This window comes from Peromyscus maniculatus, chromosome 9, assembly GCF_049852395.1.
Source record: "Peromyscus maniculatus bairdii isolate BWxNUB_F1_BW_parent chromosome 9, HU_Pman_BW_mat_3.1, whole genome shotgun sequence".
In the NCBI taxonomy this organism is placed as follows: domain Eukaryota; kingdom Metazoa; phylum Chordata; class Mammalia; order Rodentia; family Cricetidae; genus Peromyscus; species Peromyscus maniculatus.
The window spans coordinates 110,515,152-110,587,240 of record NC_134860.1 but is presented as its reverse complement, the minus strand read 5'-3'; the positions used below and the strand labels follow the sequence as shown (position 1 = coordinate 110,587,240).

The window sequence follows — 72,089 nt, the reverse complement described above, 5'->3', positions numbered from 1 at the left end:
ATCTATGGTTACTTGATTTTTTATAAAGAAGGAAGAAATATACCTTGAAAAAAAAAAGACAAACCTTCAACAAATGTTGCTGGACAAATTGGATGTCTGAATGTAGAAGTATTAAAATTTACTCATATTCATCACCCTGCACAAATCTCACATCCAAGTGGATCAAAGACCTCAACATAAAACCAGATACACTGAACCTGATAGAAGAAAAAGTGGGGAAGAGCCTTAGACACATTAGCACAGCAGACATCTTCCTGAATACAAGAACAATAGTTCAGGCATCAAGATCAACAATTAATAAAAGGAACCTTATGAATCAGAAAAGATTATATAATGCAAAGGACACTGTCAATAGGACAAAAAGGTAACCTACAGAATGAGAAAAGATATTCACCAACCCCATATCTGACAGAAGCCTAATATCCAAAATATATAGAATACACAAGAAACTAGATATCAAAATCCTCCTCCTCCTCCTCCTCCTCCTCCTCCTCCTCATCATCATCATCATCATCATCATCATAAACCAAATAAAACATAGAGGACAGATCTAAAAAGAGAATTCTTCATAGAGGAATTTCAAACGGCCAAGAAACACTTAAGGAAATGTTCAACATCCTTAGTCATTAGGGAAATGCAAATCAAAACTGCCTTGAGATTCCATCGTACACCTGTCAGAATGGCTAAGATCAAAAACACAGGTGACAGCTCATGCTGGTGAGGATGTGGAACAAGGGGAACACTCCTCCATTGCTGGTGGGATTGCATACTTGTATATCCAATATGGAAACCAATATGGAATTTTCTCAGAAAATTGTGAGTTGATCAAGACCCAGCTATACCACTCTTGGCATATGAACACTCTATCCTACCCCAAGGACACTTCCTCAACTATGTTTAATGTGGGTTTATCATAATAACCAGAAACTGCAAAGAACTTATATGTCCATTTATAGAAGAATAGATAAAGAATATGTTGTACATTTACACAATGGAATATTATTAGCTATTAAAAATAACATAAAATTTGTAAGCAAATGGATGGAACTAGAAAAAAATCATCCCTAGTGATATAACTCAGACGCAGAAAGACAAATATAGTATATATTTACATGTAAGTGGATATTAGCCTTTAAATAAATGATAACAAAGCTACAATCCGTAGACTTATGCTGTGGATATCACTCTGTATGCTGTGAATGTGTTGCTCTGATTGGTTAATAAATAAAGTGCTGATTGGCCAGTAGCCAGGCAGGAAGTATAGGCAGGACAAGCAGAGAGGAGAATTCTGGGAACAGGCAGGCTGAGTCAGGAGTCGCCAGCCAGACACAAAGGAAGCAAGATATGAAGGCAGAACTGAGAAAAGGTACCAAGCCACATGGCTAAACATAAATAATAAATATGAGTTAATTTAAATGTAAGAGCTAGTCAGTAATAAGCCTGAGCTAATGGCTGAGTAGTTTTAATTAATATAAATCTCAGTATGTTTACTTGGGTCCAAGTGGTTGCAGGACTGGAGGGTAAGAGAGATTTGTCCTGACCATGGGCCAGGTGGGACACAGGAAAAACTCCAGTTACAGACCCAAAAATGTTAAAGGTGGGGAGAGTCTAGAGACACACATGATTCTTCTTGGGAAGGGGAAATAGAATAAATTTTGCTGGTGGGTTGGGGGTGGGTGGGCATGGAAGCAGGAAGAATCTTGTGCAGGGGGAGATGGGATGGAGTGAGAGAATGTGGGAAAAGATGGCTGGGATTGTAGGGATTTTGGGGGTGTGTGGCAACCAAGTTTGGTGGAAACTTCCTGTAATCTATGATGATGATCCTAGTGAGGATTCTTTAAAATGGGGCATATGGAGTCTCAACTAGCCCTCTCTTGCAGCCAGGCAAGAATTTCAGAGATGGAACTAGGTTTCATTCAGTTGAGTTGTTTGTTGGCCAAGGGGGTCCTCTCGAAATGGCAAAGAACCCAGATTGAGGCTAGGAGAGAGAGTTGATCTCTAAAAACTGGCAGCAAGGCTTCGTTGCCAAGGACAACTTTCACACAGCTCCTTGAGTGTGGAGAGGACAAACTGGTGCCTACATGGATCCTTCACCTCTACATTCGAGTTTCTTTGGTGCAGAAAGGGACTCTGCAGGCTATAGACATCAACCCAGCTACAAAATCTTTGACCAACAATCAGTCCTGCCTGCAAGATATGCTCAGGCGATGGTGGTAGTGAAGTTGTGGGAGAGGCCAACAAATATCTGATTTAACTTGAGGCCTGCTCTGAAGAAGGAGCCTATGCCTGACACTGGATGTCTGGGAATCAGAGACTGGCTTACCCAGAGACCTAGGGTAAAACCAAATAAACATGACCCAGAAAACAACAAACAAACACACAAAACCAAAAACAGTGAAATGATCCCTAATGATATTCTGCTATACTCATAAATGGGTGCCTTGTCCAGTCATCATCAGAGAGGCTTCTTCTGGCAGCAGATAGATGCTGGTGCAGAGAGCCACAGCCATACACTATGTGGAGATAGAGTATAAATTGGAGGTCTCTAACAGGTCCTTGCCTGGGGAATTCAAGGAATCTTGTGGAAGAGGGGTTGGAAAGATTGTGGGAAGTCAGAGGGGATTTAGTATACCAGGAGAACACAGCCCACTGCATCAATTAAACAGGGCACATATGGGCTCACAGAGACTGAGGTGGTGATCATGGGGCCTGCATGGGTCATGGCTAGGTCATCTGCTTATGTGTTGCAGCTGCTAGCTTGGTGTTTTTGCGGGACTTCTAGCTATGGGAGTGGAAATTGTCTTTGACTCTTTTGTCTGCTCTTGGGACTCTTTTTCCTTTTGTTAGATTGCCTTATCTAGCTTAGCTTTGGCTTTTGCCTTGTGAGGGCTTTTGCCTTGTCTTCCTGTACTTTGTTTTGTCATGTTCACTGTTGTCTGTTGGAGGCCTGCTCTTTTCTGATGGAAGACAGAGAGGGAGTGGATCTAGGGGAGAGTGGAGGTTGGGAGGAGCTGGCAGAGGTGGCAGGAGGGGAAACTGTGGTTGGGATGTATTGTATGAGAGAAGAATCTACTTTAAATAATAAAGGAAAATACAAACAAAAAAACAAGAAGAATCTCACAAAACTTTGTATATACTTTATTTTATATTTTGTTTTCGTCAAGGTGCCTATACTAATCACACACAGCAGCATCTCAGAGGCAATACAATCACATACAAAACTCACTTACTGTGACCCATATGATTACTTTACCCCCTGCATGCATAATTGTCTTCCCCACTTTGCAAACCTAATGATTAATCAGCATGAATCTTTTCAAAATTACCTGTTTACACCAGTGGCTATTGAGCTACAGAGTGCACATTCCATTAAGGTTACCTGAAGTTCTCACAGCAAAAGAAGAAAAACCAGTGTGAGATTACATGAGGGGAATTGATGAATGCTTGTCCAGACACCCTGGGAACATCAGCATCAGGATAATACTTATTAGATAGATCCCACAGCATCAATAATAGCTCTAATAATAGCCATGACCTATATAGAGCTTTGTCTTTTAAAGGTGATATGAATACATTATACAAAGAATGGCTAGCTTCCTGTGGGTTTTAACTGCAACTATGTTAGGAAGAATTAATCTGTAATTTTCTTCTTTCCTCTCTAGCTCTCTATTTCCATTGCTTTTCTCCCACTGGTGAATCTCCCTGTCTCAACCCAGGATCAAATTCCAGTCTAAGACTCAGACAAAGAGACTGTTAAACAAACATTTGATATTTAAAGGTTTTTATACTTGTAATAAGTTATGATTTTCAGTGAATTCAGTGTTTCCTTAAAGTAGGAAAGAACAGTTTTAACAACAACAACAAAACCCCCAAGATTTTAATTAATGCTATCCTCATAAACATGAAATAAGCAAATAAAAAATAATGAGAGTATCTGAATATCAAAGGAAAGAATAACATAAATATGTTAGATGTGTGGATTGTTTGACTGTAAGTATTATGTGTGTAGGCATTATTCACCTTGCAAGGTGAAGAATCAGAATAAAATATGTATTATGATTCAGAATAGAATATATATTATGATTACCACAAGATATGTATTTTAAAAAGATTTTTATTATTCTTTGAAAATTTCATACATTTGTATAACTTATTTTTATTATATCTGTCTAATATTACCTATGTTGAACTTCTCTACAAGTTTCATGTCTTTTGAAATTTTCATTAATAACCCCCTGAGTCCAATTAATGCTGATCATATTTGCAAGAGTGTACGGCGTAGGCCAAATCCCCAAAGGAAAAAGGCTCTCATTCTTCAGTAGCCATCAACTGTCACAAACTACCACCAAGTACAAAATATATTTTCCTCAATGATTGCAATTGTATTACAATTCATGAATTGAGAAGCAAACAAGTATTGGTGGAAATATTAAGGCACCTCCATGTAGTTAAAAGGGAGGTTTATTTGGGGGGTAACTTACAAATAAAGGGATAGGTTACAGGGTCCGGGAGATGTGAAGTGCATTCCAGTGATGTTCTCTTGAGAACTCTGCTCAGTCTACCTCCAGCATCCAGGATTCAGGAACCAAGAAACCTGGCACATCCAGATCTCAGGTCTTAAGGGCTCCCATCTAGGCCCTGCCTCATAGGCGTGGCAGTTGCGGGAAGCCTCAATGAGGTTAGTACTTCCAGGTCAACGCTGGAACAGCTACCCACTACAAACAAGCTTCTATCCAAATTTTTCAAAATTAAAAAAAATGTAATGTAGTGGTGGTTTGAAGGAGCAATATCCCACATAGGATATTGTCTTTTGAGACAAGGTCTCTCGTGCCCAGACTGCCCTCATCTGTAGCTGAGATAGCCTTTAAAATCTAGATTTTGCCCTTTACCTCCTAGGCACAGGGTTTGCAGGTGTATGCCTCTAAGAACAGTTTCAAATCTTGATTCTAAACATGTACTGCATTCCAAAGAAAGAATAACATTCTAGAAAGGAATGGCAGTTGAAATACTAACTTCAGGACCTTTGAGGTAAAGACATGAGTTGAGGATAGAACTCCAGATGCTTTCCCATATGTATCTGTATCAATGAAAATAAATAAGAAAACCATTTGGCTTAGACATGAAACCTCTTTATTAGGTTAAAAAAAACATTTCCCCATTGAAAGCAAGGCAAACAACAGTTAATGTATGTAAATACAGAAATCAGTGAGCTAGGAAACAGAAAATTTGAAAGGAAAATACTTTGGATTACTTCTTTAAAAATCTGGATATAACAATAAGTTCTGTGATCAATACATAGACTATACACTTAGCTTACAGTGTCAGGTAGAAAAAATGAATGGCATTACAATTTTTTCAAAATTAATTAAAACTGAAATAATACTTTTCAACTTTTTTGTCAAAATAATACTATGTCCAATAATAACATGAGGAAGAAAGGGTAAATGTTGGCTTAGGTTTCCCAGATGGTGTCCACAGCGACAGGGCCATCATAGCATGGTAGCAGCAGTTAGAAGCTACCTAAACACATGCTTCACTTTAAGGGGAGAGCAGGGAAAGCACAGGAAGTTGAGCAAAGCTATAAACACTCTCCAGTGCCAGACTTCCTCCAGCAAGTCACCATCTGCTCAAAGACCCACAACCATTCCAAAGGGTGCCACAGACTGGGGACCAAGGGTACAAATACATGAGCCTATGTGGGATATTGCTCCTTCAAACCACCACTACATGACATCCTACCCTGCTCTTCACATTTGTTTGCCAGCAAACTCCAATGGTGCAGAAATTTTTATAGAACTATGTAAAATAGGTTTCAAAATTATAATATAATTATAAAAATACCCACATGTAATTATTTCTGCAGTCCTGCCCATTATGGTGCATCAACTATTGAGTGTGCTTCCAAAATTGATTTATGTGGAGCAATTTTAGGGTTAGTTGCAGTAAAACTTCAAATTAATTTCTAGAATTTTGTCACAGTCAGAACAGAACTATTAGCAACTGGTAGAGGAGCAATTTACAAGACAAAAGATGAAAATAGAAAACGCCCATCGATAGTTACACTTCCCCCATGCTCAATAATTAGAATGCCTGGGGGCTCAATTAACATATACACCCTCAATCATTCGATCAAGTAATTGAGTGCAAGTTCTTCAAAACATGCTTACTCCGATGAAGTGAAGCATCAGTAAAACATTTACAAAGCTCAAAATATGAAATAATAGAGTGTGAGATGAAAACTATCCAATCCACATTTCCCTAACTCACATTCACCTCTCAGCCTTGGAAGAGTTACTTTTTCTTTAATATTCTGGAATTATATTTCAATAAACTATTAAAAATAAAACTTCACCTTATGGATCTCTACATTTGGTGGTTGTAATGCTTAGTGGCTTCAGCAATAAGGACTCACCTTCCATGACTGGAGAACAAGCAAGGGCAATATGCATAGTCTGTAAAGTTTTGAGAGTCCAGGATATTCCAGACCAGCAACTCACAAGAGAGCTTTTTGTGCCTGGTGTTTGGATTTTTTTTTTCTTAGATTGTCTTCATATCTTGGAGGGGTCACTGTCAGCCCAGTGAAGAAAAATTCATTTGAGACATCTGAACCATAACAGATAGCATGGTATAAACCACGTTATCGCTCCTAATATTATCAAAATCAACACCCATAAAGCTTCACTAACATGACTGTGCGAACATGAGCTGAAGAAGGACAACAATGCTGAAATGCACAGGCAACTTCAACCCTTCACAAATAACTACAGGCAACTAATGAAGGCAGAGAGTGGGAGAAACTGTCTTCTCTGCAAAATGAATGAATACCAACTTGTTATCCAGTGCCAAGTGATCAGTTCTGAAGTCACATATACAGCTAACATTTTATAGACTGAGCAGGTTGTATTTAGGGTAAAAATAAGTATACACCTACATATATTCCTTGTACAACCATTAGTGAAAAAATCATATGAACTTGAAATAGATCAAGAAGTTATATAGGAGAATTTTGGGGGAGGAAAGGGAAGTGGGAGATAAAAAAAATACTACTGTAATCTCAAGAAAAAAAATTTCAAATTGAAACTTGAAAATTTTTTTCTCTTCTAAATTTACTTATATAAGGTATATTCAATATAACTACAGAGTTCTTCATTTTTAATCTATTAATTATTCTAATAAACTGGTATGGTGTTGCATATCTTTAAAAAATTTCTAGTGAAATAGGAGTGGAAATATGGAAGATCTGATTCCTTCCTGAAGTACTTACATACACACACACACACACACACACACACACACACACGTTACATACACACTCACACATGAACATGCATACACATACATACTTGCACAGGCACTCTCACACACCCAGAGTTTGCCAATGGTATTTTGATTCTGTTAGTATAATGAATGCTGCCATAAATAATTACATACAAACATTTTTATATACATGTGAGTACAAGCAAAAGATTACTTAAAGAAGAAAATGTGCAGAATCAAAATGAAAATTCACAGACACCAGCATATACACTCATTGCTTTTTCTGTTTTTTTTTTTTTTTAGCATTTTACATTGCCAAAAGCAATGTTTTACAGTGCTGCTTTCTTCACAACTTCAAAACAGATAGTGCCGTCAGATTGTGGAAGTTAGCTAATCAAATGCATGAGAAATTGTGTCCCCCTGTTTTAACACAAGGGAGGATAAGTAGCCACTCATATATTTACTTCTGTTTACATATTAATAATGCATATATATATTACATTTGTACAGATTCTACTAATATTATATTATTTTATTAAGAGCCACAAAGCAGGATCAAGTGTTTTTGTTTAAAAAAATTTGATTTTACACGGTTATATCTTTCTTGGAAAATTATCCTATATCACAATTTTAGAAAGTCAAATACATTAACATTTTATTTCTACTTTTAGAAGCTACCAGAAATAGCTATTTTGTAAAATATGAATATGATTTAAATATTTCACATAAAGCTAGGTGGTGGTGGCACACATGTTTAATCCCAGCGCTTAGGAGGCAGAAGCAGGCGGATCTCTGTGAGTTTGAGGCCAGCCTGGACTACAGAGTGGGATCCAGGAAAGTCGCCAAAGCTACACAGAAAAACCCTGTCTTGAAACAACAAAAAAAAGAAAAGAAAAAAATATTTCACATAAAATTTTGCATAGAAATTTTGATAGTCTGAGTATATACCTCAATGATAGAAGACTTGCCTTTTATGGAAAAGTACCTGAGATCATTCCCAACACCACATACACACACACACACGCTATGCATACATATCCATACATATACACATACACACATACATACATATACACATACATACAAAAACACACACTATATACATATACACATATACAAACACACCAAATATATTTTTAAAATGTTTAGTCTCTAAATATATTTGATTTCTCCTAAGTATTAATTATGTGTATATGTATCATCTATAGCTTGAGATTTAATATTCAATGTATATCAATTGGTGTAAGTATGTGGGTCAATTTAAAATTCCTTCTCAGCTCTAACAGGCTGTCTGTCTAGTCATTCTTAGTGTGTTTATCATTTATTAAAATTTTAATACCTATCTTATATCCAGTTTAAGTTTCCAACTATAGGATTGTTACCAATTTTTTAAATCTAATTAACAAATATTTTAAAACTTACTATTAAGAAGAACCATTTCTCTGGCTTGCCTTCCGTGGAAATTGTTTGTTTCCTGTGGTTACTCACAGTTCATGCCCATGGTTAATGAAGTTTCTGCCTCATCTTTGATGCTCTTTTTGTGGTTGGACTATGCCCGGTTATCTGGAGTGTATTTGGTAATGTGATTTTTTTCAAATTATTTTATTTTAATTTTACTTTGTTGTTTCTTTTCCCCTTGATGTTCACAGGATTAATATGTTAATGTGTGCAAATTTTCTTTAAGTGGTTGGATTTTGACACATTTTTTTCCCCTCTACTTCCAGGTAGGACAGATTATAGACATTATCAGCATCTTCCCCATGTTTGCAGCAAAGTGAAACCTCATTTCTGAATCTTTTGATCTCGCTTAACTAAAAAAAAAAAAAAAAAAAAAAAAAAAAAAAAAAAAAAAAAAACTAGTGTGACAACTGTGTGCCCTGGGGAACAGAAGCTGCCTTCTTTCTGCTTTGTGAGCCCATGCAAGGTAGGGGTCACTGGCTAGGTGACACGTGTGCCCTCTCTTGGTGTTAGCTGAAACTCCAGACATTAGTAAGCCCTTCTGAAAACACGCAGGCCTCACCAGCCTACTCTTTTATAGCATTTGGTCAAGCCTGCCTGAGATCACTTCTGCCCTGCCCCACAAATTATTGCTACCTTAGTGAGATGAATTTAGGAGCTGTGATGCACAACAATGACAAACTATTTTCTCCAATTATAGAGGAAGTAATTCATAATTTGTCATCAGTTATTCTTTCATTTAAATTATATTCATTTGAAATCTACCCTTGCATAGTCATGGATATAGTTGTTATTTAAATTTTATGGCTGACTAACAACCTCAATGTCAATTATTAACCTTATTTGTGGGTTTTTATGAAAACTGTTTTAGCATAGAAACCCCAAATTTGCAACTTTTCTGAAATTTTTCTCATATTTTCTTGGGTAACATTCTTATGCCTGAGCAGAGCTCATGCATTTACGTAATATCAAAATATGGTTTACTATCTAGAAGGATTTGCTTTCTCAGTACTGACTGTTTTCGCACGTTTCTGTGTTTGTTTCGTGTTTGATCAGCTAAGTAAGCTGAATATGTTATCTAGATCCAGACAAAGAGCTGCTGCTGTTGTAAATAGGTAGCATCAAAGTACATAGAGATGAGTGATTGTCATTATGTCTTCTTCATATTGAAGAACACGAACTTCATACTTACAAGTTTCTTTTGATGGATAAATAGCTAAGATAATTATTATTTTCGTTGGTGTTTGATCTTCTATTCTGTTTCTGTTTATCACTCCACTCTTATCTTTCTTCATTCTAGAGACTGAACATACACAAAAGAGAAAAAAATATTTGTAAGAGCTTTTAAAGAAGGTGTGAATATAATAAAAGTATCGAAAATTAAAAACAAACCATAAGCAATACTGAGGCAACAATTTATTTCTAAGTCATTTCTTATTTAACCTTTGGCCATTGTGTTAGTGAATACCACACACATTATTGGGCATCTCAGTGGATTTAGGGATGTCATTAGATATAAGCTTTATATTTTTACTTTCTTTCAATGAGGAAGTCCAATATGTTACAGAATATAATGTTTAATAATAAAAATATCAAAATTTAAAAACAAAGTGTAAGTAATATTGAGGCAACAATTTATTTTTAAGCCATATCTTACTTAACTTTTGGCCATTGTGTTAGTGAATACCACACATGTTATTGGGCATTTTAGTGAATTCGATGACGTCATTGGATATAAAGTTTGTATTTTTACTTTCTTTCAATGAGGGAGACAATGTGTTATAGAATTAATGTTTTCTCTAAGGTTTTCCAGTCTCAACTGGTTCTGCTCATTACTCTGTGACCATACAGTGTTCAGGTTATTAGACAGAATGAATAGCTTTGTAATAGTGGTTCAGAATATATATTCTGCTCTAGTAAGCCTGGATATAAACATTTTTATTCCACACCAGATGGTATAGACTCAGCCCCACGACAGTAATTATAGATGCATTTTGTACCATTATGGGAAAGCAAACAAGTATTAAACAGCTTCTATAATCCATTTGTGACTAAACAGAAGCATTTCCCTGCTAATGTGTCAGAGATTACACATGGAGCTCATTGCCACTAACAATAAAGTTTTGGATTGATAGGACTCTGTAATGTGACAATGCACACAAGAATTCCTTCATCCATCAATCATGTTTAATGATGGGAATGAGCAATTTGCTTTAGTCAGTTCTGAATAACACGTTTCTGAAGACCTTTACTTCTGCTTTATTGATATGCCTAATATCTCCCGTGTTAACTAGGGATTTCAAATGAAATATCAATAACAAACCACATAAAAAGATATCTTGACAGAATTCAGTGCCATAATCTTATGAAATCTCAAGGTTTCAGGAATATAAAACAATCATAGGAAAATAATTTATACCTCACTAAAATTTAAAAAAAAATAATGAAATAGAATTATACCCCACTTCTGTTTTGGTTTTTTGAGACATGGTTTCTCTGTGTAGATTTGTGCCTTTCCTGGAACTCACTCTGTAGACTCACAGAGACCCACCTGGCTCTGCCTCCCGAGTGCTGGGATTAAAGCCTGTGTCACCACTGCCCTGTATACCCCACTTCTACATCCAATACTTACTTCACAACCTCATTTGCCTGGTATTGTCAAGTTGATAGCCTTTTTTTCTTTGGATCTTATTGTGACACAAATATGCATGCATACATGCTTATGTAAATATATATTTATACTTGCTAAGTCTGTTATTGTTAGTGATTTTTTTTTTTTGGTGGTGTATAAGGTTTCATGGCCAATCACTCAATATTGGACAACCAATAATGGGGCTCATTCCTTGCAAAGGCTAATTCTCCATCTCTCAGAAGTCATCAGTTGCCTGTAGTTTGTTGTCTAGGTGTGAGACCCTGATAATTTTCTAACATTTCATGTTACTATGGACATTGCCATTGCCCTTGTTTTAATCTTGTTTATGAGGCTATTTATAGGAGAGGCAAATTCCTGAATGACTTCCTGGTATTTGGGTTCTTGCAATGTTTTCTTCTCATCCTCAGATATGTTCCCTGAGTAACAGATGCTGACACTGTGTCAGACATAAATCTATTAGTGCTGAGATCCCCCCACCTGGGATCAGTTGATCTCTGCGTTGTTTCCAGTTGTGGTCTGTGGTGCTGTCAATATTCTCATGTTCTGTAAAGAGACATGCCTCTGATGAAGGTCATTATTTCCAATTGTATGCCAGTATTAGGATAAGAATTAGATGGTAGGATAGAATTATGCTGGTCTAACAAAGAGGCAGTAGTAGATTATTTTCTAAGCCCCGGGGAATCACTATTATGGGGAACCTTGCTAGCTTTCTGGTATTAACAATGATTTCCATCTAGTTGAGTGGACCTTAAGTCTAATTAGAATGCTATCAGTTGCAACTGGCATGTAAGAGCCACTTCTTGCACATTTATGCATATATTGTCATGCTGGTTATAATACTGGTTGATAAATATTGCAGTTTGGTAATACTGTTTAATTGCATTCCTCCATTGGCAGCTTTCAAAGTATTTTCTGGACTCATAGCAACCAGACTGAAAAAAAAATGAGGCTTTTGGGTCTAATTCAGCTCAAATCATCCAAGTCTGTGCTCTAAGTTTATTGTGTCTTCAGAAATATGGGCCCACTCTCAACCCCTGAGAAGCAATTAAAGCCTACATCAATAATCTATATTATTTTGGTATACCCAAATAGTACCTTAGAATACCCTGACCAACCATGCAAAAAGAGGTTTCTCACACTTCGTACTGGGATTTTGTTAATCTGGTTCCACTAGGAAACATTGTCAGCCCAAGTACCTTAACTTCCTTTAAGATGTGTGTGTGTGTGTGTGTGTGTGTGGTGTGTGTGTGTGTATTGTACACATATACAGATGTCTTGTTCATAATTTTAGATAAATATAAGACAATACGATTACTTAAGGTTTATCAAAAAGCCTTGGTGTTATTTGTCCCTCATAAAGAGGTAAGTTAAATTATAAATAAGCAGTGGTTTATATTTTTGGAAAAGTACATTTAAAATCTAAATGTAATAGTATTAAGTATTTTACTAGTATTGGAGAATGTTCACTAAGATAGATAAGTGATGTCTTTCCTTATAGGAATTTTAGTATAGTAAGCTGTGCCTTAGAATAGTGGTTCTCACCCTTCCTAATGCTTTAATATAGTCCCTCATGTTGTGATGACTCCCACCTATAAAATTATTTTGTTGCTACTTAATAACTGCAATTTTCCTACTGTTATTAATTGTAATGTAAATACTGCTACTCATGGTATCTAATATGTGAACCCAGTGAGGGTCATGACCCATAGGTTGAGAAACACTGTCTTAGAACACAGTAAGTTAGTAATTATAAGGTAATAATTTATCACATCATAATGCAATATAGTGTATTTTCTTCCATTTTCATTTGTTGTTGATTTAAAAATTTAATGTGTAATATTGTGATCATAATGAAAATAAAATATATTCTGTCCCATGGGAGCAACAGGTACAAGACTTAGTAAGAAAACACAAGCATATACAGAAAAAAACAGTAGGTGGTATAAAATGTTGTGACACAATCTATTAATTAAAATTTAAGACAGTAATGATTTTAAAACTAAAAAAATAATTTATTTCCTTTGATGAGTGTAGTGCTTTGCACAATGAAATACATGAAATTTTTTTTTTAGATTAGAGATGTGAGCCAGCTCTAAACTACTACATGTTGCAAGTACTCAGAGAATAGTCTTCCTTCTCCTCCTCTCTCTGTTCCTGCATCCCTGTCTTCCTTCTTCTGTCGTTCATATACATATGCATGAGTACACATATCACATATGCACATATAAACACACATGTACTCACACATCATCAACATTATTTTCTTCTCATGAAATTATTCTGGCACTAGAACTAGTCAAGTGATAGTGCATGCTACTCTAACACAAATATAAAATTAAACCTTAAAACATTACAAATACTAATTTATACTATTAGATATGAACATATATTATATTATCAAGCACAAACATACTTAGATGGGGTGGTTAAACGTTACCCATACCTATTCTTATGGGTGATTTTGGGTTTTTTTGTCATGATATAGGAAGTGGTATCAGAAGTGCAATGAGACATAGTTGACTTTAGAGTAAAAGTTGAGGAAGAATGGAAAAGTCATGAAATGGGCCTTAGAGAAGGAGAAAGAGTAAAAAATGAGAAAAATATTTTCTGAGGTAGCTGTAAGCCCATAATAGATAGATCAGATGGTATACTTTTATTTTTGTGGTTATAGATAGTAATTAACAATGATCATAATTAGATGTTTCTGTTCAGCCAAGTTCTCTTCATAAGATTTAGATACTTACTAAAACTCAATTTAAGTAAACAGAGAAAGTGAGAGTAGAGTGAGTATCTTTAAACTAATGACTAAATTTACTGACCACAGGGATTCAATAAACAAAAATAATCACGTGTGGTAATTTCTGTGGAGAAGGAATCTGGAGTCAGGAGATGAACAAAGTTCCTAGCTATAATACAGCTTACATATCCATGGAATCAACAGAATTTTGTTGTGTGATATCTGAAAAGAATGCGCTTAAAATATCAGCAACAATGGCCAGCAAATATATCTATTCATCTGTGACAATTGAAAATGAGCTGCCATTGATAGAAACAAGGGTTACAGCTATATGAAGATCACTGACACTAAAGAAAGTAAAACAATTTATGGCTATTAGAGTGAATTCAAATCATTAGGAATGAGAATGTACTAGATTCCACATGTAAAGACTAAAATTCAATATTTAAGGGAAGTTTTTTGTTTTGTTTTTTATGTTTTTTTAAAGAAATTATTTTATCCATTTTGCATTCCAACCAAACATTTCCCCCTCATCCCTGATGCTTCCTCTCAGCCTCCTCACCACCATCTCTCATTCCCTCCTCTGAAAGGGTAAGGCCTCCCATGAGGAGTCAGCAGAGCCTAGTACATTCAGTAGAGGTAGGAACAAGCCCCTCCCCCTGCATCAAGGCTGTGCAAGGTGTCCCACCAGAGGTAATTGGCTCAAAAAAGCCAGCTCATACACCAAGGATAGTTCCTGATCCCACTGTTAGTGACTCCTCAAACAGACCAAGCTACATAACAGTTGCGGTATACAGAGGGTCTAGTCCAGTCCCATACAATCTCCACAGCTGTTGGGCTAAAGTTCATGAGTTCCCACTAGCTTGGTTCGGTTGTTTCTGTAGGTTTCCCCATCATGATCTTGACTCCTGGTTCAAGAGCTGGCTTCTTGGAGCCCATTACCTATGGCCCCTTGTATTCCTTGTCTCTCCAAGACCTTTATAATGAAGGGATATTGGATTTTGTTGAAGTCTTTTTCAGCATCTAATAAGATGATCATTTTTTTTTCTTTCAGTTTGTTTATATGATGGATTACACTGACAGAATTTTGTATGTTGAACCATCCCTGTATCTCTGGGATGAAGCCTTCTAGATCATGGTGGATGATTTTTTTTTCATGTGTTCTTGTATTCGGTTTGCCAGTATCTTATTGAGTATTTTGCATCAATATTTGTAGGGAGATTGGTCTGTAATTCTCTTCCTTTGTTGCATCTTTGTGTGGTTTTGGTATCAGAGTAACTGTAGCCTCACAGAAAGAGTTTGGCAATATTCCTTCTGTGGCTATTGTGAAGAACGATTTGAGGAATACTGGTATTAGCTTTTCTTTGAATTTCTGATAGAATTCTGCACTGAAACCATCTGGCTCTGGGCTGTTTTTAGTCTGGAGACTTTTACTCACTGCTTTTATTTCCATAGGGGCTATAGATCTATTTGAATTGTTTATCTGGTCTTGATTTAATTTGAGTATGTAGAACTCTGCTTATGGGAGGCAGTTGTATAGCTTGGTCTGATTGAGGGGATCCTGGCAATGGGAACAGAATCAATTCCTGGTGCATGGTTTTGCTTTTTAAAGACAAGGTTTCTGTGTATAGCCTTGGCTGTCCTGGAACTAGCTCTGTATACCAGGCTGGCCTTGAACTCACAGGGATTCACCAGTTTCTGCCTCCTGAGTGCTAGGACTAAAGGTATGTGCCATCTCTACCTGGCAAGGCAAAGGTCTAAGGAGGCTGAAAACTGATGTTGTGTGTATTGGTCTTGGAAGAACAGCATCTTCCTACACTGTCTTTAAAGTATAGTGAGAGAATATGCTGCACTGTGCTAGGCTGACAGGAATTAAACTTACAGTCATGGTCAGGACCAATTGCAGTTTAAACTGTTTTTCTCTAAAATTACATAAAATCCTAACCCTAGGAGGGAACATAAACTGAGAAAAATTCTCCCATCAGATTGTGTTTTTGACAAACATGTGGGGCATTTTCTTGATTGATGGCTGATGTGAAAGATCAAAGCTCATGGTGCCAACCATAGGTAAAAGGTCATGAATTTTATGAAAAAAGAAAACTCAGCAAGCCATTAAGGTAAATTCCTGCATGGCTTCAAATCCAGTTTTTCCAGACATAACATATGAAACAGAATGACCAACATGCACAACACCTGCACAAGCTCAAGCCAGAAAAACCTCACAGCTTGGAGGAGGGAAGATGGAAATAAAGTTCCCACCCTAGCTGAGGAGCTATTCACATTTGATTGCTGCTGGAAGAGGAAAAACCAGTTTTCCTCAATGGCATAATACCTATATTTTGACAACTCTCCAGCGCAGGACTCAGTGAAGGCCTCAGGCCAGGCTTTATTCCCAGAAATGGTCAGTCAACAAAAACTGTATTAAATACAGAAGAGAGAGAGAGAGAGAGACAGAGACAGAGACAGAGACAGAGACAGAGACAGAGAGGCAGAGTGGGAGACAGAGAAAGAAACGGGTAGGAGGAGGAAGAAGAAGTGATGTTAGGTGTGTAGGGAGGGGCAAGGAGCTGGGAGAATTTGGGTAGAGTGATGAATATTATCAGAGTACATTGTATGGAACTCAAAAAAATTAATACAGCATTATTTTTTAAAAGAAAATAGAATAATTAACATTTTACTACTACTACACAAAGTGGTGATGGTTTATCACTTTCATAGATTACCCATTGAACAGTGTTCCTGTTGAATGAATTAGATATCAGTTGCCCATAGCAATATACATACATACATATATATATATATATATATATATATATATATATATGTTATCTGTAGCTTTGTTAATGAAGAGAATCTACACATGTACAGTGCTTTTCTCCATAGAAGACTTGAGGAACAGTAAATTCCTTCCAATCTGTGTCTAGATCATAAATCACCTGAGATGATTACAACTTCCACTACATGAAAGGTCACAATATATCACTGTGATTGATCATTCTCTTCACTAATGATCTTATTAGATCTAACATATTATTAAACAAATATATTGTGGATTGCATCCCATTAAATATAATGTAGAATAATATTGGCACATCCTAGCAAATAAACAAGTGTGCCAGCTGCTTTGAGAATCTGTCTTTCCTGCTTACAGAGAACAAGACACATTCGGTATTGGCAAGTCCTCCCTGGGATGTTAGATCACTATCAACAGATGGCCAATTACTTTGTTCATTTCTTCCCAACTCACAGTTCTTTTCCCAGTAAGTATAAACCAGGCTTTTTATTGAGCACCAGCAAAGTAAAGGGAAATACATGTCTCTCATGTCTGAGTCTCGAGAAAAATTAGAGATTTATTTTTCACAAAAGGAAGCAAAATAAAATACCAAATTAAATAAAACTATCCACTCAAAAAAACATGAAAAATGAAAAAGTGACTGCAGAATTAGGACTATATAAACAACAAATTTTATCTGAAGATTTTGTATAGCGATAATAAAGACATTGAAAGAGAAAGATTTAGAAAGAAGTAGAACCATATGTATTTATGCCTGTGACAGAAGAGATACTGGAAATTTCATTAAGGAAGATATATTTTGAAAATAATGTGATGGAAGAAGATACAATTGCAGGAGATTAAAGATAAATGTTTGAACATATTTCTAGGAAAGTACTCAACCACTGAAAAATTTTCACCTGAGCCAAATTTAATTAAGAAGATAAACTGATACATTAAAAAAGAAAGAAACTTAGTAAATACATATGACAGCAAATAATTTAATTAGGTATTCCCCACTTTTCTGAATATTAGACTGCCCTCATGTCTCTCTATCACAAAGGGCTGTACAGGGCTGACTTGATCTATGGTTTCCTGGGATTAAACAATGATGCCACAAGGATGGTTGTGGTCTTTAAGGAGGAAGAGACTCCAGTTAAGAATTCAATGTTTCTATGGAATCTGCTCATTGCCTTGGGATCTGAAGTGCTGTTAGAATCCACCTAATGGATCTAGGTATCAAGGCAATTTATTAAGCATACCACTAACTTGTTTATACACATTATGTTAAGTGCTTTGTCAAAAGGAGTAAAAAGCTAAGATCTGCAACGTGTTCCCAAAATTCCTTTTTCCTTTTATTTAAAATAGATATTTTTCCTCTCACAATAGATTCTGATTAAGCTTCCCCTTCAGTTACTCAATTAAAAAAACTGAGACAAAATGTTTTAAAAAGGGAAGAGTCCTGATGCCCTGATATGACATACTGAGAATAGGACTGCACAAAGATGCCCTGGAGTTCATCTTCTGTTGACTATGGTACCTAACCTAACAATAGTTTGTTTCCCCAGTGAGACCCCTGGAACTAAGCTAAATTTTCATAAGCAATTGGTTAATAATTGGAAATTGCTTCTAGATTAGGGATGGGGGAATTCATCCACTTCTCCTTTTAGCTTTAGAGAGACACTGATGCAGATCATATTAAGCACTGTGCATACTGCCTTAGTCTCTGGAAGAGTTCATATGCACACCATTTATGTTAATATAGAGGGCTTTGTTTACTTGGGACACTCCCCTCTGGCTCTTGCACTCTTTCCACCTCACCTTCCAAGGGGTGCCCTGATCCCTTCGAGAAGGGATTTAGTCAAGGCACCTCCTTTAGGGCTGAATTTTCCAAGATTTTTCACTTTCTGAATAATGTCAGGCTGTGTGTTTCCATATTTTTTCCAATCTTTTGCAGGAGGAAGCTTCTCTGATGATGGCTGAGCAAGGTACTTCTATATGGGTATAGCAGGCTATAATTAGAAATCATTTGATTGTTCTGTTTTTCAAAAAAATATTTATTTATTTATTATTTGCCTGCTTATTTATTTTAGAATAGTAGTATTTGGTGTTATCTTAGTTCCATGGGCTATTTCAGTCTCATGCTCTTGCTCAACTGAACAGTGTTGGCTGTGGGTTCCTTCTCATGTAGTAGGACTATAGTCAAATCAGATATTGGTTGGTTACTGTGGCAAACTGTATGCCATCATTGCGCTAATGTATCTGTCAGATTAGACACCATTGTAGATGAAAATTTTGTGGCTGAATTGTTATTTTTCTCCTTTGATAGCATGCAGAGTGCCCTTCTATTTCAAAGATGCTAGCAAGTGGATGTGAAGAATCTAGGTAGACATCAGCTTAACTTCTCCATTTTCAATGAGTTATGGAGGTAATGTCTTAAGCAATGGAGATTAGCCCTCAATTTGTGGAGAGCAACCTACATTCTAGCAAGCATGGGTTCTTTGGTAGTCTCACAGCACCTCTTTGGCCAAATGTTCAATAATATATAACCCAACTCTTGTAGTGGTGACAAGAGACTGGCAGTTGGAGCTTTGTCTCTCCCATTATTTGGAGATTTTATTTAGATCTCCTTGATATCTGTATACATTTTTAGGAAAATTCCACTGTATTAGGTTTCAATTCTACCATTCTATGACCCTTAACTTTAACTGTCTCTCCCTTTCTCATCTCTCTCATCCCTCTCTACTTGATCCTCCCAGTCTGTCCCACTCCCATTCATCAATAACTGACTGTTTCATAGGGAGAACTACCTTTATCTCTGGTTAGTTCCTTACTTTATACCCAAAACTTCGGTCCTATGAATTGTAGGCTTGATTATCACTAATTTAATGGCTAGTATCCACATATAAAAAAACACATACCGTATTTGTCTTTCTAGGTCTGTGTTATCTCTATCATAATATTTTTTCTAGTTCAGTTATTTACTTATGAACTACACTAACAATTGCTGAATACTGCTCCATTGTATAAATGTATCACATTTTCTTTATTCATTCTTCTGTTGAGGAACATTTAGGTTGTTTCCAATTTCTTGATACTATAAATAGAGCATCAATTAACATGGTTGAACGAGTGAATTTGTATTAGGATGCAAATTATTTGGATACACACACACACACACACACACACACACACACACACACACACACACACGCATCTTGAGGTAGATTGATGACCATCTTTCTGAGGACCCTCCACACTGATTTCCATAGTTGCTACACAAGTTAGAATTCAAATCAACATGGAGGAGGGTTTTGTTCCCCTACTGCACATCTTTTTCAATATTAAATGTTACTTGTTTTGTTGATCTTAGCCATTCTGATATCTGTATCTCAAAGTAGTTTTGATTTTCATTTACCTGAATACTAACAGTGTTCAACATTTCTAAAAGTGTTTCCAAGCCATTTGGGTTTCTACTTTTGTGGATTCCTTGTTTAGATCTGTAATTGCATTGTTTTCGTGAAACAAGTTATTTTGAGTTCTTTTTATATTTTGGATGCTAGTCCTCTACTGGATGAGTAGGTGATAAGAATAATTTCCTATTAGGTAGGCTGCTACTTTGTCTGAATGACAGTGTTCTTTGTTGTTAAGAAACCTTTCAGTTTCATGAGATGCTATTTATATTTTTGTTGAACTTAGTGCCTACAACTATCAGTGTTCTGTTCCAAAAGTCTTTTCCAGTGCCAGTGTGTTAAAGGTTATTCCTCCCCTTTCTCTTTTATCATATCCAGTGTATCTACTTTTATTTTTTTGTTTGTTTTTTAGTGTATCTGTTTTTATATTGAGATGTTTGATCCATTTGGAGTTGAATCTTTGGCAGGGTGATAGGTATGGATCTATTTCTATATACAGTATTCAGTTTGACCAGTACCATTTGTTGAAGATGCTGTCTTTTTTTTTCTAGTGTATATTTCTGGTTTCTTTATTAAAAAAAATAGGTGTGCATTGGTCTGTGGATTTATATCTGGGACTTCAATTGTATTCCATTGATCAACATTCCTGTTTTTTTTGCCAGTATCATTTGGTCTTTACAACTGTAGCTCTTTTTGTACAACTTGAAATGGGACATGGTGATACCACCAGCAGTTCTTTTATTTTTTAGGATTATTTCAGTGTGCTTTTTTTCCATATGCAGCTGAAGATCATCCTTTCAAGATCTGTGAAGAATTGTGTTAGAATTTTGATGGGGATTTCATTGAATCTGTACCTTGTTTTTGGTATGATGACCATTTTTACTATATTAATTTTACCTATGCATGAGCATGTGAGATGTTTCCATCTCCTGATATCTTCTTTGATTTCTTTCTTCAGAGACTTGAAATTTTTAATCATATGGTTTCTTCACTTGTTTTGTTAAAGTTCTCTCAATATATTTTATATTATTTTGAGGCTAATGTGAAAGGTGTTGCTTCCATGATTTCTTTCTCAGTTCATTTGCCATTTGTATATAGGAGGGTATTGATTTTTTTTTAGTTAATTTTGTATCCAGCTACCTTGCTGAAATTGCCTATGACTTGTAGGAGTTTTACAGTAGAATTTATTGGATCACTTACATATATCAACTGCAAATAGAAATGCATTGACATCTTTCTTTCTAATTTGTGTCTCATTCAGTTGTCTCATTGCTCTAGCTAACACTTAAGTACTATATTGAATAGGTGTGAAGAGGTTGGTCAACTTTGTCCTGTTCCTGAATTAAGTGGTACTATTTAATTTCTCTCCATTTGTGTTGATAGTGTCTTTGGGCTTGATGTCATCTGTTTTTATTATGTTGAGGAATGTTCCTTATATCCCTGATACCTTTGGGATTTTTACCATGAAGGGTATTGGATTTTGTCAAAGGCCTTTTCTGTATCTAATGAGATGAAAATATGGTTTTTGTTTTTCAGTTTTTATGATGGATTGCATGTACTAATTTATGTACTTTGAACCATCCCTATGTACCTTGGATGAAGCCTACTTGGTCATAGTGGATTATCTTTTTGATGAGTTCTTGGATTTTATTTGCAAGTACTTTATTGAAAATTTTTGTACTTGTTTTCATGGGTGAAATTAGTCTGTAATTCCCTTCCTTTGTTTTCTCTTTATGTGGTTTGGTTATTAGGCTAAATGTGGCTCATAAAAAGAACTGGTTAATGTTCCTTCTGTCTTGATTTTGTGGAATAATTTGAAGAGTATTGATGCCTGCTGTTTGAAGGGCTGGTAGAATTCTGTGCTAAACCATCTGTCCCTGGGCTTATTTTGGTTGGAAATTGTTAATTTCTGCTCCTATTTCACTAGGGCTTACAGGTGTGCTTAAGTTTATTATTGTACATTGATTTACCTTTGTAAGTGGTTTGTTTTGAAAAAATATCCATTTCTTTTAGCTTGTCTAATTTGGTGGAGGGTTTTTAATGTATATCTTTATGGTTCTCTGGATTTCCTAGGTGTCTATTTTTATGATCTTCTTATCACTTTTAAATTTAGTAGTTCAGATCTTCTCTTTCTATCTTTATCTAATTTGGATAAGGGTTTAACAATCTTATTGATTTTTCTCAAATACCCATTCTCTTTGATTCTTTGTACTTCTTTTCCCTCAGTTTTATTTATTTCAGCCTTGAGTTTGATTATTTACTGCTACTTACTCTTTTGGAGTATTATTTCTTCTTTTATTTATGGAGCCTTCAGGAGCACTGTTAAGCTACTAGTCTTGAGATCTCTCCATTTTTTTTAAGGTAGACACTTAGTGATATCAGCTTGCCTTTTGTAACCATCTTCATTGTGTGCCATAAGTTTGGATAAGTGTATTTTCATTTTCATTCAACTCTGGAAAGTCTTCCACATGTTTCCTATTTATGTCTTGTGTTATTTTTATTCAATTGTGACTTGTTTAGTTCCAATGAGTTTGTAAGCTTTTTGTTGTTTCTTTTGTTGATGTTCAGATTCAATTTGTGGTGTTCAGATAAGATGCAGGGTATTTTTCCCATTATCTTGCATTTTTTGGGATTTGTTTTGTGTTTGAATATGTAGTCCATTTTGGGAAAAGCTCCTAAAGGTGCTGAGAAGAAGGTATATTATTTTGGTTTAGGTGAAATGTTTTGTAAATATGTTATGCCCATTTGTTTTATAACTTCAGTTAGCTCTAGCATTTCTCTGTTAATTTTTTGTCTGATAATCTCTCTAATGGTGAGAACAGGGTGTTGAAATCTCTCCTGCGATCAGTGTTTCAGTGTAAGAGGGTCAGTATGTGATTTAAGCTGTAGTCTTCCTTATTTTATGAACTTGGGTGCAAGTTTTTTTTATGAACTTGCTTGCTGCCTGCATAGATGTTAAGAATTGGACTGTCTTCTTGTTGGGTTTTGAATTGATGAATATGTAGTCTCCTACCCTATTTCTTCTGATCAGTTTTGGTTTGAAGTGTACTTTGTCAGGTATTATAATGTCTACACCAGCTTGTTCTTTGATAAGCATCTCTTTCTTTAGGTAGGGAAATTTATGTCTGTGATTTTGTTCAAAATATTTAGTGTACCTTTGACCTATGCTTCTTATCCTTCCTCTACTCCTATTATTCTTAGATTTAGTATGTTCATAGTGTCCTTGATTTTCTGGATGTTTTATGCTAGAAGTTTTATAGATTTGACATTTTTTGATCAAAATACCCATTTCTTTGATGGTATATTTAATATCTAAGATTCCCTCTTGCATTTTTGGTAATGTGTTGGTGATGGTTGCCTCGGAGGTTACTGTTTGCTCTCCTAAGTTTTTTTCATTTCCAGATTTCTCTGAGCCTGGGTTTTCTTTACTGATTCAGTTTCCACTTTCATGGTTTGAACTGTTTTATTCACTTTCTTCCTCTGTTTGTTTCCCCAATTTCTTTAAGGAATTCATTCATTTCCCCTTGAATGACCTCTATCTATTCACAAAGACAGTTTTAAGGTCTTGTGTTTTGCATTTGTTATAATATTCAGGGTAGGTTTGCTAGGCTCTAGTGGAAACATGTTGTCCTGGCTGTTACTGATTTATTTTGTTTTTATGCTTGTTTCTAGGCTCCTACGATTGGGAAGATTATAACTGCAGGTGCTGATTTCTGGTCCTGTCATTTTGGGCTGATGTTTTGTTCTCTGGTTTCCTTTTCCTTCACTGGTTCTTAGGGGAATGTGTTTGCTGTGTGTTGTCTGATAAGGAATTATTTTGAAATCTTGATTGGTGTAGCCACTGAGAGTTACGGGTAAAGTGAGACCCCAGTTATGAGGAGCCAAAACTCAGGAGTGAGAATTGGCTAGGGTGAGCTGGCTCAAGAGGGAGGAAATCGGCGAGTTCCACCAGGATCTGCTTAGTTCCCTGGGAATGAGGGCAATGGTGATGAGGAAAGACTAGAACTGTAGTCTGCAGTGCTGGGGATGAGATTAGGGAGTTGGCTATAGAGGAGAGGAGGTGGAGTGATGACATGAAGCTCGCCTATCTGCTTCGCTGGCCTACTTGCTTCTCTTTCAGGTGCTGCTGTGGGTTCCTACAGAAGGTCTCCTGGAGTTGGGTACCTTGCCTACCTGTTTCCCTGGCCAGAGCAGTCTGTGGTTTTCCAGGGAATGCCTTTTGGATTTGGGGACTGAGGTAAAGCAGTGAGTGTGAGGAAGGAAGTTTGGAGGGGAAGATCTGTGTGATTCCCTGGAAATGAGGGGAGCCGGGGAAGAAAGGCAGCAGCAGGTAGGCTACTCAGCCAGGGAAAAGACTGGGGTATTGGATTTGGAGGGTATTAGTGAAAGTTGAGTTCTGCACTTAGCCTACCTGCTTCTCTGGCTAGAGTGCCCTGCTGGAAATTTTGGATCCAGTTTATTTCTCTAGTTATTAAGTTGTTACTATTAACATTGTCTGAAGTAGACTAACAAATGGGATAGGGAACAACTTGCAGTGTGATATCTGGAAATTTAATATATCAATTTACTATAAGTCAATTTGACTTATATAAGTATTAAATGTTACTATAAAAATTGTAGAAGTGTAAGAAGTATCTTGGTGGCAAAATATTTGTGTGATGCCATGGGTTTAATTTCCATCTCTGCAGTACATTAGACATAGTAAATACTGGTTTTACTTTGCTTGGAAAAAAATTCTACCTCCTTTAGTGACACAAATATTAAGATTATTCCTCCTTCAACAAAGCTAAATATATTCAAGTATTTTATCCATCCCATATCCAATTACAGCAAGTTAAAAGACACATGAAATCAGCCCTAGTATTTTCTGTGTTAAATGACAACTACAATTAAAATTACAGTTTGGGATCTCAAACTCACATTGCTTGAATCACATTTTAGGTTTCCCAAAGTCAGAAAACTTACACATGCTCCTCAGGAAGACAGGACTTTTAGCCTTTCATTTGCCATGTGAGCATGGCGTTGTCTGTCTGTGTTATGCTGAGGATAAAATGACTTATTCCAGAGAAAATATTCAACCATGACTTTTCCATTGCACGGATTCCATGGATAGGTGTTTCATATTTTTGACTAATATAAGAAATTAGAAAACCGTCTGTCATGGTGTCCTTTCATTTCTTTTTTTCGTTTTCTTTTACTTTAGCTTCTCTTGTTTCTCTTAGTTATAAAAAGGGAGGAGTAACAATTTAGACTATTCAGCAACCTGCTTCACTCACCATTATAAATTTTCCTTTGCATAGTTCTTGAGGCTGAAAATTCAGCATCCAATCAGAATGTAGACATTCATTTCTGGTGATGGCCCAGCACTTTCTTGGCTATCTGACAGCTTGCTGCTTTCTGTATGTTCATGTGAATTTTTCTCTGTGGGGATATACATGTTGTCTCTCTTCTTTGAAGAACCCCAGTCAAAGTAGTTTTGGTCCCCACCCTTATGATATCCCATTAATTTAATTCTTTATAGAAGGGCTACTTTGCCAAAATTACTTTTTTGAATTTTTTTTGGGGGGGGGCTGTGTTGTGTAAGGTTACTGGTCTGGACTCCATATCCTTGGTAACAATTTTACTTCCTTTAAATTTAAAAAATACCATTTAATATGCCTCCAAAAACCTAAAAGCTTTCTGCAGAGATGTTATCAATTCACTTTTGCTGAAAGATGGTTTGCCATACTTTTTTCCTGCTGTGGCCAATTTGAGTAATTTAATTATTTTTCTAGAAATAATGCATCTGAATTCTTTGAGACTTATTCAACTGGTCAAAAAATAAAACTTGAAATGCAAATACCCATGGATCAATGCCAACACATTAAATTATTGACTTGTTTTGTTTTCTGACCAAAGAGTTTAATTTTCTCAGCAACTTGAGCCAATTTATCTCTACTGATAGCCAGAGCCTCACATTCTGCTTTAGAAAGACATTTCACACTTGGTCCACAGGAAATTATTGGACATGCTGTGAATAATGGGCTCTTTAATTAAATATAGCCAGAGAAAAACTGGGGAGAACAAAGCAGGGATTTTTTTTCCCTTGTCAAACTTCAAATAAGTAGTAATTTGCTAAACTTTGGATGTTTTGTTGCTGAGATCAGTTATACATTGTTTTATAAATGCACTTGAAATTAAAGTCCTTTAGTTAATGGATTATCATAGAGGACTGAGGAACTGCCTGTCTGTACCGTGACTCAAGGTACTTTGCCAAATATGGTTCAAATCTTTAATTTATGTTTGGTATGGGTTCTCTCAACTTCCTCATGCATCAATATCCCTGTTGCCTTCCCATTTTATCACCTTTGTATCTGTGCCCTAAGCATGTGCTCAAACTTTGATGTAGCAATCTTGTTTTACATCTATCAATACTTGTCAAAACCTTAAACCTAAGCTCTTTTAACTAAGGGTCTTTTTGTAATGCAATGTTTTATAATAAAGTTGATTTAAAAATTAAATTAAGAAAACTCCGTGAAAAAGCATAATGAGTTTACGGTATTTTATTGTGTCATATTAGTTCCAATCTTCCTCTGTATTTGCTTATGAGTAAAGCATCCTCTGTTACTTTTCATGATTGTTGGATGTGCATGTTTCTAATTCAACATGTTATAATCTTGTTTTTTCTTTGACTCTATTCTGTTCTCTTGACTTGGCACTATGGTGTTAAGTACAGACATTTTAAATAATGTCTACTTTGTCTCCTTAAGTACTTCATCCAAAATATCATTTGAAAATATTGTTCTCTAAGATTCTTCCTTTATTTCTCTTATCTTTTCATTTTCATTCAATTTTAATTGATTGTGTTTTCTTCAGTTTCGATTGATAAAGACTTAAAAATTCTTAAATCTCTCCCTACTCTTCATAGTATATTCACATTTGTACTATATAGTTACACTTCTCAAAAAGCAATGATTATAAAACTGAAATTATGATTTTTTTTATAGGATTTGTCATTAAAGACTTTGACTAAGTCTTTGACTTTTCAGGCTGAATTACTGACAATTTCAATTGGGGGGGGCAGGCTCTATAGAGAAACCTGCCCTTCCAGAACTTGATTTGAGGAAAAGTCATTCTATGCACTATACTAGCTAAAGGAACTACAATCAAAGATTTTGGCCGTCATGGTCCATTCTCTTTTTTACTATTTATATTTAAAGCTTATGGAACTCAATCTTTTTTTTTTTTCAGGCTTCAGGGCAGTTTATTTCCATAATGAACCCATTTCCAGGAAACACACTTTTTCACACTGGTTATTACACTTGCAATGTCTCCAGGACTTTGTCTCTTCTCCCAACAAGGCCATGCATCCTCCGGGCAGAGCACAGTCCTTATATTCTTTTTGGCATATACCTCACAGAGGCAGCATGGTCCTCTGCGCACTTGCTGATTTAAAAACAGTTAAACACCTAAAGGCCAGGTTACATCAATGGCCCCAGGGTCCTTCAACAAGCACAGTTCTAGATACATTGGAAACTTCAGTAGGGATATGAACTCCATCACGGACAGTACCTCCAGCCATAATGGACCAGCCTGTGAATCTGCCCCATCCTGGACGCTATGGTTTCCCCCGAAGGCTGAGACTGCAGGAAGACAGGAATGTGTGGCAGTCCAGTGTCTGCACACCCGACTAGCCAAGAGGCCTCTGAGACTACAGCAGCAACGTGGTCAGTGCAAAGGGATGCTGGGATTCTAGCTCCTCACCTGCAGACCCTCAAGTCAGGGTATACCGGATGTTTTAATCTAACCAAAGTAACCAGGGAAGGAACATACCAGCGTAACATCTGACTGTACAAGATGCCAATCTTAAGAATGATCCATGCATTACATGGACATTTGGTTCCTGATTCATACTCTGCAAGATACCTGAACATGGACCAAGAATGCTCAGCTCTAGGTGGTGGCTGCTTTGTATTAAGGTTTATTTACAGAATTTCACCATAAAATAAGAACTACCATGTTTTTAAAAAAAAATCAGCACTGGTCCTCTTAACGGCCATTAGGAGAAGCTGTTAAGCTACAAGGATGCCTCTGTTCCACTGCCCAGACTGGCTATGGTTAACTAACATCCGGCTCAAAGCCTGTGTGGGGACTGAGTACTGAGTCTACAGTCACCCTGGATCCCAGCAATCTAATCGGTGGGCAGGGACAGTGCAGGGCTGGGGCAGTCCTCTGCACCTCTATAAGAGGTGCGTGAGAGCTGGCTAGTCCGACCGTCTAGCTGTACCGTCCTTTGTAAGGGGACCAGCAGGCCACCCACCCCACTGTCTACACATGGTTACTCTGGCAAAGGTAAGGCTTCCTTCCATTCTCTGGACCAGCTGGACTAGCCGAGAGGGTAAGTGGAAAGCAGCTATTGGAACTCAACAACGGTTTCATTTCTTCCAGCTTCTTCCTTTTCCTCTTTTGGACTCCTTGTCTTTGTCTGGTTTTGAAGGCTTTGAAGATCTTGTCTTTTTCTTGATCATGGCATCGGTCTCTATTGCATCCTGCTCTTTCTCATCAGACTGACTGTCTTCTTCTTGTAACTCTTCATGGTATTCAGAATCCAGTGCTGGGCCTGTGCTGAGTCTCAATGTCTTTACTACCTGAAGTGAGTATGGGGTCAGATGGACCTCCTTGTTATAAGCTCTTGTGAAGGCTGCTTTCACCTTGGGATCCAGCCTGGAAAAGGGACTGGGCTGGCCACCCCAGCTGCTAACTTCCATGATATTCTCAAAGTCTTCTCTCATCAAAAAGTATGTGTCCATAAGTGTGACAACATGCTGAACTCCTTCTACCCCTTGTGAGGCCAAGGGTCGCACAAGGGCATCTCTGATGTGTGACAGGTAATCCATGTTCACTGTCCTTTTGCTGGAGTAAGTTCTGAGACTCATGTGCAAGGCTAGGTCCTGAACAATCCGATCATGTTTGCCCGTGGATGAGTACTTCCCCAGCCAGCTTGGGAAGGAGGGAAACTGAGTCATATAGTCCCTCATCAACTCTCCAGGAAGAACACTGGCATAAATGGCCTGTGTGGGCAGAAGACTCCAGTTTTGCTTACTCCGGATCTGACTGTCCACTAAGTCACCGTCACAAATGCTGTCTGCGGCCCGGCTTATAAGCATCAGGTGCTTCTTCATTTCCCCCCCTGCAGCCACAGGCTTCACATGGAGGTAGTTCTCCTGGACAAAGAGGGGGGCTATGGAATAGTCATGGAAAAAGAGATCCGATTTGTCCATCAGGGACATGTGTGCAGTCTCCTCTCCAGCTGCAAACACTTTCCGGGCAACATCAAATGGACCCAGTTTGATGTCCTTCTTGGCCCTCTGAGAGTCAGCCTTGGCTTGGTCGTAAGTCAGTGCCTTGCTCTGTGCACACCACATGCTCATATTATGTAAAACCTGTCTGACATCTTGATTCGCTCCCAAAATTATTTCGTTCATAGCTGGAGGAGGGATCTTTAAACCCTCTTTAAATGCAATAGACAGCATTGCACTCTTAATCTGTTCAACCCGAGGTCTTTGGAAACGAAGATCAAAACAATAATGAACCAAAGAGCGAATTTTGGGGTGATTTCTGTCATTGCACATACAAATGATGGGAATTTTAGTATGCTTTATCAGGCCTATTAGTTCCTGAATTCCGCCCCTGTCCTCACTGCCGGCCATGCCGTTGACCTCATCCATGATGAGAGCATGCTTCGAGCTTACTGAAGGAGTTGCTCCACTTGTATAAAAGCCTTTGATGCTGGTGTTGTTCAAGGATTCAGCAACAACTGCTTTCAAACTGTTCTTACTCCGAGTGTCACTTGCATTTAGTTCCACGTAACTGTAGCCCAATTCCTGGCACACAAGGGAAGCGGTTGTGGTTTTGCCAACGCCCGGTGGGCCGGAGAGCAGTGCTGCCTTGAAACTGGAGCCGTCATCTTTGCTGGAAAGTTTGCCGAATTTTGCGTCCTTCTTCTCTTCGGGAGAACTCTGGTGCCAGTTCCGGAGCCAGCGCAGCAGCTTGTTGGCACAGCTCTGGTCCCCCTGCTGTCCGATGATGTTCTTGAGTGAGGTGGGCTTGTACTTATCCACCCAGAGCAGGCTCTCCACTCGGTCCCCACTGCGGTCCTCGGCCGGACCCCGAGCCCTGCCGGGGCCAGGCGTCTCCTTGACCGCCTGCTCCGTGAAGTCCAGGCCCCTCCGAAACACATTCGCTTCCTTCTTGGTGGCCTTTGCAGGGCTGTCCTTTTGGGGGGTCGGTTTGCTCTTTTTAGACGCTGACTCCTTCTCAGTTGGGCTAACTTTTCTTTTTCCCTGGTCATTTTTTTTGGGTGTCCGCTCCAATTTGGACTTTTCTTTCTTCATCTCAGCTTCAGCAGCTATTTCATACTTGGATTTCTTGCCTGGCATAGTTCGAATCAGATCCAACAGACCATCTTCATCAAGGATTTTTGTTCCCAGAGCGGCTGCCTTGTCACTCTTGGACTGTCCGCTGTCCCGGCCCATGACGAGATAGTTGGTTTTCTTGCTCACGTTTCCTGTTACCTTCCCTCCATAACGTTCAATTAGAGACTTGGCCTCTTCGCGTTCAATGGACCCCAGCACGCCTGTGATCACAAAGGTCAGGCCTTCCAAGCAATTTTCAGCTCCCTTGGGTATTTCTTTGGAGCCCAGAGCTTTGGGACCTTCTCGATTTAAGTAGCTTCGATAAGCTTGATAATTAGTGCGTTTCTTTTCAGAATCTTCTGGATCTTGTGGTGGTATTGTTTTCCCCAAAATATTGTGTACCTTAATAAACTTATCTGGGGTCAGAGAACAGACAGCCACTAGATACAAAGGCTAGAAAATGGTGGCACTCACACCCTTAATCCTAGCATTCCAGAGATAGAAATCCCTCTGGATCTCTGTGAGTTCAAGGCCACATTGGAAATAGCCAAGCATGGTGACACGCCTTTAATCCCAGAAAGCCAGCCTTTAATCCCAGGGAGTGGTGGTAGAAAGTAGAAAGATATATAAGACGTGAGGACCAGAAACTAGAGGCTTTTGGCTGGTTAAGCATTTGGCCTGGTTAAGCTTTCAGGCTATGGAGCAACACAGTACAGCTGAGATTCATTCTGGATGAGGACACAGAAGCTTCCAGTCTGAGGAAACAGGACCAGCTGAGGAAGTGGCGAGGTGAGATAGCTGTGGCTTGCTCTGTCTCTCTGATCTACCAGCATGGACCCCAATTACTGGCCTCAGGTTTGATTTTATTAATAAGAACTTTTAAGATTCCTGCTACACTTACAGACTCTTTTTTTAGCTGGAGAACTTTTGGTTTTCTTAGGAGTTTGTTTCTCTCCTTTGAGTTCAATGGCGTTTTCTTTCCTTTTTGAGGCCGTCAGCTCTGTGTCTTTGTAGGACCTTTCCTCTTTTGCTTTCATAAGTGCCAGCTTGGAGCTAGCCTTGGGAGAGGAACAGGCTTCGCTCTGGCGAGCTGACGATCTGCAGGGCTGGGCAGACCCTCTGGAGCACCCACCCCTGCTGGGCTGAGCAGGACTGCCAGGCTTCCTTTCGTTTAAGAAGTGCTCTTTATCAGGGCTTTTATGGTTTTCTGCTTTGCTTATATCAGCTTGGACGGGTGAAAATGATTCTCCCTCTTCAGGGTCCTTTCGGGCCTTTTTGGTCTTGGGTTCTTCATCCAACATGGCTAACGTTCGAGCAAACTCTTCATCTTCATGCAACTGCCTCTCCAGCTCCGCGTCTTCATCAAGCTGCAACTGCTTGGCAATGGCCTCATCATTTAACCTGGAGTCATCCATGTTTTGAGAAGACTCTTTTCTTCTGCTTGCCACCATCTTCTTTCCAGATCTCTGGACACTTTCGGTTCCAAAATAATCGAGCACTGACGTTGGTGTAAGCTTTATTGGTGATAAAGGTTTATTCTTGGTCTTAGTGGTCTCTTCATTCTTTTTCGCGGTTGATGCTCCACGGTGACTGTTTGCAGACACTCCATTCTCTTTGGATTTGGAGGCCGCCTTTTTACACACAAAGTCATCATCTTCATCTGTCTCAGAAATGTAAGTAACAGGATCCTTCCGAGAAATTTTACCAGGTTTAGAAGACAGTGGCAATTTTTCTGATTTTTCTGATTTCTTTTTAGCATTTTTTACCTGCACTGTCTCCTCTGATTCTGAATCTGAGTCATAGATGATCCTCTTCCTCTTGTGCGGCTTTGGTTTGGAGACATCCTCTTTACTGGAGTTATTAGCCTTGACCTCCTTTGCTCCCTTCTTCCCTTTGACAGTCCCCTCCGAAGGTTTTACTTTCTCATTCTTCTTGACGCTCTCACTCACAGGCTTTTTTCCACTTGATATAACCCCAAAGAATTTCCGAATGTCCTCCACACGTGCGCTGTGGCTGTCATGTACACACACGTACACACACGTACACACACACACACACACACACCGGAACTCAATCTTTAAATAAAAGCATGTGAGTTTTTTTTTTTTTAAATAGAGGCTTTCTTCTTTTAGTATTTCTCTTGAAATTAAGGAACCAGTATATGGAAAAAAATATTTTTTTTGCATTCTGAATTTATACCCAGTCATTTGCCACATTTAGATCTATTCATACTGTGTGTATAAAAGTGTAGGATGCTTTCACTGTCTCAAAAGCCAGGGCCCCCACTCCACATAATCTTATATTGATAAAAATGGAGTAGTGGGAGCCCTTACTTTCTCAAAACGCAACCTCTTGTGTACACTAGATGATCATAGAAGTTGATTAATGCTTGACTCTTCCATTTTGGGCTAGTTGTTTTAACAAACTGTTTTGCTATGTCAAGTTCTATGCTATTTATCTTAAAGCTCCTATTAGGAAATCATATAGTTTACCACAACTTAAGCACTATCAAATTTATTTAACCAAATTGATGCACAAGAAGATGCATTTGACTCTTTGCCAGATGCTTACACACCACTATACATTTTGTTCAAGCTCTGTGTGTTCTGTTTTCTGAATACCATCTAAATTAAGTTCATACTATTTTCCCTCAAATATTTATAACATACTATAATCAAGGATAATATAATTTAGTGCTCTTTTATAATATCTCATGCCTTGAAAAGACACATTAAATATAGATAGGATAATTTGCAATACTGATTTTACTGTTTCCATATTGATAAATTCAAAGAACAGACAAATACACCAACACAACCATATATCCATGAACATCCTGAAATAATTGCAATTAGAAAAATCTTAACTTGACTTCTAATTATTCCTTTGTTTTACTTACTTCTTCAGTCTCATAGCCAAAATGCATTTTTATAATTTGTTACTGTTTATTTGATTTTTACCTCTAAAGCTACATGGTATCTTGTGTTCTTTGTGTATTTGTCTCTTTTTTATTGGAAAAAAAATCATCTTATTTATCAAATACAGAAAGAAAATTTTCATGGTTTTTCTTTTGGAAAACATATCAGAATAGTCAGCTAAAAGAGACTGTTGGTAGAAGGTATAGCTTGTTGGAAGAAGGAAGGATAACATCACACTAGGGACCAATTATGAAGAGGAAAATGTAGAGATGACAGCAAATGCCAGAAGCTACTGGAGGGTAGAAGGGACAAGAATAAACTCTTCCCATGCGTTTCTGGAGGCATCAAAGCTCTGCCAACACCTTCATCTCTGCCTGGTGAGATGGTTTTCACATTAGTGTGTAGCTAGAGTTTTCCTGCCTTGCCCACAGTCAGGACAAATCTTTGTCACCCTCCAGTCCCACAGCCGCTCAGACCCAACCAAGTAAACACAGAGAATTATATTGCTTACAAACTGTATGGCCGTGGCAGGCTTCTTGCTAACTGTTCTTTTATCTTAAATTAACCATTTCCATAAATCTATACCTTGCCACGAGGCTGGTGGCTTACCGGCATCTTCACATGCTGCTGGTCATGGCGACGGCTGCAGTGTCTCTCCGCCTCAGCCTTCCGTTTCCCAGAATTCTCCTCTCTCTTTGTCCCACCTACTTCCTGCCTGGCCACTGGCCAATTAGTGTTTTATTTATTGACCAATCAGAGCAATTTGACATACAGACTGTCCCACAGCACTTCCCCTTTCTTTTTTTTAAAAGGAAGGTTTTAACTTTTACACATCTCCAAAGTCAGCTTGGTATATTTGGGAATTTGGGCGTAGCTTCTCTTACTACTTCCTGCTGGAGGGGGGCGCTGTATCTTATGGGGACGCAAAGAAAATTTTAGGATCATGGAGTAGTCTGTGAGGCTGTATCGTCTGAGCCAGTTGCCTTGAAACGATTCTGGATATTGCATCATCTGGGCCATGGTGTCATCAGAGACCTTTCAGGTGGTCTTGGCTGGTCAAACCTGATGTATCTTAATCTGGAACAAATCCATAGCCTCTGGCTTTCTGTAGAAACAAAAACAGAGCCTCCTTTCCAAAGCAACATATCCTTACATCCAAATTTTGAAGTTAAGGTACCTTTAAAACACACATTTTGGCATAACTCAACAGCTTTTGCAATCAAATGTTTCTCTTCAGTTACGAATATCAAAGAGAACATAATCCAGATTCTCTGTGTGGTAGCCATCTTTATGTGGCTTATGTTTTATATTACCTTGAGCCTATTGCTTTAAATTGCAGCCTTTTAAGCCTGAAATGGTGCTGTGGCTGCTGGCTCCACCCACTTCAGCTTCCCAACATGGCGGTGGTACGTTTTCCGCCAGCTCTGGGAGCCATCGTGGGTCTGTGCTTTTATCCAAGCAGCGTGTAGCCCAGAAACCTCTTTTTGTTTTGTACTAGTAAAGGCTAAATCCACCACGCAGCTTAATGTGCCACTTGCAGAGGCCTCATTCCCGCCATACTGCAGATCGAGCTCACACGCCAGGAACCCGCCAGTAACTCAAACCGGCAGCTGCTGCTCATTTGAGAGAGACAATTAGGAAGCTGTTTTTAGCTCCGTTTTAGAATCTTTTCTCAGGTTTTAGGTGGAAACTCTTGCCCTCTCGTTGGGTGCCATTTGTAGCTAGAGTTTTCCTGCCTTGCCCACAGTCAGGACAAATCTTTGTCACCCTCCAGTCCCACAGCCGCTCAGACCCAACCAAGTAAACACAGAGAATTATATTGCTTACAAACTGTATGGCCGTGGCAGGCTTCTTGCTAACTGTTCTTTTATCTTAAATTAACCATTTCCATAAATCTATACCTTGCCACGAGGCTGGTGGCTTACCGGCATCTTCACATGCTGCTGGTCATGGCGACGGCTGCAGTGTCTCTCCGCCTCAGCCTTCCGTTTCCCAGAATTCTCCTCTCTCTTTGTCCCACCTACTTCCTGCCTGGCCACTGGCCAATTAGTGTTTTATTTATTGACCAATCAGAGCAATTTGACATACAGACTGTCCCACAGCACTGTATAGAGAAAATATGGGCATTGAAGAAACTGCATATGGAGTCAACTTTCATTCTGGCAAAAGTTAGCCACTGGACAACAAAGTATCCTCGAATCAACAGGACAAAATGGACAGACAGATCACGAAACAAGGGACTACTGATTCTTGCCAAAACAAGTGTGGTTATGGCTTTATCAAAAGGCATCTTCTGAGGCCAGGACAATATGGCCCCATCCCTGAAGTGGCCTTCGCATCCGGAAAAGGTACGGTGCCCTTTTCTTCGAAGGCAGCTTAACAGGCAGAGGGCCGATGGATTCTGTTGTACAATGGAACAGCAGCTGAAAGCTCATGCCTCTCAAAAGTAGACTGGCATTTAATAGAGGGATGTGGAGAAGAAGGGGATGCTGAGATGAAGCCATATATACACAGCCAAGAAGAATGGACAGCTGAATTAAAAAACTGTCAACAATTTCCAGAATTTAAAATCCTGAATCATGACAGGACATTAGTGGAATTCAGGTGTTTCTGGTACGTGGACTGCTCTCACCCAATGTGAGGTTGAACTGTTGACCTTGTGTACATCCTACTTCACAAATGAGTCTGTCAGATACACTAAGCCTATAGGCTGAAGATGATGCCCCAACACTGTGGAGAAACCTCAGGTGACTGCCCAGGCAGCTGGCTGTTTCTGTCAACTCACAAAATTTTTTTGGAAGTTGCTTGCATGCACTTCCTGTTTTTATTTTTGTTAGCTAATATTATTCCCTTCTTGGGTCTCTGAGGGAGTTGAAGATTAGTTAGTTATGGTTGAAGATTAGTTAATTATAGTTGAAAATTAATTAGGATAGAAAGTACATTAGATACATCTTGGAATTATCAAAATAGGATAGATAATGGAATTATTTTCTCTGATTCGTCAAATACCTGTTTAGGTATTTATTACTTGTATATATTGTATATAGTTATTGTACTTTTGTATATAGTTTTTCTTTTGTTAGTCATAACCTTTTGCTTTTTTTCTTTTTATTAAAATAGAAAAGGGGAAATGTGGTGGTAATCTAATTGTATTGAAATATTATTTTGATTTGTACTGAAATATTAATTTGATTGTATGTTAATAAATAAAGTTGTCTGGGGGTCAGAGCTATTAGAGCCATAGCAAGAGTGTGGCGGTGGTGGCACACGCCTTTAATCCCATAGATATCTGTGTGTTCAGGGTCAGAGCTATTAGAGCCATAGCAAGAGTGTGGCGGTGGTGGCACACGCCTTTAATCCCATAAGATCTCTGTGTGTTCAGGGATACAGCCAGCATTGGAGACATATGCCTTTAAGACCTAGGGGGCTGTACATTCAGACAGTGACGAGGCAGTCATGTGTTTGGGTTTACAACCAATGAGAAGGCAGAACAACATACTTTAAAAATACGAACCGAGAGGAAGTAGGTCTCTTTTCGCGAAGCTGGGACAGCAGGAGGAAGGGTGAGATTTTAGCTCTGAGCTCTGACCTCTCGGCTTTCTCTTTTACATTGTTTCTGTGTTTCTTATTTAATAAGACGGTTGGCTACATCTACATTAGTGCTTTCCAGAACTCTGAGAGAATGCAATTCTAGTATTTTGAACCGCTGAAATTATTACACCCGTCTATAGTGATAGTAGGAAATCATGTAGACTTTTTGAACAATCCAAGTTAACAAGTTCAACTATTTTTTTTTTAATTTTTTGATCAGTTTTTATTACACTGAGAAGTGTGTGAGTGTGTGCTTGTATGTGTGTGTGTGTGTGTGTGTGTGTGTGTGTGTATGCACCTGCAAATGTGAATATGTGTCCATGTGCCACAGTGTGAATGTGGAGGAGATGATTTACAGAAGTGAGTTCTCTTCTCTTATTCTATACCCTGTTGATCCTTGTATCTGTGGTTTTCAGGTTCTCAGCAGGTGCTTTACCAGTATAACTTATCAGCCTGATTTAAAAAATAAAGATTGAAAACAAATTAAAATGAAGAATTATACTCTACAACAAATGAAATTTCATGCAATTCATATTTAATTGCCCATAAATAAAATTTAATAAGAATAAACTTAGGCTCTCTCTCATAATGATTACAATTGATTTTGTGTCAATTAAGAGAGCTTTATAGACACAGGAAAAATAGAGCCTCGAAAGTGGATAAGATGAGCTCTCTTGCCCTCAGAAGAAAAAAAAATGATGTAATCTTTACCAAATTAGTATATAATTATCATTTCTATGGTTGTTTCCTCTTTTAAGTTGACAATGATTTTACATAAAATCAAAATTAAAAATTTTAAGTAGCAAAATAAAGTAATCAAAATAAAAATTTGCATTCTCAAACCCCTTAAGCATAGTGTGCCTTCTCTTGGGGCTCCTTTACTTTTGCTGATTTGCCTTGTACAATTTGATGTGATGGTTTTTGTTTTGTCTTATTACATTTTATTACACTATGCTTGTTGTTATCTCTTAGAAGCCTGTTATTTTCTAATGAGAGACAGAAAGTGGATCTGGATGGGAGGGAGATGGTGAGACACTGGGAAGAACGGAGGGAGAAAAACTGTAATCAGATAATTGTAGGAGAAAAGAATCTATGTTCAATAAAAGGGATAAAAAATAAAGTCTCTCCCAGTTCTAACAAAATGAAACAAACAAAACAAAAAACAAAACGAACAAAATGAATCACGCGAAAACTATTATAAAGCAAAATATCGACTTGGAACTTAGTCATGATGTCCTAATTCAAAGACCTTGCTACTTTGTTCCCTAATCGTGCAACCATTTGTAATGAAACACTTAATACATAGCACTGTGATTAAAGATACACTGACTTGGTCAATTTGGGGATTATTATGATTCTCAGCCTGTAGATTTATTGTATAGAAATTGTGTAGCACATACAAGATCCTAGGTACACCTCCCACTTATGAGAAAAACAATCAACCAACCAATCAATTAGCCATTCGTCAAATTGAAGTTCTTATCATATAGTTAACCACAAAATGAACAAAATTAAAAGGGAAAAGTTGGAATAATTTAAGTATGAAAAGGCAGTTACAGCTGCAGTAATTTCAATGGCTACAGACTGCATAGAACACTTCCTGGTGTTGTCCATGGTTCCATCATTTGACTCTTACGTTCTTCCCACTCCTATTCAGTCATATTCTTTAAGTCAGGGCTGAAGCAAACGGCCTCCGATCTCTGTTTTTGTAAAACTAATTAAACTCACTGGGTCATCCGGACATACAGACATAGACAGGTAGATTCATTTGGAAGAGGAAAGGTTGCAGCAGAACGCAAGGTTTACTTGGGGTTGACCAGATGCTCCTATTCTGGAGTGTGGCTGATATAGCCAGAGACACTCCATTAGAAGAAAATAATTTTCCCCATGAAAGAAGGTGTCAGCTGCAAAAACACATTAGTTCTATTGTGCTTGTATGATACCCTCCTCCCGTGGAGTAATTCATTACCTCTGGCTCAATCAATCTTTTGGCCTCCACTTCTTCAGAGAAGGCTGGGCCCTGGGGCAGTGAATAAATGAAGACATCCCACTTATGACTGAGTTCTCCAAAGTCTTTCACTCTGTACACTGTCCAATTGTGGGTATCTAATTAGTTCCCACCAACTCCAGAATAATCTATAATTATGAGGGTGGATTGAGGCATAGAATGCTTTGTACATATGCATGGAACTTTCAAAATTTGAGAAGTGAAGAAAAAGTGACAATTTAGAAATTAGTATTGTTTTCATGTATTTATTTGTTGACTTTACAAATAAATTATGCCCATGTATGTATTTGTTGAAATTACAAATAAATTATATTCAAGGACCATAATTTTCATAAAAAACTTTTAAGTTTGAAATAAAGATGCCTGAAATTTATGTATTTAGCCTGTTCAGTGTAGTAGGTACATGCTAATTAAAGATGAAAGATCATAAAATATTCTCCAAAATAACATTATAATGATAATACATGACTGAACAGTTCAAAATATATATTCTTATGCAATGCATGTTTTATTACTAATTGACTTTTCCTAAACTACAAAGTTGTGATTGGTACTTGCAAAGCACTTCTCAAAGACTGTGAAACCCCAGAGAATTCTGCATGAGAAGACTTTCACATAAGATACCGTTATTTCTGATGTCAGCATAAAACCCAACCTTGTGCTCTCACTACTTGTGAAGTTTAAAGGCTATGCTAATACAAAATGGATATTCATTTCTTATATAAAAAAAAAGCTTCTGAAGGAAAAAGGAGTCAGGCACTACTTCACAGGAAGAAGTGATGAGGAATTGGAAAACTTTACATTAATACCACCATACTAGTTTTTAAGCTGAAGGTTAGCATTAAGCTACTGAACACAGAGAATTATAAGAAATAAGTTTACTATTAACTTGCTCATGGGATGATGTGGTCTTTACAAAATTCCCCAGTGCTTCTTTTGTAAATATATAAAGACAATTTCTGTTACTGAAAACTTGATTTGTTTTTGCACTTGAGAAAAAAGTAGAATTCCATCTCTCTTTAATTAAAAATAATACATTTTGGGATATAGATCCCTGTGCTCAAGATAAATGGAAATCCAGCTTTTCATTCGTTTAATTTGGAGACAAAGTCAATCATTATTAGTAGCCCACTCACGATAATCAAAGCACATTTGATTTCCTTTCCTATCTTCATCGTTCAATATTCTTTTTTTTTTTTTTTTTTTTTTGGTTTTTCGAGACAGGGTTTCTCTGTGTAGCTTTGCGCCTTTTCCTGGAACTCACTTGGTAGCCCAGGCTGGCCTCGAACTCACAGAGATCCTCCTGGCTCTGTCTCCCAAGTGCTGGGATTAAAGGCGTGCGCCACCACCGCCCGGCTGATATTCATTTTACTCAGTTATATTGTACAAAACTCAGTCTCATCACATATGAAAACACAGTAATGTAGCTTAAGATACAATTTAATTTTCATTTCACTGTGAAATTCACATAAGTCTTAGCTTATTGTGGCAATTAACCGCATACTTAATATGTAGAATAAAATGCATTTGTTTAAAAAAAGAACAGTGGGTTTAATTATGCTCAAAATCATGATAAATGCTTTATGGTTTTTTTTGTTGTTGTTGTTTTTTGGGTGAGTGAGATGCCTCAGTTCAAATATCATACAAATTATTTCTATTTAATACAAGATTTATAAACTCTGGTTTCCAGATCCCTGTTAATTCTCAATTCATTGTACAAAACAGTTTATTACATTTATTATATAAGGTGATTACAAGTACTAAATCTCCACAAACGTTGAGACTTTAACATGTTTGTAAAATAGTTATTATTTAGTTTAATATGATTTGCTTTTAGAGGGCTCAAAACATAGAAACTGTCAATACTTACTTTATTACCTATGTGCTGCGCTCTCTGGAAAACCAAATAATTCGACTGAGGTTTGAATGAGTCCTCCTGGTCTGCTCCATCATTAGTATCACTGCCAATTATCTCTTTGTCAAAAAATAAAAAATCTGTTGAATATTTGGGCTTCTCTGGGAATGTAATTGTCTTATTACTGATCAGTGAAGATTTGCCCACATCCCAGAACCAGGTTCTTCCCTGCCTTCAATAACTCAGAGCTGAGGCCCCTTACTTCCTAATGCCGCACACTTCCACCTTTGCATATTTTCCCTGTGCATATGCTCCATAGCCCTATAAAGCCCACACTATCACTGCCTAGTCTCTCTCTATTTTCTTAGAAGCATTCTTTTTTTGTCCTTTCCCTTCTCCAATAGATCTCTCATGTGAGGTCTTTTGTAGGGTGTGATTTTTTTTAGGGCAGTCCTTTTCCCGGATCACCAAGATACTCTTTTGCCACAAAATCCTTTCACTTGTGAAGATAAAGTTTAATTTAAGGCTTAGTGGAGAAAGTCACTTATGCCCTAAGTTTGCAGAGCTTTCCAAGTATTTGGAGACAAATTATAAAAGTATGCATTCAAAGCTTTCTTGTAAGCAAAATTAAGAATGAAATGAGACGTTCTATTCATTCTTGTTCATGGAGAAGTCTTCAGGGTTTCATTTCAAGTGATCTGCCTGCTGCATGATTGTTTAATTATATATGTGTGTTTTGTGATTTATTGTGTGTGCTAAATTAAATACACACTTGTATCATTTTTAATTACAATTATTTCAATGTTCCCTAACATAATATAGGATATTTTGAGTTTTTTCATTTGCATGGCACATCATAGTAAATTGTTCATTATGCTGTGAATACTTGTGAATAAAATGAGGACATATTTATTTTATTCTTGTCACATACATCTCTGCTAATCAAAGTCCTTTAAGCTGTTGAAATATTGGTAAGTTTGTCTAAAGCATTGTATCTCTATCATGCTTCTTTACTCCTCATATAGAGTATAAAACATTATCTCATCTTTTCCTATATCTTAAATGAATGTGCACATTCTTAATAAAAAATAAAATCTCAGAAATTATTGTCTTATAAAGTAAAAGCAACTGTTAAGTAATAGGAATTGCTCAAATGTAAATTTTGTTTTGTATATTAATGAAAATGCAAGAAAAGTATTAGGACAAAAAATAATTGTTCTATGTCCAGAAAATCTTAGTCATATTAATATTATATTTAAGGAAGAATGAGGTGGCAATTAGTGAAATCATTTATGTTGGTATGTGCAGAGTAAAAGATTATATTATCCTTTACATGAAATAATTAACTGAAGGAAATCAAGAATATATTAGCAGTATGTTCTAGTGAAGGTGATGTGTTACTGTTTGTCTAAGAGAATGCCATTTTAAGAGACATTCTATAAGAGAATGGAATTTTACATTTTTGCTTAACTTCATGATTTCTCATTAAAATCTCAAAGAATTTCATGAACATTTTATCTAGACTGTATAATATCATTCAAATTGTGATTCTGAAAATGTCTCACTCTCCTCACAAGTCATTATGAAAATATATGCTTAGAAAGAAACTCGTTCACAATTTTAGTATCATCCAGAGTTAACTCCACAATGAGGGATACTTCTGAGGTCTTCAGGACAAAGGTCTGAAGTGTGTACACTGCCCTTCCCTCAGAAATGGCTTGCTGTTGCTCTTTTATGACAACTTTTTTCTATTAACAGCCAATCAGACATGTCGGGGCTCTGTTGCCCTGCTGTTCTAATATTGTTGTAGAATTTTAGAGGGTAGCAGTGCTTTGGGAGAAGTTCAGCCACATTTCTCTGGTTTTCTGTAAAATATGCTGAAAGTAAAACAGTATAAAGTATCCTTCTGGTCATACTTAGTATTACCTGATTGCTGGGTGCATTGGGCCGGAGGGTAGACATGGATATTCATCACGAGTAACAATAGCATCAAGCACATATGCACAGCACAAGCAGTCCTTATGGATTCACAAGTAGATACTCATCGGTTTTAATGACAGGTTTATAGAGGGTAATCAGTCACATTTAATACAATAAAAAACAGGTGTGTCAGTAGTATATGTGCATATTCCTTATCATAGCACTTTCTATCTTCCATTGTTTTCATTTGTAAAATCACTTCAATTTGTTCAAAATTACCTTGCAAAAAAAAATCCCTTGTGAAATAATTTATAAAATGCCGATAAAATATGCTCATTGTATTGACTAAGAGACTGAGATCTGAAATAATTTCAGACATAGAGAAAATTTTAATAATACCTTTTCCACAATTCATAACATTCTAGCACTTTAATCCTATATGCCAATTTTTGCAACTATAGTGCTTAATCATATGAAATATAATTCTCACTATCCTCTCAATTATTTCTTTTGTCTCAAATCTATTTTGATGGAAAGATTAAGTGATAAAATTCCTCTAGGACATCTAATTGCTTGTCTTCTTTTTGTTATACAATTTAAGCCACTTCCCAAGGAAATGAAACATACCTGCAGGCAGTGAATACTATCAGGAGATTTGGATAATTAACCTATAATTTTAGCTATTAAAAAGGGCTTAACAATTGTCCTTTTAAAATACTTGCTACTGATTACAAGTTTTTTCACTTTTAAAATGTCCCCATTTCAGCACTTAGAGAGATAATAGATCATACAGAAGCAACATTGCCTTCTTCAAAACTCCTGCTTTACAATTTTTAGGGAGCAATATTGAAGCAGAAGGAGGGTGGGTGCAGAGGTGTCACTTTCCAAGGGAAGCTCCATGCAGAACATTTTGCCATTGTCTACCAGGGCTGAGCTCTGGTTCTATAAACTGGATTTATTCATCTTTACAGCGAGGCTCTCACCACACTGTGTGAAACAGTCAGAATTGCAAAGGCAGGACATGAGAAATAGCCTATCATGAATTAGGGCTTCCGAATAGTTTCTGGTTTTTTGTTTGGTTTTCATGGAGATGCAAGAGTAAGGGTTCTATTCTAAACTTAGCATCAAAAGACAGGAAATTTCATATTGGGTGAAAATGGAAATAACTGCTGTTTGTTTTGTGACAGCGCGGGAGGCCTGCTGTTTTATGGATTCAGAGCTACGTCACTGGTGGGTTAGTTAAGTTTACAATGTCACCTTGCCTTGCTAGAGTTTATTATCATGGTCTTGCCACTGACACAAGGTCAACACTCTGTTTTGTTACATGCAAGGAAGGATAACATATGTGGTCTGCCCAAGAGAACCAATTCGGAATTTCAAAGTACAGGACCCGTCTTCACTGTCACTACATTTTTTTTTCTGTTTTTAAATGCGAACTCCATTCCTCCCCTTACTCCCTTTCAAATTCATGTCCTCTTTTCCTTACACACACACACACACATACACATACATATACACACACATGTGCACTCATACACAGATACACACATACGTAAACACACACTCACTCACATGCACACATACTCATACACATATACACACACTCATACACACACACACACTTACACACATACATACACACATACACACATATACACATACACATACACTCACATATACACACACACATACATACCCTCACATATACATGCACACACACTGACACATGCATACACATACATTCACACACATACACATTGACACACACATACAGATATACACTCACACATACACACACCTCACACACACACATACTGACACACACATACACACACCTCACACACACATACTGACACACACATACACACACCTCACACATACACACACTAACACAGAGATGGGGCAGAACACTGTGTCCATTTACTGTTGCTTGTGGAAAACATGTCAGGGATGACTACTTGATATTATGTCACCAATTCCAGGATTGTTCCTGTGAGACTAATTCTCCCTCCCTCAGTCATCAGTTACCTGAAGTTCCTTTCCCAGTCACAGGACTCCGAGACATCTCCTCCTTCAGCATTCACAGGTTACTGGTGTTGACATTTCATGCTTTTGTTTAGGCAGCCACACTGTTAAGGGACTGTGGATAAGGCTGTTCTGTCCTTCCAATAAGACACGATCTCTCAGTGGGCTTCTTGGTCCTCTGGCTTTTCCATGCATCACACCCCTCCTTAGTGATGTTCTCTGAGCATTACTGCAGGAGTTGTGCTGTAGATGTATGCATGGAGGGTGGGCACACCATGATCTGTGGATCTCTGTTTTAAAAAGTTGTGGTTTTCTGTGATGGTCTATACCTGTGATAGACCTTAAAAGAAAAGAAAGTTTCTGTTTAGAAGGCTAAGAGCTGTACTTACCTGTGGATATAAAGACAAGTATGTATATTGGTATGAAGAACTATCCTGGTCTAAGAAAATTGCAGTGGTAGATGCATGACTGAGATTCATGATTTCATTTCCTTCCAGCAGTTGACCAGGTTTCCAGTATCAGACATGATTTTATTCCTGCTAAGCAGGTCTTATGTACAGTATAGAGAGCTATAGGTTACTGCCAAGTTCTGAATGCCACTACTACACCATTAGAAAAGTTTTGAAGACATTCTGTTTATTTTGTGGTTATTTTGTGGTTCATAGGCATCACAGCTAGGTAGGACTATTGACTGTTTCCCTTCCTTGGTAGCTTAACTAACACCTCTGGTCTTCTGGGAGGAGGCTTCCTTGTGAGATTCTTCTTGAGTCTTCCGAATTCTGTCTGAAGCACATGGCTTCTTCAGCAGCAGAGATGGCACTTCAAGCCCTGGGAGGTAATTGGGGGCCACAGTAACAGCTGAAATTGTTGTGGAAGTCTTTTGAACTCCCCTGACCAACAACTTGAAAAGAAGGTTTTCATACCTGGTGCTGAGGTTTTTGTTAGATGAGCTACACTTTCTGTTGGGAAGCATTGTGAACTCAGGTGACATAACTTCATTTAAGCTTGTATGTATGCGTATGCACAAACCATTACATGTGTTGTAAGTAATTTCACAATAATTCATAATAAGTATTAATGGTTTTGCCTTAAGGCTTCTTCAAATATCCTTAGCATTATGATCCCTTCTCTCTCCCTTTCTTTGGCAGTGACCTCCCCCTCCCTTTTAAAGTCCATCTCCCATTTCTTAGCAGTTCCCTCTTCAGTTGTATCCTCCTGTTCCTGAGGGTTTCTTCCACTATCCCTCATTATTACTCCTGGACAATATTTGATAACCATCCCTTTGTGTATAGTCTTGTATTAGGTTAGAACCTTCTTATTTAGACAAAAGGGGGAGATGTAGTGGGTAGCCATTCCAGCTTTGATCCGGAAGTTCCAACCCCCATTGAGGCTTCGGTAACTGTCACACCTACAAGGTGGGGCCAACAGAGGATCTTGAAGACCTGAGATGTGGTTGCGCCAGCTCTCTTGGTTCCTGGACCCTGGATGCTGGAGGTAAACTGAGGAGAATTCTCCAGAGAATACTGTGGGACTGTGCTACACCTTTCCCAAACCCTGTAGCCTATCCCTTCACTTGTGAGTTATCCCACAAAATAAACCTCCCTTTTAACTATGTGAAATTGCCTTTATAATTTCAGCAATATCTTTGTCTACCAGTGTAATATTTATTTTTACTCACCTGAAGGCATTGCATTCTTCCTTGTGGCTTTCCCAGAGTTTGCTTGTTCCTACTTTGTTCATTCAGGGATCATAAAAGTATGTCACACATTTCTGCTCCATTCTAAACTAGTGACTCAAATGTTATTTTCTGGTATATTTCCCCAAAAGGTCTCACACTGATTTCAATGCATTGATTGAAGTTTATAATATAATTAACAAAGCTTTAATAGTATATAAAATTTTACTAAAGTTCTAAATAATAACTAATTGGTTATTGAGTCTGTATGATTCAAATAGTCTAAGGGCTTTTCCCCTTTCTTTTACATTGTAGGAATGCTTTAAGGTATTTCACAAATAGTTATATTTTACCTCAGTATTATGAGGAATTCATATACTGTGTTCCCCTTGGTATTATATTAATATATTTAGTATTTTTTACTTCTAATTAAATGCTCATAAATTGATTTCCACATTTTCAGAAATGTTTCATTCAGATGCTTGCAGCAAAACAATCTGGAAAGATTGGTTTCCTGTCCTTGGAGTTTCCATCCTTGAATGATCTCATGTTTTAGAAGATTCCTCAGTAGTAAAATCGTTTTCCTGTGAGAGTACATCGGGACATCTGAAACTTGTGCTGACACTTACGAGAAGAAAAGCGGTGCTTGGTTTCTAGTCTATGGGGTCATTGTGAGATCATGAAAACTAAACATTATGGAAAGGTGAATTTTTTACAAGAAATTATGTCAATGTATTGTCATGTAAAACGTGTGCGGAATCCATCTATGTGCATACAAGTTTCACCCTTTGTTAAATAATGTAAATCTCAATGTATTTATAATTATTAATTGTATTCTGTCTTTTGAAAACATTGGAAATTTATTAAATAAATAATGAAAATTAAATATAGCTTTACATTTACTTGATATGATTTTCAAGAATTTATAAGTAGAAGCAAAGGTTTGGGAGAGTTATAATACACATGAGGTTCATTTTGGATAATCTGGTTTGCTGTGTGACGGTCTGTATGTCAAATTGCTCTGATTGGTCAATAAATAAAACACTGATTGGCCAGTGGCCAGGCAGGAAGTAGGTGGGACAAGGAGAGAGGAGAATTCTGGGAAGCAGAAGGCTGAGGCAGAGAGACACTGCAGCCGCCGCCATGACCAGCAGCATTTGAAGACGCCGGTAAGCCACCAGCCACGTGGCAAGGTATAGATTTATGGAAATGGATTAATTTAAGCTAAAAGAACAGTTAGCAATAAGCCTGCCACGGCCATACAGTTTGTAAGTGATATAAGCGTCTGAGTGATTATTTTATAAGTGGATTGTGGGACTGCGGGTCTTGGGGAACCTGGAGAGAAGCCCTCCAGCAACAAATGGCGCCCAACGTGTTGGCAAAAGTTTCTACATAAAACCTGAGAAAAGATTCTAAAACGGAGCTAAAAACAGCTTCCTAATTGTCTCTCTCAAATGAGCAGCAGCTTGCCGGTTTGAGCTACTGGCGGGTTCCTAGCGTGAGAGCTTGGTCTGCAGTATGGCGGGAATGAGGCCTCTGCAAGTGGCACATTAAGCTGCGTGGTGGATTTAGCCTTTGCTAGTACAAAACAAAAAGAGGTTTCTGGGCTACACGCTGCTTGGATAAAAGCACAGACCCACGATGGCTCCCAGAGCTGGCAGAAAATGTACCACCGCTATGTTGGGAAGCTGAAGTGGGTGGAGCCAGCAGCCACAGCACCATTTCAGGCTTAAAAGGCTGCAGTTTAAAGCAATAGGCTCAAGGTAATATATAACATAAGCCACATAAAGATGGCTACCACACAGAGAATCTGGATTATGTTCTCTTTGATATTCGTAACTGAAGAAAAACATTTGATTGCAAAAGCTGTTGAGTTATGCCAAAATGTGTATTTTAAAGGTACCTTGACTTCAAAATTTGGATTTAAGGATATGTTGCTTTGGAAAAGAGGTTCTGCTTTTGTTTCCACAGAAAGCCAGAGGCTGTGGATTTGTTCTAGATTAAGATACATTAGGTTTGACCAGCCAAGACCACCTGAAAGGTCTCTGATGACACCATGGCCCAGATGATCCAACATCCAGAATCGTTTCAAGGCAACTGGCTCAGACGATATGGTCTCACGGACTACTCCATGATCCTAAAATTTTCTTTGTGTCCGCATAAGATACAGTTCCCCCCTCCAGCAGGAAGTAGTAAGAGAAGCTATGACCAAATTCCCAAATATACCAAGCTGACTTTGGAGATGTGTAAAAGTTAAAACCTTCCTTTTAAAAAAAAAGAAAGGGGAAGTGCTGTGTGACGGTCTGTATGTCAAATTGCTCTGATTGGTCAATAAATAAAACACTGATTGGCCAGTGGCCAGGCAGGAAGTAGGTGGGACAAGGAGAGAGGAGAATTCTGGGAAGCAGAAGGCTGAGGCAGAGAGACACTGCAGCTGCCGCCATGACCAGCAGCATATGAAGACGCCGGTAAGCCACCAGCCATGTGGCAAGGTGTAGATTTATGGAAATGGATTAATTTAAGCTAAAAGAACAGTTAGCAATAAGCCTGCCACGGCCATACAGTTTGTAAGTGATATAAGCGTCTGAGTGATTATTTTATAAGTGGATTGTGGGACTGCGGGTCTTGGGGAACCTGGAGAGAAGCCCTCCAGCAACACTGGTCTGAACAAAACCAACAACCTTTAGGCTAATTAAGGGATCCCATCATGTGTTTCAAACGATTGCTTTCTAACCATGCACCCCAAGATGCTGATCCACCAGCTGCAGCTGCTGCAGGTCAGTGACACTGGGACTCCAGCCTCTGCCCACAGAGCAGTCTAAGGGCACTGGTTGATAGTGCTGCTCACTTACTGCACTCCTTTAGGATATAGGCAAAATAAACTAACAATTGTTCCAGAGTTTGCTTCATTACTATCAGACTTTCATAGATAATTAAATGATTAAATTTTCTGCGATTATGATTGTGGATTTCAGCTGAAGAATCCAAGAGAATAGCAATAATAATTGCTGCAAAATTTTTATCTGATAGATTAAAATCTAAGTCACATTTTAGAAGTTCATTTTATTAATGTAGAAAAGAATTATTATGAAAGTGGTTCAGCTAACAATTTAACATAATTATTTTCTTAACATATACACAATTTTTGAAAGAGAAAAGTATTTTGGTTTTCAAAAATTGTAAAATTACCTTAATCCATATTTATCTGTAAAAGTTGATGATTCTTTAACACAATTTTAAATAACTAGAGTTATAAAATCTATTTTCATAAATAATTTGTATTTTATACAGTAACATGCAGTATATAATTTGTATACATTAAATAATAGACACACATATATATATATTTATATATCATACACAAAGTTGTACATAAAACTTAAATACAAAAGCTGATGTTGGTCATAAAACCCTACATCAGCAGGCCATAGCTGGCATGAGACCGACCTGCAGCTGAAAAGAACTACAAAAGATGAATAAAATATTTAAAAATTACTGAAGGCATTCATAAAACAACAAAGGCTGCTGGAACTGGAGGGCAAATTCCTACCGGGCAGCGTAATGCACTGACTGCTGCTCTTTCTTTCTCGGCTGTTAGGCAGTTCTAGGCCCAGGGCACAGGGGCAAATAGAACAACAAGCCTGTAAGTGCTCCGTTCCCTTGGCTAAGAAAATCCTCACTCAAACTATAGTGCTGCCCAGTGACCCAGGTGTAAGGAGAGCCAGAGACATGACCTCACTCACAGGCTGAGGTTGGCAGATTGGTAAGACTGTCTTCAAATTTTACATTTGTAAGTACAGGTGATAACTTACATAAAGAAAACATAAAAACCAGCTGCTAGAGATCTGTAAAGTGAATTGGAGAACCTGAAGTCTCACAGTTCAAGAGAAACAAACACAGTTTTCCAGGAACACTCAAGTAAAGAAACTTTCGAAAAGGTTTCTATTAGGAGGTTGACAATCTCATATGCAAGGTCAAAACAGAAATGAAATATCGCTCCAAGTTAAATAGGTTGAGGGATTACCCTCCATCTCTGCCTCCTTTCCTCCCCCTTATCTTTTCTTATTGGAATACTCAGAGTACATATTGACATGTTTCATAGAGACATTTATTCAAATGAATATTCACCATATTCACCTCCTCCCTGGATTTCCCAGTCCCCTTATCAGTAAGCTCCTTCCTTTATCTATACAGTATTCCTTTACTTTCATTCTATAGTGATTATATATGTCTAGTAATTATATATAGATCATACATAGCGATTTGCTGTGGATATCACTCTATATAAATAAAACACTGATGGCCAGTGACCAGGCAGGAAGTATAGGCGGGACAAGGAGAGAGGAGAATTGGGGAAACAGGAAGAAGGAGGAGAGACACTGCAGCCACCGCCAGGACAAGCAGCATGTAAAGATGCCGGTAAGCCACCAGCCATGTGGCAAGGTATAGATTTATAGAAATGCGTTAATTTAAGATATAAGAACAGTTAGCAAGAAGCCTGCCATGGCCATACAGTTCGTAAGCAATATAAGTCTCTGTGTTTACTTGGTTGGGTCTGAGCTGCTATGGGACTGGCAGGTGACAAAGATTTGTCCTGACTGGGCAAAGCAGAAAAACTCTAGCTACAGCGATTGTATATACATTGTATTTATTCTATATATGTTATATATATTCTAAAATTCTATGCTACAAATATGAGAAGAAGTGTGTGATAACAATGTGTACAATGGGGAAAAGGGCAAATCTCCTAATGATGATAAATGTATCATCAAGACATTAATTACATTTTTATGTGGAGGTTATGGAACTTCATAAAACAATGGCAAAACAGTCCCAAAGTCACCAGAAATGACTGTGACAGCACATTTTACCCACTACCAACATAGATATTGCCTTAAGATGACAAGGTTATAAATATTCGAGACTGATGATAACCAGATATTTCAGCTAGTGAAACCTACAGTAAACTGAGTAAAATTTTGAACTTAATAATTAAATATTTAGAAATGTTGTGAATTGGTTTGCAAAACTAAAAAGACTAGAACAGAACAATAAAAGTAGATCAAGACAGATTGCTGTACCTGAGCATGATGAAATTTAACAGTAATGTGTAAATAACAAATAGTTCGTGACTCTAAGATTTAATCAAGCTCCATATAAAATATTACTGAAAAATCACAGATGTTATTTTATAAAACTTATATAGATCATTGAACTAATTATACAAACTTAAAGAGATTTAAAAACACGACACAGCACAGACAAGCATGGAAAAATAATGCAAAGAAATTCTTAACCTTATACGCACATGCTTGCTTTGTACTTTACTGTTGATCTAAAAGTCATTTCTCAGAAAGGGTTAACATTTGTAATTCATTTGGTGTTTTGAGGCAGAATTTCACAAGATGAGGTTAAATATGGACAAAAAATATGAGGTGGTTTGCTATGGTATAAGAATTTATTATTGTCCAGGCCGTGGTGGCACATGTCTTTAATCCCAGGACTTGAGAGGCAGAGGAAGGCAGAACTCTGAGTTTGATTCCACCTTGGCCCATAGAGCAAGTTCCAGGACAGCCAGGAAACGCTGTTTCAAAAAACAAAACAAAACAACAAAAATTCATCAGTTGTTCTGTGAATCGTCACTAGGGAGCCGGTTCATTAATATGCAATGGTTAATTTTAGTTTTGTAATATAACGAAGGAAACATGACATCTTATATCACTTTTTCTATAATGATAACTTCAATTAACTTATTGGCTATTCATATTTCTGATTTTACATTTTTTCTTGAGCTTCTTTGTTTATGATTATAATTAACCATTAGAGAGTTATTTTCTTATATTAGCATGTTGATATCTTATTTCCTCAAGTTGATACCTACAAAATACATTGTAGTTTATAATGCAAGTTAAATAAGCATTCCCTGCTGTCTTCACTATAGTGTTTTGGATTAGATTGTTGGCTTATTATTTTACTCACATTCAGTTTCTGAAGAATGTTGAAATTCAGATAATTTGTAAAGAAAACCTGCTAAGAGCAATATAAGTTGGAATAAAAACTTAGGCATAGTCTTTATTTCTTTGAAGATTTCATAGGACTGTGGTGATATTTTATTTGTGCACCCCAATAAAGCTTATCTGGTAATCAGAGGAAAAAGCCAGCCACTATATTAAACATAGAAGTCAGGCAGTGATAGCACACACCTTTAATACTATCACTGGGGAGGCAGAGATCAGTCTGGATCTCTGTGAGTTCAAGGCCACACTGGGGATAGAGACAGGTGTAGTGGCACACGCCTTTAATCCCATCACTTGAGATCTCATGTCCTTGCTTGGGAAGGATACAAGCCTTTAATCCCAGGAAGTGATGGCAGGAAGCAGAAAGGTATTTAAGGCATGAGGACCAGGAACTAGAACCTTTTTAACAGCAGTCAGCTAAGACCCTTCCTGGTAGGGACTCAGAGGCTTTCAGTCTGAGGAAACAGGATCAGCTGAGGAGTTGACAAGGTGAGGTTGGTTGTGGCTTGTTCTGCTTCTCTGATCTTTCAGCTTTCATCCCAATATCTGGCAGTGTCTGGCTTTTGTATTAATAAGACCATTTAAGATTCATGTTACATTGACCTTTCATCTGTCAGTGTATCATTTATCTTTTTGCATGATTCATGTGAACCAGTTGGTAAGATATTAATCAATGTTTCTAGACTACAGACTTCAAAATCAAGATTATTATTTTCTTTTTTCCTCTTTCTGTCTGTCCTGTTTTAATTATCTACATGTGATTGTAATTGCTATGTCTTTAGTATATAGAAGACAGAATCACACACACACACACATACACACACACACACACACACACACACACACACACACACACACACTTTTCCTTCATTAGAGAATGCTCCTTCAACTGTCATTTATTCTTTTGGCTATTACTTTACTTGCCTTTAAAGCCAAATTTCTGTGACCCAAATTCTGTGCCAGTCACAAATTTTATTCTCCTTCTAGTAAGTACACTGCTATGATGGGTTATTAGCAGCAGACATCCATTACACTAAAAGTAACTCTTGATGTCAACCTGGAAAAATAGTTTTATGGGCTGATATATACCATTAGCAAGAGCTTTTTTGTAGAACCTATTTATCTTCTGCAACCAATTTTCTTCAGTTCATAATTAGATTTGGGAAAAGCAAAATAGTATATATATATGAAAACATTTAAAGTTAATGTTTATTGGCCAGAAAGAATTACCTGGTGAGATGTAATGGCCATGAATTTTGGTATAGCTTTATATTTTATTCTATTTTGTACAGTGCCTGTCTGAAATAACTAGGTATTATTTTGTCTCATTTTTTTTAAATAAGAAAGCAAAACACTAGTGAGAAACTGTAAATGAATTCCACAGAGTTACCTTTTATGGTGCAGTTATTAACCATTATTTTCACAAGTAAAAAATAGATAACTTGCTTGATAGTGCTTAATATTTGTCAATGACCCAATAAACTTAAAATTTTTCTGTTTTGTGGCATATTTACAAAATTCAAGCAATTCAACTTAATTTGTGCATCACCATGCTATATAAAAGTTTAGGCTAAAGTGTCTTGTGTGTCCACTTATTTTCAGTATCTTAGTTACATAAAAATGCATTTCTCAAATGCAATATCCCACGTATGAATACGTAACTAGAGGCATGGATTTATCCCTTCAGTAATCTTTCTAGATTTAAAGGTCGACTCTCTGGTATGTGGTTACAACTTCTAAACTAATTCTATGTATATTCTCTTGATAGTTTAAACATACTTTCTTTATATTTGAATATAATATTGCTTTTCAGGTGCATATTTGACACAGAACGAATATTTACTGTTCTCATTCAATATTCCAAACTGAGAGAATGTAGAGACATTGACCAAACATATTTGTGTGAATTTCAGAGAAAATGTCAACTTTCCTCATTGGGGGAAAAAATAGACATTGAGCAGAAAGTGCATTGGGATATTTTAAAAACTGTGTAGCATCCTGTTTTCTTGTGATCTCAAGGAAGACCTCCAACTAATTTGGAGCTTTCTTTTAAAATCATCTCTTTTTTGCTGAGAAAATGGAAATCTATGTAATAAATGATATTATTTGCAGATAGGATTAAATTATAAATTATCTTGAAGGAAGCAATGTGATGATGACTTGCATTAGTATAACACTAATCTTAAAAGGTCTTATTAATAATAATAAAAAAAACACAGCCAGATATTGAGGTGAAAGCTGAAAGATCAGAGAAGCAGAACAAGCCACAGCCAACCTCATCTTACCAACTCCTCAGCCGATCCTGTTTCCATGAATCCTCAGACTGAAAGCTTCTGAGTCCTCACCCAAATGGATCTCAATTGAATTGCTATTTAGTTCCTGTCTCCTCATGCCTTATATAGCATCCTCCATCCAGCCATGTTACTTCGTGGAATTAAAGATGTATGTGCTTTCCAAGTAAAAGCATGAGATCTCTTAAAGGCATGTGCCACCACTGCCTGATTGTTACTAGTATGGCCTTGAACTCACAGAAATCCAGATGGATCTCTGCCTCTCAAGTGATAATTTTAAGGGTGTGTACCACCGCTGTCTGGCCTCTATGTCTAATCTAGTAGCTGGCTCTGTCCTCTGATCCCCAGATAAGTTTTATTAGGGTGCACAATATATCACCATATCTTAGTTAGGTTTTTTTATTGCTGCAAAGAGACACCATGACAACAGCAACTCTTATAAAGGAAAAAATTTAGTTGGGGTAGCTTGCTTACAGTTTCATAGATTTAGTCCATTATCACCATGGTGGAATATGGTGACATGCAGGCAGACATGGTGCTGGAGAACAAGCTGAGAATTCCACATCTTGATTGAAGGCAACAGAAAGTGAACTGAAACACTGGGTGAGGTGTGAGCTTATAGGAGACCTCAAAGCCTGCCTTCACAGTGGCATACTTCCTCCATCAAGGCCACACCTATTCCAACAAAGACACATCTCCTAATAGTGCCACTCCCTATGAGGTTATGGGGCCCAATTGTAAACTGAACCACCATAGAAACTCACCAAAAATTACACTGCCTTCCCTAAACAAGTTTATATATATGCCAAGTAGAACATCCATCATAAAGTGACATCTTTATTGAATGTTACCGTTTTGCATATGATAGGCAATTTACTTTCTTGTGCTTCCAATGAAAAAATTTCTGTAGCTTTCTGAAGTTGCATTCAAGAAAAAGAAAAAAAATATCAGTTCAACTCAGGCAGTGAAAAAAAACCAAAAAGCCTAGTGCAACAAAGAGTGAAACTGTGGTTAGGATGTTAAAAAACAAATAAAAGGGCACTTTTAAATTGCAACAAAATAATAAATAAATAAATAAACATGGTGCAATCATTTAGACTCAGAAACCTAACTGTATTTTAAGTTTTGGTGTTGGCTCAGCACATATTGTCCAAACTAAAGACAATCTTAGCAGCCAACAATCCAGTGAACCCGGCATCAGATACTGACAGGAGAGAAGCACTTGTCGAAGTCTGGAAAAACTAATGGAAAAACTAAATGGAGTGTTTGTTTACAAACAGCTAACAATGCAGGGATACTTGAGAGAGCATGGGTTTGACATTAGACTACCACAGCGAGGCGAATGACACACAAGAGGAAGTAAAGTATCTGTCAAGAGGAAGTCAGTAAAGTAGTATTCCTCTCCCCCCCCTTTCCAGTGCATCAACACTGGATCTTTGCTCCACAGCTGCCTGCCGTGGTATACCAAAGACGATGCAGCATCTCATCGAAAGACAGGCTTACATTTATTAAAAACACTTTGTTCTTAAAGCATGCTGATCATAGTCTGAACCTTCAGGATGTTTTGCTTTTGAAGAGTTGGGTCTCTTTTGATGAAGGGGATGAATTGATCATGGCAGTTGCAGAAAGAGAGAGTGGATATGACAATTTAAAAAATTCAGCAGTGAAGTTTTATGTAATTAAATCCTTCACCATGGACTTCTCTGCACTATGTGTACTGTTTTTGAAAACACAGTTTTTACAGCAGAATTTCTTTCAAAACTAGATCTAAACCTGACAAACTTCATCCTTTCTTATCAAATACATTCAAGTAATCTTTCTAAATGTTTTCACATTCTTTAAGCAGTGTTCACAGCATCTTTACCAGAACTAGCTTCTATCCCAATCAACTACTCTTTTCTCCATCAATTGCAACTCAATATCAGATATATTTGATCTTGAAATTGAAGCAATCAGGTCACATGTTCTGAGTCCTCTTTTGAATTTATTTCTACTATTAATAATATTTCCCTGATATCTGTACATGTTTGTCAACTGAATTATTACACTTCTATTTTATATTACATTGTCTGCAGTGTATCTCGTGTGTGTGTGTGTGTGTGTGTGTGTGTGTGTGTGTGTGTGTGTGTGTGTGTATTGGAGTATTCTTGCCATGGTACATGTGTAGAGGTCAGAGAACAACTTGCAATTATTTCTGTTCATCAAATGGTTAGCAGAAATTGTACTGAGATCTTCAACGTTGGCCACGGCAAGTGTCCTACCTGGCTAAATAATTTAGTCTGTACCAAATTTTGTACTTCTCAATCATTAATAAAGATCTGCACTAACTCTTCCAGAGTCCTCTTACTGTTGAAGGTGCACATCATTTCATGAAATGATGAAGGCTCCTAACAACATTCAGAATGATAAATATTTTACAGAACGTTTCTAGTGTATTGAGAACCATCAATGTCGAGGGAATTTATAACCTTATAAAACACATTTTCTAAATAATAAGAGTTGAAAGTGAACATCACTCCTCCATATATGTGTTGAATATAGATACTGTAAAATTTCACACATTTGTATCATCCATGTTGTGACAACAGGAACTATGTATATGAGCAATAATCATTGGAAGGCATTTTTTTGTTGTTCAGCAATATGTCTCAGTTGTGGGTATAGCTAACCAAACCATAAACAGACTTTTAATCACCCAAGGCTTGACCTGTGTGGCATTCATTTAACACAGTTAAAGAAATTTAGAGTAAATCTCAATGTGTTCAAGCTTTTATGTATCAATTGAAAAAGTAAGTTATTAGTGTGCTTGTATGTACTGATAATGTGTGTGCATGTGTGTGTGTGTGTGTGTGTGTGCGTGTTGTATGTGTACACACAAACATGCATGTGAGTTTGTCAGAGGTCATCTTTTTGGAGTCATGTCTCTCCCCCCACCTTTATGTGGGTTCTGGGGATCATGTTCAGGTCACCAGGCTTGCAAGGCAAGCACCTTCATCTGCTGAGCCATCTTGCTGGCCTCGGGCCCAAGATTTTTAAAATGCTTTATAAACGTTGCTTCCGCTTAAATTTGGCAGCTGCATCAGCAACAGACAAAAGTCACTCTGCTCTGTAGGGTTTCGAAGTCAGCTACAGCTTTGAACGTTTTCAATGACATCCTTGTGCGATATCTGTTTGTTTCATGTGCATTGAAAATTATTATGTGCTTAATCACTTTCATCAGTTACAGTATCTCGATATTCTGCATAAGCTGACAAGCAGCGCTTGATGCTGTATCTTGAACTTTTGTGCTGTGGAGAAATAGTTTTCATACAAACTCCTTAAAGCACTTGCTCTCTGCATTCGGTGCTGCATCTACAGCCTCTTTGTCCCAAGAGACTTCATGGAATTAAAGAATTACAACAATGGACCAGTAGTTATGTGATGACAGTGTGGCAGCTTCACCCACCAAGATCACTAAGGCTTCCTCCATTTGACTTAAATTATTTTGCTTTCTTATCATTTGAATGTTTGAAGTTTGTCTTTACATGTACAACATAACTGTTTCACACAAAAGACAATTTGAGCTGCCCCAGACCATCATGTCTTTGTTACCACACATAATCAATTGCAGCTGCTGTATTAACAAGACATACATCCATTACTCTCCTTCACTTGAGCACTTAAAAAACGTAATGTGGTATTAATTATAGATTTTAATTTTGTGCCACAGTGACAAGGAAGGCACAAAGACAAGAAAAAGATGGAATAGACAGATTTTGATGTAATCAGAACACACATAATAGAGTTTATTCATCAGAGGAAACAGTCATGGTATATTGTGGCCTAAAATAATTGTGAAGATAGTAGCAAATAGCATTTATTATACATATTGTAAAATATGATAACAAAATTTTATGAAACACTGTAAAATTTATAAAATTTGACATAGATATTCAAAAATATTCAAATTGAATGTATACGGTTGGGGGAAATGATACCTTAAAGACTTGAAATACATATCTTCATTTTGAGAAAAAGACAATTATTAAAAGCACAATAAAACAAGATGCAACAAAATAAAGCATGTCTATAATCCAACACAGTTTTACCAATTGCTGAATGTGTGGTAGTATAACTGACTAATTCCCAGTACATCAGTATACATGTTTTTCTATATTAAGAGTTAAAAGGCTTGCACTTAAAACCTATAAAAGTTTTCCTGTGGTATGCACAGGCATACATTGAATAAAAATATTTTCCTAGAATGTAGATTTGAATTTTTTTCTTTTCCTTTTAGTTAAAATTTGCTAGTTTAAATAAAAAAAACATTTTCTATCATTATTCAGGAAATGCACAAGTAATAGATTATTAAAGTTAAAATACTTTCTTAAATGTTTATTTCACATTTACATGAATCAGATTTTTAAAGAAAACTATAAAATCTATAGATATCCTATGACTGCAAGTGAACTCTTTTACCTGGATACACTTCCATTTTAATTCTCAAAGCACCTAGATAGGTATTGTTACATAGATATTAGTTTTATTAAGCAAATATAAATTAGTTGACTAACTTATTACTATATTTATATGTCAGTATTGTTCACATCATTGGAGAAAGTAAAGAAAATTATTTATATTTTACATTATGGGCTATTTGGTTGACTGTCAATATTTTATTATTGTACTTCATTCATCTAAATGATTTTTATAGATATAACTAATGCTCTGTTTGAAAAATACTTTTGAGATGATTTTTTAATGACATGAGGCTTACTTGTTCAAAAGAACTTTCAATCCAAATTTGAATATGTGTAAAACATCTGCATGTATAGTAAGCATTCTTCTAAACTGCTATTTATAAATTTAGAGTAGATTTAAATAATACTTAAGTTTTAGATATTTATAACACTTACAATGGCATGTAGATAGTTTATACAAATATGTCTGTAAATAAATATTTATTAAGAAATTTAATATCATACAGATAATAAATTGAATGGTTTCTGATTTTTTATAAATAATACTGTTTATAATTGTATATGAATATTAACCTGTTCGAGCATTGAGTGAAAAAGCTACATACCAGTTTCAAATGAGGAGTATCAGTCGTACAAGTGTGGGATAAGAAGAGTTGAACAGTTTCCCTGATCTTAGTTGGTATTTGTTTCATTAATTTTTACTGTTATAAAATAACCCTGACAAAAGCAACTTATGGGATAAAGAGTTTATTTGATTTGTGAAATTTAAGCAAAAGGAATTTGTTGTAGCTAGTCACATCCAGTCAAGAGAAGAAAGAGAGTAAAGACCTACATGACTGGCCTCCTCTCCACTTTTACACTTTTATGCTGGTCCGGCTTGCCTACCTAAGGAATGATGGCATCCACTGTGGAAGAAGCTTCCTACCTCAATTAAATAATGGAAATGACCCCAAGGACATGCCCAGAGGCTACCATCATCTAGACAGCTTCTCCTTGTAAGTTCCTTCGAAGATGACTGTTAATTATGTTAAGTTGACAATAAAACTATCACATTCTGTAAAATCAATCTACCTCTTAACACCATAAACATTAGATATGATCTTGAATACTTTCTACAACAAACACACACTACACTAATTTCCCTTTAATTTACTCTCATTAAAGTTAATAGACAAAAGTAATACATAGAATATAAAAATCACTATACAAATTTGTGTTCATTTTGACCTAATTAGAAACATGATTTGTTTCTAAGCACATTTAACTATAAACACTTTTACTCCTGTAGCTTATGACTAAAATCCATGACTGCTATTAAACTATGAGAACATGAGATTCTTTTAAAGGACAAATTATTTTAATTCATATAAAATGGCTATCACCTCATATTTTTTTAGTTATGATGGAATTTGTTGTACTCAAGCATACTGCTTGGGTATTAACTTGGGATTGAGACCCTTTTACCTTTTCAAATGCAACCTGAGGGGAATGTTGGAAAATTGCATGCTACTAGATTTTAGTGGCTGCCATTATGATTTTCTCTAAATCAGAGGAAGAGTCTAGGGATTGATAAAAACATAAATATGTTTACATAGTTAGAAAATGTATGTTAAAACAAATTATTAAAAGACTAAAATTAATGATTTCTCTTTTGAGTTAGAAGTCAATTGATTTTCTTTGCAGTAAAATTGTTATTCCAAATGCCACTAAGCCTTATTAGATGAGTGAAGGCTCTTAGAAATATCACAAACTGATTTTGTTGAGCATTCATTCTTCACAAAATGTACCTTCCAACAACTCTCCTTCATATGTATGAAACACTTATATATGTACCAAAGAGTCATACATGGAAGCATCCACAGAAAAACTTTTATTACGTAGCACATCGACCAAGTCTTCTTCATTGAAGCACATATTTATTTCTAGCAATTATTCATTCAAAATTTAATAACATTTAAATATGAAATTTATTAAAAATGTAAAAATATATATACTGGGTAGATTTATGCCAACTTGACACAAGAGAGAACTCTTTTAGAAGAGAAAACTTCAGTGAAAATTCTAGTCACTAGATTGGCCTATGTGAGTGACTGTTGTTCCTTTTCTAGTTTTATAATTGATGTTGGAGGGCCCATAGCATGTGGACACTGAAGCTGGCTGAGCAAGCCATAAGGATCAAGTTATTAAGCTTAGTAAGCAGCAGTTTTCCATGGTTTCTGTATCAGTTCCTTACTCTACAAACCCACCTTGAGTTCCTGCCCTGACTCTCTTTGATTATTATATACAGTGAGGTGTACTGTAATATGAAATTAACCTTTCTTCCAAAAGTTGTTTTTGGTCATGCCATTTTTATCACATCAATGGAAACCTTAACCTATGTCATGGATTTTCCCTTAAATTAAATAATTACTAAATCATAGAATATAAGCTTTTAGAAATACACAGTGCTACAAATTAGCATTTGATCCCAGGTGAGATGGAGACTAAATGTAATACCTTCAAACTGGGGCTACCATTGTCACCCAAGTAAACAATAAAGTGTTAGAGAATATGGATATTCACAGAAGAGCATGTGACTTACAACTCCACAGAACTCAACGGTCAGTTAGGAGCCTTTGAGTGACATCTCTAGAAAACCACACAGAATGTGATCTTATCTGTAATACCCAAATCTAAACACTCTTATGGCCAAACAATTTTGTATATTTAATGTGAAACTTCTTGGTGGCAAATTTTAATCTAATACCATTATGACATTTATAATATCTATTAATTCTACTAATTACACATTTCCAAATGTCTTGCTGCTGACTCTTTAATGCCCTTATGAATACTGAACATGTTTGACTAGAAAAATTGATGCTGGTCTTTCTTTAGTTGTTATAAACCAAACATTACACAGGTCATATAATTTCTCTAACCTACTTTAGGTATCTTAATATGTCAGACCCTCAAACTTTTGCTAAAGAGATTTAAAATACTTTTATGAGTTATAACACTTGAGTAAAGTACTGTCTATCATATAGAATTTTCAAGATGATTAACATAATATAGGTTAATTACTGAGTTCAATGTCTGCCTCTTAATAATCATTCAGTCCATATTCGTTTTCATTAATATGCCCCCAGTGTAAAAGTCACAGTTGACTTAGGAAATTTATAAAGATAATCTAAGTCACTTGAAATTTCTAGTTGACCCAGATCATTGTCCTACTTCTACCTTTTATCATATTTTTATCTTATATCTATAAAAATCATATACAATGGATATTGAGTATAGCCTGTAAGGATTTATCCCTCCAGGAAGCTCTGTAAAGCAACAGCATAGTATTTTTATAATACTTAAGGATTACAGTGCTTTATAATGTGTGCCTATTTACCGTGACAGTAATTAAATTATAAAGCACAATTCCTAAACTGCAAAACATGAACCACAAACGGCATAATAAAAGAACATATTTGAAGATGAATGTAGAAAAGTTCGAAGGATACAATTAAATCATGGAAAATTGTTGAAACTTTGGAGAATAAAAATCAAGTACTGAGAACTGAATCCATGTGTGGTTGGCAGCCTGTAAGAGGTCTTCCCAAAGACATTTGTTCCCATCTGTAGCTCCTTTCATTTATATTCATGTATGTTAATTTAGACGTTGTACCCTCAAGAAGGAAGTACAGAAAGTGGGAGTGGTTCCAAGTAGTTCCTCTCTTTATTACCCCGCCCCCTTGAACAAGTTGTCATGATGAGCCAATAGCAACACAACGGAACTGCAAACACATAATGTGGGAAGAGCCCAGATACCTGAGACATTCGGGGCCCCAATCTGTCACTCTCTGGAACCAAGTGTACTGTTTGGCAACAAGGAAATTATCCCAGAGAAACTGGCAAGTGAGTAATAGTTATTGTTTTGAGCTACTAATTTTGAGGCCACTAGTTGATAGTACAAACAAAATTAAATGAAACAAAATCTAACCCACATTTTAGTAGAAATACTAAACAGCATCTGCAACATAGCAAAGGATTTTTATAAAGGTAAAAGGGATAGCATAAATGGAAATACCAAGAAGAAAAATGTGCAGTGACTCCACTAAAGGCACAAGAAATCATGCCTTATAGTACTTTTATGATTATCACAGTGCATAGGATTTTTTAAAATATCAACTTGACACAAATTAAAACCATGGAGCATCAACTATAGATTTTCTCTGACTACACCATTGATTTAAGAGACCCATTCAAAATGTGTGTGGTGCCTTCTGGTAGCAGATGAAATACAAAGGGTCATGTCAGAAGGGAGACTACACACATTTTGGTTACTTGGCCAGCCTTCTTTTCATCCACATACTTATCTTTCTGTATTTTTAGTGACCCATGTGTCATTCAAGGAAATATCTTTGAACATCAAATGTAAAGTTGTCCTTATAATCTGTTTTCATCATGAATTTTTTGTTAACTCATGTGCATTAAATTGAGTCATATCCCTAATTTATTCATTATTCTTCAAAAATTGATAATTATTCTGATTGTATTATAATGTAGTCATTTCAATTGTTTTTTTCATTTTTTTTCTCTTTCATTTTGTTCTAAACTGCATATGCTTCTCAAATTTATGTTACAACACTTTAAAAATCACAATAAATTGATTTATGTCCCACAATTGTAACTATAGGCAGAATATTAAAGTTTAAAAAATTTAGTAATAAATAAACAGTGATGCTTACACTGTTAAACTCTTTGTAGATAAGAAAGTAAACAAAATTATATTTTCTATCATGGATTGTATTAAGAATCAAGTAGGGGATATTTAATAGGAGAAATTTCAGCTGTCATTTCTTTGTTGATAACTAGTAAACAAACATTTGTTTAAAAGTCTGACTCATAATTACATTTCATTATGCAATTATTTAAGAAAATGTTCAACATGGAATTTTTAAAGTGGGAAGACAATAAGAAGTTCACAAATACTAACACATTTTGGAAAAATGTGATCCCAAGTAAGACCATTAAAAGCTTCTTTCTGTAAGGAGTTGTTTCTTGTTAAGCAAAGTTGTTTTGTAACATTTTTGTGCATTGATAACCATAGGATCATTCATTTGCATTCCACCACTCCTAATGTAAAATAAAGGACAGATTTCAAGATTTAATCAAGTCATTTATTGCATTAAATTATAGTTTTTTTGTTTTGTTTTGTTTTGTTTCTTGCAGATGCAGAATGGAAAAAAGATTAGACTCTCTTTGTTGAGTGAAAGAAAGAACCACAAAAAGATGAACTAGGGGGAATAAAAGGAACTTGAAATGAGAACTAATTGATGAATCTCTAGAAATTATATGCTCCTTGTAGAGGAAAGGTTGCATTCCAGGGAAAGTCAGCAATATATGAACTGAATATAGAAAGAAAAATACTTTATGATTTTGATAAATTAATAATTATCTTTAATTATCATTAAATACAACTATGATAAGTTCTGTTAGATCTCTTTTTGTGTTCATTTTCTTGTAACTACTGAAGATATGGCAGGAGGTAGCAATTTGCCTCTCCATTTAGCAACTAATATGTTTTCCCTAGGTGCCATTGTGTTCTGCATTGCCTTGAGGATGAATAAGTTTATCAAGTATATGGCAAGAAAAAGTAAAAGAATAAGTACCAAGTAACAGATAGAGAGAAATCAATGATAGTAATATGTCACCAAAACAAAGCTAAAACACCAACAGAGAGGACTAGAGCAGCCTAGTCAGGAGTGAAAATGATATAAGGTCTGCTCCAAAGAAGGGATTTTATGGCAGTTACTATAAACCTAGTCAAAAACCCATGACTGGGTTGACTATACCCCCAACCCTACTTTGGGCCTACTTCTGTTATATTAAATGGTCAAGGTGTCAAACTGCTTTCTTATTATTTACGATTCTATCTGTTATATCTGTAGATTTATGTTTCTCTCAATTTTGTTCAGAGGCATTTCTTTTAATCTTTTTGTTGCTTTTACTTTGTTAGTTTATGTGTATGAGTGTTTTGCCTGCAGGCATGCCTGTGTACCTCCTGCACACCTGATGTTCACAGTAGTCACAAGGGCATGTTGAATTCCCTAGAACTGGAGTTACAGATGATTGTGAGAGGTCATGCAGCTCATGAGAAACAAACACAGGTCATTTGGAAGTGCAGCCAGTGTTTTTAACCACTAAACTATTTTTCTAAGAAAAGAGGCATTCCTTTTGTGAGGTGAGTTGTGGGCAATGGATGGACTCATAACTCGTGAAGTTCTGAGTGTCAGTAACTGTTAGTGTGTTGCTGTAAGTAAGTCATTTATAGCAACTTCTGCCTTTCCAAAGCTCAGGAAAGATGAGAGAGATGATACAGAGAATGAAGGAGTTAGTATATTGGAAGGGTATCTGTGAAAAGCTGACTGATGGACCTGACACAAATGGTGCATTCATTGACCAATGTAGACTGTTTACTTGCACAAGTTCTAGTTCATCAAAATTACAACATAGATGAGATAGAACACCAGAAGTCTAACCATCTGTGCAGGAGATGCTGGCTATTGAAGACTCCTAGAAGAGGGAGAGTCTCCTTTGGAAACATGACTTATGATAGGCTACCTGTGCCCAAGCATATGATCCTACACACATGGGCATATGGGAAGTACTAATGAGACTCAAAGGGTTATAAGTAACAAATAAGTAGAGGGAACATGAAATTGGGACTGTTTGGGGGTCTAAAGAACAATACGGGGAGTTGGAGGGAGTACTGACGTGTAGATATGATAAAAATACATTGTATAAATGTATGATAGTTTCAAAGAATAAAGAGAAAATATTTTCAAAAGATTTTATAGTAAGCACAGATCATTACAGAAAGCCAGAGCTGGTCTACGTGCAGAGAAAAATCAACTGTCAGGTGCCCACATCAAATCAACTGTTTTACAGCAGAACAGCTATACCCCTAATATCAGGAAGCGTGACAGAAGAAGGGAGAAAAGAGGAGCCAGAGCACCAGACGTTGGCTGCCAGATCGTCTCTCTATCAATGAGTAAATGAATAAATGAATTAATTAAAGTAAGAATAAAATAAACGAGAAGACTTCACCTAGAAGTGGGTAGGAAGAAAGGAATAAGTCTGGAAGGAGTTGGGAGAGGACTGGGCAGTGAATATTATTTAAAAAATTGTATGAAGTTCTCCTAGAATTAGTAAATATATTATAATATTTAAAAAATGCAACCTCAAATAATGAGATCCTTAAAAACTTCCAGAAAATTTGGGAGCCCCAAAAGATTGGAGTTTTTGATTGGGTTGCCAGGCAGAGCAGTTTTCCTTTGGGCAAGGCTTCCAGTAAAAGACCTGCAGTAGCAGTTGACATCCTCAAACTGTACACTTAAAATCAGACATCAGAACCTTACTAGGGAAACTGAGGCCATCAGCTGGAGTTCCCTATTGAGAGGGTGCTGGGCAGAGGTTCTTCTCTGTTTTCTCCAAGGGTCCACTTTCAACTTCAGGCTCCCACCGGAACCGGGTTAACAACAGCCGGAAACAGTTTACCTTCCAGCAGTCCCAGTTCCACAAAGCTTTTAATAACTGTAATTGGTGTTTCTTTTCTGCTTGCGACAAAGGTAGGGGCCAGCTTGCCTGAGGTCAGGTGATTTTGAAGAGGCAAAGAAGTATCTTCGTGCACTTAAATTCTCCCTTCAATAAGCTCATACAGTACAAGACAATTTACCAAATAAAACGCACATTGCACATGACTGCTGTGAATATAAGGACTATCAATCAAATAGACAACAAGATTACCTTTGCTTCTGTTCTGGCTTCCTGGTACCCTCCATAGATCCTGAACCAAAGCAAAATTTCCCTGGCTCCTGGCGGTGTAACATCAGACATCAGTAAGGGATGCTGAAAACAGGTTTCTTTCTTTGTTTATTTTGTTTCTGTTTTTAACCAGACTTTTTCATATTGCAGACCTCAATGAACTCTAGATCACCCTACAACTGTTTCTACCCTGGAGACAGTGGATGGGGAGGACCGTCCCTGGATAGCTACCATAATGACAAGACTGTGTTTAGTTGTTCCATACTCAAGCTTCTAAACTCCAAAACAAGCTTCCATAACTCTGAATGGTAAGAGAGGCAAGACTGGAACAGATCCAAACAAATGACTGTAATTGGTCCAAAAACGGCTCTTGTTCATCTCAAATATGGCTTGTGATTGATACACATACCCCTTCTCAAGGTATGTTAGCAGGCTAAAGACTCATGTCGTAGGTTATCTGTGATAAAATTTCTCTTGTGCTGCCTCCTTTGGCTTTGAAACATGAGGCTCGATAAATTTTTTGCATCCTTTGGTACTTCCTTGCCCATTTTTGGTAGTGCATCCAAATTGTAACCAACAAAGTCACAGAGACAAGTAGGGATGGTGTAGACAGAGGAACTTCAGTGACGGCAACAGGCAAGCCTACTTAGAGCTACAGACTACGTTATGAACGTAGTTAGTGAGATGACTGCTTGTCACCTAAAGAAGCAATGATAGTCCCATTCAAAATCATGGTGACAATTCCAGTAGCTCGGCTGGGGACTGACTACAGGAACAGCAGACATCTGGCACCTTGGCCCCCAAGCCACCTGCTACAGAAATTACCTGGGGAATACACCAGCTTACATTATATCTCCAGAGCACAGTCGGGATGGAGACAGGCACACTGGGTAGCCCATTAGCAGCAAGGAGTCAGTCAGCCATCAACCTGGTCGTGGAAGAAGCAGCTAACTGTTGGAGGGCAGTCAAGTCAGGGGAAAGGATGAGGAGAAATACAGAGAAGCCAAGTCAGGAAAGGGCAAAAAGCTTCAGGGAACTGAAGAATCCAGTGACAAGAGAGCTGTGACAATGGACAGTTTCCAGGTTTCCAGCTGCTAATGGTTTCAGGTCTCATAGCCTTCATGAGGACTGCAGCCTTTGTCAAGTAACTGTCCCAATACCTCAGGCTTGAATGAGGACTGGAACTAGGCAGATGGGTTCCATTCGTAGTCGATATACATATTTCCTTCCCTTTATTTCAAGTGATAGATTTCTAAATAATTTTTAATGATAAACCAAATTATAATATCAATTACCTTGTTTGTCTTTTTTACTGGCAGAAATATCAAACACACATGAGATGTCTGTCTTAATAAAATCAAAGCAAGAATTTCATCTATCTTGGAATCTCTCCAAGAGAACTTACTTCAAATGTATTTAAACAGACTTCACTATGACAGTAGTGCAGAGAGAAGCAGTAAACTGCTGAAGTCCGCACCGTCCCGCCCAATGAGGTGATGGTGAGGATAACAGCTCCAATCCTCTTGCTCACCCATTCTTACTTTTCCTTCTGTTTTATGTTCTGGCTGGCTGTGTGCATATTGTGAAAACTGTAAGTAGGGAGAAATAGCACCGAGGAAAGATCTTTAGACACAAAACATGTGTTCCCCTTCAGATCCCTTAAGATCTGCATCAGCAACTGATAGAATGTTTTCATGAAGACAGCTGATGATGTCTACTTTTCAATGACAATCATGTATTAGGTATCATCCAGGAAAGGGATAAAAACAGTATTAACTAAAGGGAGATAACAGCATTTACTATTCAACTTTTGTTCTACAGATCAGTTTTTATCTTATATTAATTATATGTTTAAATATAAAAATATACCTGCATGTATTTAAAATATGTATTAGGTATTAAGAGACAAAATAAAATGGAAAAACTTAAGAATAAAGATTGAGAACAAGAGGGAAGGTACAAATGTAACAAAGAAGAGATAGATGTAGCAGTTTATTGCTTATTTTATTTAATAAACATATGCCTTGGAATGAAAACGAGATGACAGCTGTTAAATGATTTTGTGTAAGTTTAGTTCCGGCCCAAACAGTCTTTGTTGTGTGGCATTGGTACATTTTTGTGATGTCAATATCTATAGACAGACAGGACATGATTTTGCTCTAAAGCCACCTTGTAACTGCTCTCAGTAAAGAAGCTATCATCTATTCTTTTGCTGGCATATAAAAGAAAGTTTCTGGTTGACAGGTTGGTATATATCCTTAAATAAAATCTTCTGTTTATTTAATGAACTATTTCTGAATATTGAAGATTCTAACAAATTTCTGCCCGAGCAGATGTTTGGAATCTATTACTATGTTCAAGGGATGCAAATTTGCATTTAGTCATATAGAGAATCTTAGAAGTAACTTTCTTATAAAATTTGGGTTATTGTTAGTTGTTAATTTCAAAATCAGTTGCTTTAAAATTCTACCTCAGCGTGTACCTATTGATCCTCCTTAAGTATAAAGTAAGTTGAGTCTCCTAAAGAGAAGTAAACATTTCTGAGTTGATTCTCTTGCTTCATTTTTGCAACTGTATTCAATACTGGCCCTTACACAAAATGGCTTTACTGATTCACTTAGTTTTCTCTATTTTCTTACTTTTAGGTAGTTTACAAAGTCATAGTTCTCATACTTACTAGTATCCTTTGTTCTTATTCAGCCTACTGCCCTGCTTGTGTCCACTCTCCCCAAGGCTGTCTTCCTGTCTGTCCACAAATAGTTCCAGCTTCCAAATGTTCTATTCCTCTCTTTGTTGTACAGTATTTCCCACTTTTAGACATCTTCCTTGTCTCTTGTAGTCATCTTTCTACTTTCAGGTTGCTAGCGCGCGTGTGTGTGTGTGTGTGTGTGTGTGTGTGTGAATTTAAATCTATGCTTAGCATATAGATAAAATGTAAATAAAGATAAAATATTCATTTTATTGATATTCATCAACAATTCATCAATACTATTATTTTGCTTAATGCAACAATGTTCATTTTGTAATCACTTTCCTGCAATGTCTTACTTCATATTATTTGCGGAAGAAAAATGTCCCAAGAGTACATGAGCAATAATTTATCCAGTAATCTGTTGCTGGGCATCTAGGCTGTTTTGTTATCTTGGAAATCTGTGGTGGGACAGATCAGTACCAGTATGCAGTTTTTCCTATAGATTGATTGTGTACAACCCTTGGGGTACTTGCTTAGTAATGGTAGTTCTGAATCATAGGAAAGTTCCACTTTTACTTTTTAAGGGACTTCTATACCCTTTTCCACAGAGACAGCACTAGTTTACATTTCTACCAACAGAATGTAAACAGTTTTCCTTTCTCATATCATCACCAACATTACTTAACATTGTGTTTTTTTTTTGTTTTTGTTTTTTGTTTTTTTTTGTATAGATGTCATGAATGGGGTAAGATAAAGTTTTAGTATTCTTTCTTCTGATGATTAAAGATGTTGAACATTATTTTTCCAAATATTTATTGATCATTTGTATTTCTGGTTTTGGAACCTACCTATTCAATTCATTACCACACTTATTATTAGAAATGTGTGACTTTGAATGTGTATGGGAAATATGCTTATATGTTTTTTCAGTCTTACTCTGATACCAAAGCTGGATGAGAACAGACTCTACATACAAATGTTTAAATTAACTACCCTGATATGCATCTATATACATACATTATATATATATATATATATATTATATATATATATATATATCACACACACACACACACACACACACACACACATATATATATATATATATATAACTAAATTGCAAATCCAGTTCCAGAAACCATTAACTAAATCAAGGAATTTGTGAATTTTGACTCTGCTCTGAGCTCTCTTAGAAATGCCTGGTTTTTGCTTGTGGGATTTTGTTGATGTTGTTTTTAAATAAACTACAGATCCCTCTGAGCTGAATTTTTTAGAAGTTTTTTTTTTTCTCATTAACAAAGACAAGAGTTAGTAAAGGAGTAGCTTTCACTAAATATCAATATGACATAAATTGCCAGAATATACACTTAGTTTTTTAAACATCACTGATGATAAAATACTGTTTTGATAAAATTGTCCAAAACAGTGATTTTAGGTGGTAATTTTCCTTTCCTGTGTTCCCAAGGGGGTATTTAATTCGATAATAAATGCAAGTGAGGAAAAATAAAGACATAGCCCATGGTCCCTCTTCATGATTATGCCTACATTCACATAAGAGATTCAGAACTTTTGATTATCAACCATGAGTACAAGTGCCAGCAGAACACAGAGAGTGGTGCATATGTGTGCGCTATGTATTTGTTAAAGTATAAAATCAATCACATTTACAGTGTCTCTGTCAGATGTCCTTCCTTTTGTTATTTTACTCTCTAGTCATGGTACTTTTCTATTGGGAACTAATTTCAGCTAATTCATACAATCTGAATGACAATAATTTTGTCTTTATCCATTGGTGAAATTTATGTCAGTATGAGTGTCAAAGTGAGTGGCTGGTATTTTCACCATTTATAGAGTCATGGACTTCTTAAACTTGAAGAATGATTTTAAGTGTATGTGTTGAAGGGAGTAAAAAGAAAATGAAAATGATCAACAAATTTAATGGTGGTAATGCATTTGAGCTATTAGTTCACAAAATTATTAACTAATTACCTTTGGATATAACTTTCATTTGCATTGTTTCATGAAGATACCTTGATGAATATATTAAACTATTTGGATTACATTTTTAATCATAAAACAGTGAAAATATTAATAGCTGTACATTTACATCACAAGCTTGAGAAACAAACATAAATCCTGCACACCGTTTTATTTA

General features: G+C 36.8%; 1 protein-coding gene across 1 annotated transcript; it reads right to left on the bottom strand.

Moving 5' to 3' along the window:
• Positions 1-27,506: 27,506 nt before the first annotated feature.
• Positions 27,507-46,742, bottom strand: LOC102921293 (replication factor C subunit 1-like). Its single transcript, XM_076544045.1, has 3 exons — positions 46,681-46,742; positions 31,587-32,698; positions 27,507-31,050 (listed from the first exon to the last, which is right to left on the bottom strand). The coding sequence occupies exons 1-3, from the start codon at positions 46,740-46,742 to the stop codon at positions 28,706-28,708; spliced, it is 3,519 nt and encodes a 1,172-aa protein (XP_076400160.1). The 3' UTR covers positions 27,507-28,705.
• Between the last annotated feature and the right edge of the window lie 25,347 nt (positions 46,743-72,089).

What these genes read in the sequence shown, in the direction of transcription:
- LOC102921293 (XM_076544045.1), bottom strand. Translation starts at nt 46,742, where the DNA reads ATGAACAAAGTAGGAACAAGCAAACTCTGGGAAAGCCACAAGGAAGAA. An exon ending in GAAGAATGCAATGCCTTCAG is followed by an intron (nt 32,699 to 46,680) that starts GTGAGTAAAAAT and finishes TGTACATGACAG; the next exon opens with CCACAGCGCACGTGTGGAGG. An exon ending in TCCAGCTAAAAAAAGAGTCT is followed by an intron (nt 31,051 to 31,586) that starts GTAAGTGTAGCA and finishes TACCACCACAAG; the next exon opens with ATCCAGAAGATTCTGAAAAG.